Below are 72089 nucleotides of genomic sequence, written 5' to 3' on the forward strand. Positions count from 1 at the left end.
AACAAAATTTTGGATTCATTATTACTTATTTTTGCAAGAGTTGGCATTACACTGAACTTGGAAAAATCTAAATTTGTTCGTTCTCAGGTGAAATTTCTCGGTCATATTATTTCTACAGAAGGTATTCTTCCTGATCCAGAGAAATTAGGCGCTATTCGTAACTATGCTGTTCCTACCACAAAACGTGATGTTCGTAGTTTCCTTGGTGTCTGTAATTTTCTTAGACACTTTGTTAGATTGGACGGTTTGGCCACACCTCGTTTTTGCGATCTATCTGGAAAATTCTTTATAAACGAAAATCGGTTTACAACTCTTTTTGGTTAGTTTGTATTCCTGATGAGTGGATCAACAAATTGATTTAGTACACACATTTCAGTTATGCACACTTTGGTCCCAGAAAATGCTTTCATAAATTATGAGAAAATTGCTAATTCAGTAATATGGAAAAACGTATTCGATCTGTTCTTGCCAATTTCAAATTATGTCAAAAGACTAAGCCGCCAACTATTTATCACAGAGCACCATTATTTCCTATCATTCCAGCGAAATTAAAGGACGTGGCTGCAGTCAATTTGTTTGCTCCAGTGGTTCGTTCTACTAATGGTTTTGCGTACATTTTGGTAGCAGTGGAATTGACATCAAAATATGTGTGTTTTACACCTTTACCCAAAGCAACTGCTCGTTCAGTATCTAATGCATTCATCAAACATTTTCTTAAAGAAGTGGGTCATGTTGATAAGGTTGTATCAGATAATGGATCACACTTTCGTTCTAAAATTTGGCTTCGTACTCTACAGTGTTGTAAGATTAAACCAATTTTCATTTCACTTTTTCACCCTCAATCTAACGCTTCAGAGAGATGGATGAAGGAAATCAATACATTGTGTCGTCTTTATTGTCATCAGAATCACAGAACATGGGATCAGTATCTTCATATTTTTCAAAACCTTCTGAATGAACTCCCTAATGACTCAACTTCTTTACCGCCAATACTGATATTAAAAAACAAAGCACCGACAAATCGCATTTCTGAAATCGTTCCTTTTCCGCCTACATGGAAACTGCAGCATTCTGAAGTTGTCAACCTGCTCTACAAAATATTGCATCTGCGGCTGCTAGAAGAGAGAAATCAGCAAAACGTCCTGGTCGTTTAAAAACTTTTTCAGTTGGCCAAAAGGTATTAATTAAGTATCATCATTTGTCTCACAAAGGAAAAGGCTTGTGTCGCAAATTTTTTCTGCTTTATAATGGTCCATATAGGCTTCGCAAAATTATTCATGATAACACTGTTGCAGTAGAAAAATCTCGACGCTCTAAGGGAATAAATCATATATCTAACGTTAAAATTTTTGTGGAATGATATACTATTGAAAAATTTTTGTGGAATGACATACTTGTGAGAAACTAACAGCTACATGTAAACACACAGAGAGTACAAGGATACTGCGCTGTGTTTTGGCGGTGGCACATACTCAAAGCAACAGTCAAGTCTGCGCGCCGCACAAGGCAGTCGTTGACCGCAAACAATTACTTCCTACGTCACGCGCCTACAGCTGATCGAGCGCTCAGTGCGAATGCACTGACAGCCGTAAACAAATACACAGTCTAATTTCTCCGATTAAATTCAGTATAAAGCTATAGTGACTTGATGAATTATGTTATTAACGTTCAGTATTTTTCAGAATACGGTTCTATAAAATATTTAAGAACTTCAGGTAAATTCTGTGCTTCTCCGACGTTAAGACGACTTGCTATCGAGAAAATTTCAGCAAGAATGTAATTTCGAAGAAGAAACTAATAAACTAAAAAGGTAACTATTAATTTAGTTTACTTTTCAGGTAACATATTTCCACTTAGGTACGTACTTTAGACGTAATTTGCTGCTCGCGATTACGTGATTCAGACTTTGTGCTAAATTTCATGTTCTATGAAATTACTTGTGAAGCGATGTGCTTGCGTACGTTAACTGATTTTGACAATGATTATTAATAAACAGGGTTGTAACTTGTGTATATTATGCATTGCTTGGCTGCACTACTTTTTCACTGATGTCATATTTTTTTTTATTACGTGCCATCTGTGCTTATTTATTTAAATTATAATTGTCACCTGATTAATTGTGCTGACTGTGGTTATGTATGTAGGTTACACTTTGTCATTTATCTGCTTGCGCCTTCATGTTTACTTATTAAGATTACATATGAACATTTATTTGCTAATACTGATATGATGCTAATGACCTGTTTATTATGTAAGATAATATATTTGCTGCCTTGCTTATTAATTGTATATTTACACATTTCTGTTTTGTCGTCACAGCTACTCTTTAATTTGGTATATAGAAATGCTGATATACTGTGTATGAACATAGAGTTTAGGTCACACTATGGTATTAATTATAGATTGTTCGCTTGGCAGAGCCTCGTTGTAGGAATTGTGCTGCATCCACTTGTTGACATTCTGTTCTCTACTGATATATTTACTCGCTGTTGCATGTTTTGCTTACGCTCAGTGCCTTATATTTTTAAGATAAGAAAATGAACTGCTATAATTCCACGAACGACATTAGTAAATGAAACTTTGTTGAAGTCACATGAGCTGGAGATTTTATGGAAGCTGTATAAATGTAATAGGAAGGAATACAAGAAACTTGATAGAAGTCACATGAGCTGGAGGTTTTATGGAAGCTGTATAAATTTATGTTACTAGGAAGGAAGCTAACGACATGACATACCAACATTAGGTTTAGACCATTGACAGTTATTACACAGCATTCTTCGTGAGCAATTGAAATAGCAAGTGACACTTGACACAAAAAATACTCCACGTGTTTGCTTCTGCCATGATTCTTGAAGTGGTGTACACACTGTGAAATATTATGATCATTCACACTCCGTAATCGTACTTAATTACTGAGAGTTATTCGAACTAATGACTGTTAGAGGTCATGTATGCATTTCTTTTGTTTAATGATGGACAAGGTAACCAAAATGTATTTTATCATTCATAATGAGTAGAAGATTTGGCTCAGGTGGACTACACAGAGGTTGTGTGTGGACATTGTGTCTTCGGATTGTATGGCATGATGAACTGAAGTTTGCACTAGGATTTTATCTGTACTTGTTCGAGGAGACTGACTAGCGGAAAGAGTTGTTATGGAAGTGAAATGATATTGGTGCTAAGGTTTATATGTATCGATGTATTGAAGAGTTATTATTGAGGTATTGAGATTATGTGAAGAGGTATTATTGAGGTACTGAGAGTGTGTGAAGCTGATGATTATTGGAGTTTTGGTGGACAAGAGGTAAGATAAATGATATTGATGATAAGGTTTATATGTATCGACATACGAGGTATTATTGAAGTATTGACATTATGTGATGCTGATGATTGTTCGAGTTTTGGTGGATAAGAGGTAACGTAAGTGAGGAGCATATTTTTTTTTGTTGGTTATATGGAACAAGGAGGACGAAGACAGCAGACTAAAACACTCAAGTAGAAGGAAGATTGTCTATACACACACTTTGTTAAATCACTAAGCAGTATATACTTTTTTTTTGAGAGAGGAAGCATTTGCATATCTCGGCTCACTGACAGTTGTTCAGCAACCGTACATTTTGATCTGGCTTGGCAAACATTGGTCCTGACATGATGACTATTACTTTGACTAACTATTATTGACTGTTATACATTGCTGCCACTACTACTTGATACACATGATGGACATCAAATTTTGATAGAATTGCATTTACACAGTTAACACTATTCAATTACACAGTAGCACTAATGTGGACGAAAGATGAGTGAGTGTGTTTTGTGTGTTTTCCTTTCACAAACCCAAATTGGTACCGATCTATCTTCTAAATATTATTTTACTTGTTTGTTGTGGCTTGCACTGACACCCATAAATATTATAGGTTTACTGGTATTTTTGTATTTGTAATAGTTAGTATGACAATTATCTGATATCATTTGTGTTTGTTACAATTTGTATGTTTAGTGTAAGAGCATTGAGAATAATTTTGTAAAAGCAATTGTGTGTGCATTCAAACTATTGTTCATGCCTGAACTGTCTGATTAGTGATAGTGAATATTATGGACTGTTACCTGCACTTTTTCAACATAATGGGTGCCACTTAGAAATGTTTAATTTCTGCTGATGAACTGTGTGATTAGTGATAGTGAATATCATGGACTGTTACTTGCACTTTTTCTACGTGATTGGTGCCACTAGGACATGTTTAATTTCTGCTGATAAACTCTGATGAGTGATAGTGAACATTTTGGACTCTTACTTGCACTTTTTCTACATGATTGGTGCCACTAGAACATGTTTAATTTCTGCTTATAAACTCTGATGAACAGTGTTATTAGTGATAGTGAATATTATGGACTGTTATCTGCACCTGTTCAACATTGCTGGGTGCCACTGATGGAACTGCTTCTACTGAAATAATGTCACTTGTTGCTGTCTGCACCTGCTCAACATTACTGGGTGCCACTGTTGGAACTGCTCAACCAGTGATGAGATGTCACTTGTTGCTGTCTGCACCTGTCAACATTACTGGGTGTCACTGATGGACTGCTTCTACTGAATGATGTCACTTGTTGGTGCCTGCACCTGCTAAACATTACTGGGGGCCACTGATGAAACTGCTTCTACTGAAATGTTACTTGTTGGTGTCTGCACCTGTTCAACATTGCTGGGTGCCACTAATGGAACTGCTTTTATTGAAATGATGTCACTTGTTGGTGTCTGCACCTGTTCAACATTGCTGGGTGCCACTGATGGACTGCTTCTACTGACATAATGTCACTTGTTGGTGTCTGCACCTGCTCAACATTACTGGGTGCCACTGATGGACTGCTTCTACTGGAATGATGTCACTTGTTGGTGCCTGCACCTGTTCAACATTGCTGGGTGTCACTGATGGACTGCTTCTACTGAGATGATGTCACTTGTTGCTGTCTGCACCTGCTCAACATTGCTGGGTGCCACTGATGGACTGCTTCTACTGAGATGATGTCACTTGTTGCTGTCTGCACCTGCTCAACATTGCTGGGTGCCACTGATGGACTGCTTCTGCTGACATAATGTCACTTGTTGGTGTCTGCACCTGTTCAACATTGGTGGGTGCCACTGATGGACTGCTTCTACTGAGATAATGTGACTTGTTGGTATCTGCACCTGTTCAACATTGCTGGGTGCCACTAATGGAACTGCTTCTGCTGAATGATGTCACTTGTTGGTGTCTGCCCCTGTTGACCATTGCTGGGTGCTACTGCTGGAACTATCAACTACTTGTTTCTTGAACTATTTATGTGAACATTTGTATAAACTGATGTTTTGTGTGTTGTGTAAAATATTATGTAAAGTCACATGAATGAAAGAATTTGTATTGCTTACTGTATTTCATATATTAGGTTATTGAAAGGTTAGTGCAAAGCCAAAATTTTATTTAATTATGTGATATTTACGTATTAATATTATCTTTTATTTTTGTCTGTATTTTTGTGGACAAATTTGGTGGTATATTTCACCACCAATGCTGGCAAAAATACCATCAAATTCTGGCCCGTGGAGGAAGGGCATATGAAAGGTGGCTACACTGAGCCACAGCGCCAGAGATCGCGCCAGAGAGTTGGCAGTGATTATTGAGAAGTAGCGGAGTGCAGTGCTTGTCGAGGACTCGTAGTTGGCAGTGCTTGCTGAGATGTGGTAGTGAAAGGTTCTTGTCGAGATGTCGTAGTAGTGTGTGCTTGTTCCATGTTTTATGCAGTTATTTGATGGGCTAGATAGCAGATGTTGTTCTAATGGAGATGTAATGATTAGAGTGTCTTCCGTCAATGTATATGAAGGTAACAAAACTCGTTTTTTTTTCTCATTATTTCAATGTCATGAATAATGCGTCATTACAGGTTCAGTCAACAAAGCATCTGGCTTGTGTTCTAGTATTAGAGTGTAATTCTGGTTTTCTTGCGCAATTATAGCATTTCTATTTTTTAATTACTTCAGTATAAATGATATTTAAAATTTCTTGTCTTATTGAAGAAGAGCCGTGCCAGATGCGTACGTTGAATCACACTTCCACACACAGAACAGTTATACTTGTGCTTTGTTGGGTTCGTAGGTTTTATAGTTGCTGGGGACTTAATTAATTGATTGTATTAACGGAAACTTTCATTTCATTCTTTGTTGTTGTTCTATGCAGTCAGATTGCGTACTAAAACTAGTCAGGGCCAACCGTTTACGAGACTACGTTATCGGACATACAGATATTAAATCATAAAATTAAAATTATTTTCATATTCAGATAATTAAACTCCCATGTAATGGAAATACTAAGGAAGAGTTGTTTGAGGCTATATAGACACTACGATGAAAAAAAAGTTCAGATGTGTGTGAATTCCTAAGGAGCCAAACTACTGAGGTCATCGATCCCTAGACTTACATATTACTTTAACTAACTTATGCTAAGAACAGCACACACACCCATGCCTGAGCGAGGAGTGGCCATGCAGTCCGTGACATGGCACCTCTAATCGAGCGGCCACTCCGGAAACTGCGATAGAGAGCAGCTCAGTAAGCAGTTCAGTTGAAGAGGAATGGACATCTCTGAAAAGGGAAAGAACAGAGGTTGCAGAGAAGAACTTTAGTACAAGGAAGGTAACTGAGAAGATATCATGAGTAACAGAAGAAATATTTCACCTTATCGACGGAAGAAGGAGGTACAAAAATGTTCAGGAAAAGTGAGGAATACAGAAATAAAAGGCACTTAAAAATAAAATAAATAGGCACTGCAGCGTAGCTAAGGTGACATGGCTCCATGAAAATGTTAAGAAACGATTGTCGGATGGACTGACGCAGCGTGTAGAAAAGTCAAAACAACGTTAGGTTAAATTAAAAGCAGGGAAGGCAGCGGTTAAGAGGGCAATGGAAATTCCATTGTTAAATGCAGTGGAGAGAGCATACAGGTGGAAAGAGAACCCTGAAGGTCTCTATGAGAGCGAGGACTTATCTGATGACGCGACAGAAGAAGATACAGGAGTCGATAGGGAAGAGATAGGGGATGCAGTATTAGATTCAGAACTGAAGAGAGGTTTCGGGGACTTAAAATGAAATAAGGAAGAAGGGCTCGATAACTCTCCATCGGATTTTCTAAAATCGTTGGGGAAAGTGGCAACAAAACGGTTATTCATATTGTTGCGTGGAATTCTAGGATTCATCCAACCATCTTCACATTCTCTAGTATTCCAATCTCGTATAGCGCGCAGAAGGAATGAAAACCAATATCTTTCCGTACGAGCCCTGATTTCCTTTATTTTATCGTGGTGATCATTTCTCCGTATGTAGGTCGGTGTCAACAAAATATTTTCGCATTCGGAGGAGAAAGTTGGTGATTGGAATTTCGTGAGGAGATTCCGTCGCAACGAAAAACGCCTCTCTTTTAATGTTGTACAGCCCAAATCCTGTATTATTTCTGTGATACTCTCTCCTATATTTCGCGACAATACAAAACGTGCTGCCCTTCTTTGAACTTTTTCGATGTACTCTGTCAGTCCTATCTGGTGAGGATCCCACACCGCGCAGCAGTATTCTAAAAGAGGACGGACAAGCGTAGTGTAGGCAGTCTCCTTGTATGAGACTGGCGAGATACCATCAGACTTTCGGAAAGACACCATTCACACAATTCTGAAAATTGCAAGAACCAGCAAGTGCGAGAACTATCGCACAATCAGCGTAACAGCTCATGCATCCAAGTTGCTGACAAGAATAAAGAAGAATGAAAAAGAAAATTGAGGATCTGTCAGATGACGATCGGTTTGACTTTAGTCGAGAAAGAAAGCCACTAGAAGGCCGTTCTGACGTTGCGCTTGGACTGGTGAAAAAGCAAGAGACGTTCATAGGATTTATCGACCTGGAAAAAGCCTTCGACAGTGTCAAATGCTGCAAGATGTTCGGAATTACGAGAAAGGGAAAGACGGGTAACATATAAGATATACAAGAATCAAGAGGGAACAGTTAGAGTGGAAGACCGAGAACGAAATGCACCAGTTAAAAGGATGTAAGGCAGTGACGTCATCTTTCATCCATACTGCTCAGTCTATACATCGAAGAAGCAATGAAGAAATTAAAAGGAAGAGTAAGAGTGGAATTAAATTTGAGGGTGAAGGGATATCAATGATAAGATTCGCTTATGACATGGCTGTCTTCAGTGAACGCAAAGAAGAATTATAGGATCAGATGAAAGGGATAAACAAGGTAATGAGTATTGAACAGGGGTTGAGAGTAAAGTAGAAAAAAAAATGTAAGTATGAGAAGTATCAGGAATGAGAAGTGCGAGAAACTTTACGTTAGGATTGGTGATCACGAAGTAGACGAAGCAAAATAACCCATGCTGAACGATGCAAGGAGGACATTAAAAGGAGACAGCCACAGGCATTCCTGGCCAAGGGAAGTCTACTGGTGTTAAAAATAGGCGTAAATTTGAGGAAGAAATTTGTGAGAATGTACGTTTGTAGCGCAGTATTGTGAGGCAGTGAACCATGGACAGTGGAAAAACCGGAACAGAACAGAATCGAAGCATTTGAGAAGCGATGCTACAAAAGAACGTTGAAAACTAGGTGGACAGATGAGGTGTGAGGTGGTTATCTGCATAGTCGTTGAAGAAAGATACACATAGAAAACACTGATGAAAAGAAGGTACAGGATAATAGGAAATATGTTAAGACATCGGGGAATATTCTCCATAGTACTAGAGGGAGCTTCAGAGGGCAAAAACTGTAGGGGAAGACAGATGTTGGTATGCATCCAACAAGTTATTGAGGATATAGGGGGCAGAAAACCGGTAGACACATGGAATTGTTTTCCTTTATTGTTACCGACAGAATCTATTATTCTGCTTCAGTATAATCACACTGCCTGCTATATTCTGTACACCGAGAGAAGAGCTGTGACAGCTAGCAGCGCAGTTGCCAGTATTCGACACGGACGGGCAACGAGCCAGTAGCGGTTGCCCAGCACTACGGCTACACCGGGGCGTTGCCACGGTAACGTAAACAAAAACTCACGATCTGATTGGCCGTCATGGATGCGCGAAGCACGTGACGCAAGACCGCGTCAACGGTCAGAGCTCTTCTCTCGCCATACGCACTGTAGTAAAGTGACTGCAAATAAGGCCGCATATTTGGCACTACTGGAGCTCTGTATTAATGAAAGAGCGGGTTGCCAGAGCTAATATCCCACCCTCACACCAGAACCATATCTCTTTATATGTCATACACGTCACCGTTCAACATCAGGGACCAATCACCTATGAAAGCACTTGCCAATTCTGATTACTTCGTCCATATGTAACAGCGCTAATTAGTCTCTTGAGAATCTGAGAGATACACCGACGTCTGTTTGTAACACCGAAAATGCAGGATGCATGGCATCTGCTACCGATATATAACTTTTTTTTTAATTGTATGTAAATATTTGTAATTTAAATGATTTCTTTTAATAAGTAGGGACATTGCTTCACTGTATGTGTGCATTTAGGTAGAAGTCTGTTGACGTTTCATTTTATTTATGTGTTTTACTGTGAAACTTCTATGCTCTGGGATAAAGCCAAAGGAATTGTTATTTGCATCGACTAACAACGATAATAGTAGTGCTTGTGCGTTGTAAAATCTTTGGGTAGGGAGTTGTTGCGCAGAGCGCGCGGAGAGAGCGAGAGACGGGTTCCAGCGCTTGTAGTGTGCGGAAGTGTGGTGTTAACGCTCTCGCAGTAGAGAGTACCATTTTTGGTGGCATCATGTACGCGTGATGTCTAGAGCAGGAGTACGGACAGTGGACAGGTGGAAGAGGCTGTATTAATTACGATTGCCTGTTCCTATAATTAACCGTGGCTCCACAATATGCTACTGTCTTCAACAACAGCAGCAGCTACAGCAACACAGTTTCGTTGTCGGCTCCGAGTTTCATCGTATGCACAGCACTAAAGTAAGACTGTACGTTGGTATAAAGTATTAACGGCTAACCCAGCAGCACAGCTGAATTGTGATTTGATTGATAAGATTTATTTAATACTAATCAGTTAAACTCAGGGCGATTGTGTCCTCATTGCCCCCAGACATTGTCACCAAGCAGGATCCTTGTTCCTTTTTTTCCTAATATGCTAACTGAGAGCCGTAAGAAACAAATTGAATAGTTACAGCCATTTTGTTAATGAATAATTTCTCTTTTAAGAATTTTAGCCTGTCTACTTTCAATTAACTGTTGTACGACAGAGACTTCAGTATATAAATAAAGTAAAGCAATTCCATTTTTCAAGTTAGAGAATCAGTCACTGGAAAAAATCCAAATCTAAAGAAATGCACAAATTAAGAGTACGGAAGTTTTATTTATCTTACATATAGCTTCGAGCACATGGCTGTTTGGTTTGGTACGTATTCTAGTATTTAATTCTGTTCAAGTCAGTAAAAAAAAGGCTCAGTTGTTCAGACAATGACATGAATAAGTAACGGCAAAGTAAAAAGTACGTGCTTTTTTCTAAATTTCTTTGATGACGTTATGCTGAGGTCACTGAAAGTCATTGTTCACGTAACGAAGTTCAGTGCTAACATAAAGTTTATTTGCATATTTTCACACAATTACTCGATCCGCCTTTTCAAGATTTAATGCCAAACATAACGGAAGAGTGACTTCTCAGTTTTCTTTATCATTACATACTGACTTAATATGGTTGCCACGTCAGTGTTTCATAATGCATGTTTTACTTTCCCATCATCTCGTACAGGATTTCGGATGTAAATTGTCCTAATGGGCTGACGACCGTTAATTACTTCCTTTTCGTTCATTAGTGTAACTTTTGGATTCATGATCAGTGGTACCCCTCTCTGTCCAGTGTTGTTCGTTAGTGAATTAAGGAAACAACTTTCATTTTCCAAATAATAGTCCTGTTTGGTTTAATTTTATTTTTAGTAGACTTTCCATCAGACGGGTCGGTTTTACACTTTCCTCCTACTTATCGGTATCACTTCTTCGGGAAAGATAGCCTTATACATTTGGAAAAATCCATTAGTCATACGCGCGATCCACGGTCATATTTCATATCGCAAGTAGGATAGGCCGATTAGTAAGAGGGAGGTTACATGTTCATTACTGCGTGCCTTCACATGTCAGTGCGTTAAAATGACTGTTATAACAGCAAACCTTCACGATGAATCTGCAGCGATATGCTGTGAGTGCGCTGTTATGAAACTTCCTGGCAGATGTAAACTGTACGCCGGACCGATACTCGAACCTGGAACACTTGTCTGTGGGGTGAAGCGCCCTTACTGACTGAAGTATCCATATATACCTCATGAATACTCGTGAAATGCAAGATTCTGGTTTCGACCCGGTCCGGCGCACAGTTTTAAGAATCAGGACGTTTTCAAACAGCGCACAATATGAGATTCACTCTGGAAACAATCCTCCATGTTATGGCTAAGCTATTTCTCCGGAATTCCCGTAGGCCAAGAGCTCTAGTCCAGCGACGTATTGAAAGCGTGCTACTCCTTTTGTGAATTAAACTAAGTACGTAGGTGGTATGACCTTAATGAAAACGCCGTGGAAGTAATGTCCTTTTACACAAAAATTTGACTGAAGAAAGAAAAGCAACGCGAGCTGACTGCTATTTCATTGATATACTAAGAATGAGGAAACATTTTCAGTACACAAAGAGTATTTTAAGAGGAGCATGAACATGTATTTAAGGGAATGCAGCATTACGATAAACACACTCTGACATCCTAATACGATCTGAAGGTAAATCTGCACCCTCCCTTATAGAGAGGATACGTGCAATGGCGATGTAAAACTGCACTTTGCGTGGTCTATCATCTGTTCACAATGAACATGGATCAAAATAATCACTCCGAACATATTTAGGGTCAACAAGAATTATCGAAGTTGTGAGCAATACTAACCTATGTTATACTTTGTGTATAATGCATTTAAAGAATTGAAAATATTTCTGATGACAGCGTATCTGAAAAAGGATTTCACTGAAGGCACAAAGTGCCTAGTAAACTGTGCTCCCACAGTTATCGAGTTAAGTAAGAATACAAGAGCACATGAGAACAGCTCACGAAAACAATTTTCAGAAACGACTGTAGGATCAAACCATGAAAGAAAAAATTAGAATAACTCTGATCATTATTCAATAAGCAAGTGATAAGTTGCACTGATAAGATTACATTTGTCCTCTAAAGTAGCACGTGGAGTAAAATTCCACAAGTCTTTCGAAATAGAACAAAGACAAACTGAATATGAGCGCAAAGAAGTATGATAATAACGTGCCATGGCCTACATTCACAGAAGGATCAGTGAAATACCAAAATTCATAACTGAAAATGGAACAAAATCTCTCGCTTTGAACAACGCATTTTAGCTTTCGACACAAGGGAGGTACTCTGCAAATTAAATATTTATACAGCGCACAATTGCAAGCTCCGATTTCACCGCAGGGTCCTGTATGCTGCAGCATAGAAATGGCCATCAAAATGAAACATACAATGACAGAAAAAATCGTTACACTAAGATACAATTGTGCGACATAAACAAAAGTTGGTAGGCGTGTTTCTGTGAAAGATAATTATTCAAATTTCGCCCCAATCGTCTAAGAGGCGCTAGTAGAGCCACCATGAGGATGCAAATCAGGTTTGCATTAAATAAACGCTGTAATGGTCGTGAGCGTTAGTTAGTTTTGAGATCTGACGTGGTGAGTTCATGTTAATCATGTAAGCCTTTAAGGCGACAAGGCATCATTATCAACACCTCATTGAGTTTGATCGAGGTCGTATAACAGGGCTACGAGAAGCTAGATGTTCCTTCGGCGATACTGCAGAAGACTTGGTAGGAATGTAGCCACTGTACATGATTGCTGGCAGCAGTGACCACAGGAATGTACAGTCGCAAAATGCTAAGCTCTGGATGGCCTTGTGACAGTACCGAGAGGGAAGACCATCGTGTTCGGCGCATGGTTCTGGTGCATCATACTACATTTGCAGCAGCAATCTGAGCAGCAGTTGGTACCATGGTTTCACATCGAACTGCTACAAATAGGTTACTTCCAGAACAGCTCCGAGCCAGGCTCCCTCTAGCGCACATTCCACTGACCCCAAACCAACGCCAGCTGCGACCTCAGATGTGTCAAGCAAGAGCTCGTTGGAGTGCAGGGTGGAAGTCCTTTGTGCTTTCTGATGAAAGCTGGTTCTGCCATGGTGCCAGTGATGGCCGTGTGTTGGTTAGGAGTAGGCCAGTTGAGGACCTGCAGCCAACCTGTCTGCCTGCTAGACACACTGGACCTACACTAAGAGTTATCGTCTAGGGCGCGATTTTGTATGACAGCAGGAGCACTCTCATGGATATTCCGTGCACCCTAACCACAAATTTGTAATTAAGTTTGATAATGCTGCCATTTATGAACGCTATTCCAGGGGGTGTTTTCCAACAAGACAACGCTCGCCCACATACGGCTGTTCTAAGCTAACTGCTCTCGACATGTTGCCTTGGCCTGCTCGCTCACCAGTTCTGTCTCCAGTCGAGCACATATGGGGCATTATCGGATGACAACTCTAGCGTCATCGACAAACTGTAATACCGTCCCTGTACTGGCCGACCAAGTGCAACTGGCATTGAACTCCATCCCACAAACTGGAATCCTGCACATGCACGTTTCCATGCTTCCATTTAGCATTATAGTGATTACACCGGTTATTTATGTACCAATATTTCACATTAGCAATGGCTTATATCGCGATTATATTAACCTGTGATCTTGCAATGGTAATATTACCTGGACACAAGTATTCATGAAGTATCCTTATCCTGCATTAATTATTTTTTGGTGTTGCGATTTTTTCCCATCAGTGTAAGACAAATTTACTAAAACCGAGTGTGCAACGTTCTCGTGAGGCATCTAGTCCTAACGATCACGAAATCACAAGTGCCTGCTTTGAATTGTCACCTGCACGGCAGGTTGCTCAAAATTCAGCAGCGTTGGTGCAGAATGGTCATACAGCTACTTCGTCCAAAGCATAGCGATAAATATACCTTCACTATGCAGTCAAAGATTGTAGCATACGTCATAAGCAAAAGCTATGTAAAGAGTGTCTTTTCACCATGTTAGCAACTTACATTCGTGCTTAAGTAGATCACTGGTAAGACGTTACGTGACGGATGGTTTCCAGTAGGCAGGATAACTTCTATGAAGTTTGGAAAGAGAGGTACTAGAAGAAGGAAAAATTTGAGGGCAGGTCGTAAATCGTGCCTAGATAGCTAAGACAGTAAGAGCATTGTCCGTGGCTATCCCCGCGTGTCACAAGCCAGTACAAAGGATGAATAATAGAGTGGCATACCTCTCTGAAAACCCTACACCCCACTGGCGTGACTGGTACTACCATGTTATGATGTCTTGCCAAAGTTGAAGTGACTGTAATGGGTTTGAGTACTGGTGCAGCACAAAGTTTATACACGCCAAGAATTTATTATAATGTAGCTGGTAAACTGATCTCTTTCTTTGGAGGTAAATAATGCCTATCACAAGCCAGAATAAATAGTGAAACACCTTGGTCTATCTATCGTGGCTGGTAGTACTTTGTTAGTGTCTCGCCGAAGTTGCAGTGCATGCCAATGAGTTCGAGTTCCAGTCGTGCACAAGGTTTTGATAGGACAAGAAACCATATCATATGAAATACAGGGTGCGGCAAATAAAAGTGTCCCAGACGAGTGGACACGATTGGACGTGAATGTATGCAAATAACCACACCCTGTGACGTGAACACAATGTGTACCCACGCCACCTGATCCATACTGGTTCAGAACGAAGTGCGGGCTGTGTGAGTGTGCGTGGAGGAGTACAAAGGGGACGGTGATACAGTGGAACAGCGAATGTTCGTTGTGGATAGTTACGCGAAAACGAAGTCGTGGAAACGGTGTGGTTAGTTGTTTGCTGAGAAGTTTGATGGTGTCAAATTTCCAGCAAAGAGTGCCTTGTAACGCTTAGTTTGAAAACGGCCTCAGACAGGATCTGTTGTGAACAAACGGAAAAAAACTTCTAAAGCGTGTCCGCACACTGCAGTTCACCAGAAAATGCATCAGAGCCTCATCAAACCAACCCGACGTCTGTCGCAAGAGACCAGTATATCACGTCGATCATGTGGAAGAATACGCCGCCTAGACCTACTCATGCATCTCTGCCATGTATATGTTGTTCATGAATTAAAACCAGGACATCAACCTCAGCGCCTCCTGTATTGTGAGTGGCTGTTCACTGGCATAACGGTGACTGGCTTGGACGTATATCAGTGCTTTATGTCTGATGAAGCCTTGCTTCAACTGAGTGGTTATGATTACTTACAGAATCACAGGTTGTTTCCGAGCAGCAAAGAATCCTCACAACTTCCTCAAAACACAATTGCACGATCAGAAGGTAGGGGTTTGGTATATAGTGTCTGCACGCCACATTATTGGTCCCATTTTCTTTCATCAGATGCTGACGCAGGCACGTTACGTTGCCAACGTTTTGGAAACCATTTCTTGTTGTGTTAAAGCAGGAGGAAGAGACCTACAGTTACTTCCAACAAGATGAAACAACCGCCCATACAGCTAGCTGAACCTTGGAGCACATTTACGCAATCCTTATGCCTGATAGAGTTGTTATCAGAGGTCAGTCTGGTCGCGGCCCTAGCTGCCCACCCACGCCATCTGATCTGTCAGGGTGCGATTACTTTGTGTTGGGAGCCCTCAAGTCTAAGATGTATCACAACAACTCTCGTAGTCTTCAAGAATGGCAGCAGAACATTTCGGATGACACTGCAGCAATTCCAGCAGTCAAGCTTCGATCCGCCTTAGCAGCTTACTGACGAGGGCCCAAAAGTGCCAAGAGATGAACAGCTTTCAACATCTGCTTTAGTTAGGTAAGTAATGTATTTACTTTCCTCTTCTGAGTTCCTTGTAGCCTGAAACTCTATTCTCCAGGCCTCTTTTATTTGCTGCAACTTGTATAAAATGGATATATGAATATGTGTGTGTGTGTGTGTGTGTGTGTGTGTGTGTGTGTGCATTTTCAAATTCTATCGATTTTGTATCGATTTTACCCAAATTTGATACGTGCACTACTGATTATCTGTGAAGAAGTGGTGCAATGTTAAGAACCAGCCAGCTCCCAAAGGTGAGGTGTGAAAAGATTTGGTAATCCCTGACATCTAGGCTGCCCTGAATGACAGACATGTGTGGGTAGTAGCAGAATGTATTCCAAGGGGCATACATGCACATGTGCAAGGCTGACCAGTAAGAGGGAAGTATGATATGGATAGTAAGAGTGTGGAGGAAGAGAAGGACATGAAAAAGGGGGAAAAGGAGTTCAGTAGACAGATGTAGATGGGAGGAGATGGTGGACATACAGAGTAAAGGGGATGAGATGGACAGAAAGAGAAGGAGAAGATGGAATGAGAGAGGCAGAGGAGAAATTGGACAGAGAGAAGGGGAGAAGGAGTGAGTAGGGAGGGGGGGATGGACACAGATAGGCAAAAAGGATATGGACAGAGAGAAAACGGAGGTGGAGATCGAGAGAGAGAGAGAGAGAGAGAGAGAGAGAGCGGAGCGGTGGGGTGGGTGGGAGATCGACAGGGAGAGAGGATGGAGCAGAAATGGACTGGTATAGGGGATATGGGAAGATTGACAGAGATGGGAACCAGGAGAAGAGAGACTATTAGAGGACCAGACTAAATACATACCCAGGCAACACTGGTGCTCAGATAGTACCTATATAAAAATAGTTGTGTGTGTGTGTGTGTGTGTGTATGTGTGTATGCCCCACATCTCCTCCTAAGCCATTGTTCGATTTCAACCAAATTTAGTACACATACTACTCATTGTCTGGAAAGAAACACCTATCTTCCATAGAGGTGAGGGTAAGAAGGGTTGCTAACGCCTTAGATGCACTTGCATGACAGGAATGCTGTGCAGGGAGTATTGTAATGCATTCCAGGCGCTATATTTGAGGATGGATATGGAGATGGGCAGTGAGATGGGAGAAAGGGGGAAGGTCAGATAGAGAGGGGTGAGGAGGAGATAGAGAGAAGTGGGAGGTTAAAATGGACAGAGAGAGAGGGAGAGGAGGAGGTGGACAGACAAAGAGAAGAGAGATTGTACAGAGAGACAGGGTAGGAAGAGATTGATGCAGAGAGAGGGGGAAAGAGGAGAGGGACAGAAAGAGAGCAGAGAGAATGAAATGGGTGGAGATAACGTGGAGGAAATGGACAGAGACAGGGAATAGGAGAGGAGGAACAGAGAGAGGGGAAGAGGAGATGGACAGAGAGAGTAGAGGAGTATAAGGACAGAGCAGGAGATAGGATGACGTGAAGGAAGAGACAGGCAGAGGGAGGCGGAGGAAGGATTATGAGCAATATATGTCCCATACGCGCATGCAGCAGAAGCTGCAGGTATAGAGGTGGTTTTAGTAATAAGCATGCCAACTCGAACCCTTTGTTGAGAGACAAGCATCGCTTGTGATCACATATAATAAATGGTGAATAATGGAGTAGTAACATTTGCTTGAAAAACCTTGATGCAAGTTTTTGGATGGTAGTGCCTTGTTGGAGTGTATTGCCGAAGTTACATTTTAGACTGGAACGAACTCTGAGACGAAAGGGAGCAGGCGATAACCAACACCGTTCGCAGAGCAGACGTAGCAGCCCTCGGTAGCGACTGGAACACAAAGAAGAGTCACTCTGGAATACGTCTGTGGATCCTGGAATGCCCCCCTTGGTGAAAATCGAGGAAACTAGTAATGAAATTTTAAACGACTGCAGTACTGCGATTTGAAAGGAAATGTAAATCTAGCACATTATCAACCCCTAGTGCCTGCAATGTCCTGTTAGAAAGTAAATATGTCTTGAAGCGAATCAACGAGAAAAAAGTTCCTAATGCACGACATGCTTCTTTGCTGAAAACTGTAGCTAAAGGGAAAAATTGAAGGAAAGAACGGCAGTTTTTGCCTGTAAGGGTGCCTATATTGGTACTACGTACCGATTCTTACCGGAACGTATATCCGTTGGGCCAAAGATCAGGCGCCCCAGGGATGCCACGTCAGGTAGCGAGTGGAATGAGCTTTGATCAGTCTGTGGACTCACATTTTGGTACGTAGGAATCAGAACGCGACCCCGTTGGCGCGCGTAGTATCGCAAAGTCTCTGCCGACCGAATCAATATACAGGGTGTTACAAAAAGGTAGAACTAAACTTTCATGAAACATTCCTCACACACAAAGAAAGAAGATATGTTATGTGGACATGTGTCCGGAAACGCTTACTTTCCATGTTAGAGCTCGTTTTATTACTTCTCTTCAAATCACACTAATCATGGAATTGAAACACACAGCAACAGAACGTACCACCGTGATTTCAAACACTTTGTTACAGGAAATGTTCAAAATGTCCTCCGTTAGCGAGGATACATGCATCCACCCTCCGTCGCATGGAATCCCTGATGCGCTGATGCAGCCCTGGAGAATGGCGTATTGGATCACAGCCGTCCACAATACGAGCACGAAGAGTCTCTACATTTGGTACCGGGGTTGCGTAGACAAGAGCTTTCAAATGCACCATAAATGAAAGTGAAGAGGGTTGAGGTCAGGAGAGCGTGGAGGCCATGGAATTGGTCCGCCTCTACCAATCCATCGGTCACCGAATCTGTTGTTGAGAAGCGTACGAACACTTCGACTGAAATGTGCAGGAGATCCATCGTGCATTAACCACATGTTGTGTCGTACTTGCAAAGGCGCATGTTCTAGCAGCACAGGTAGAGTATCCCGTATGAAATCATGATAACGTGCTCCATTGAGCATAGGTGGAAGATCATGGGGCCCAATCAAGACATCACCAACAATGCCTGCCCAAACGTTCACAAAAAATCTGTGTTGATGACGTGATTGCACAATTGCGTGCAGATTCTCGTCGGCCCACACATGTTGATTGTGAAAATTTACAATTTGATCACGTTGGAATGAAGCCTCATCCGTAAAGAGAACATTTGCACTGAAATGAGGATTGACACATTGTTGGATGAACCATTCGCAGAAGTGTACCCGTGGAGGCCAATCAGCTGCTGATAGTGCCTGCACACGCTGTACATGGTACGGAAACAATTGGTTCTCCCGTGGCACTCTCCATACAGCGATGTGGTCAACGTTACCTTCTACAGCAGCAACGTCTCTGACGCTGACATTAGTGTTATCGTCAATTGCACGAAGAATTGCCTCGTCCATTGCATGTGTCCTCGTCGTTCTAGGTCTTCCCCAGTCGCGAGTTATAGGCTGGAATGTTCCGTGCTCCCTAAGACGCCGATCAATTGCTTCGATCGTGTTCCTGTCGGGACACCTTCGTTCTGGAAATCTCTCTCGATACAAACGTACCGCGCCGTGCTAATCCGTACATCAAATGGGAATCTGCCAACTCCGCATTTGTAAACATTGCACTGACTGTAAAACCACGTTCATGATGAACACTAACCTGTTGATGCTACGTACTGATGTGCTTGATGCTAGTACTGTGTCAACACAAGCACCGAAGTCAAAATTACCTTCCTTCAATTGGTCCAAATGGCGGTGAATCGAGGAAGTACAGTACATACTGACGAAACTAAAATGAGCTCTAACATGGAAATTAAGCGTTTCCGGACACATTTCCACATAACATCTTTTCTTTACTTGTGTGTGAGGAATGTTTCCTGAAAGTTTGACCGTACCTTTTTGTAACACCCTATATATATATATTTGGCCGTACCTTTTTGTAACACCCTATATATATATATATATATATATATATATACGTTTAGACGTTCTAAGGAAAATGAGCAGCTGAAAACAGTGGAAAACTGGCTAAAATTCTTGTTGACAGAATTGTACTTGGAAGGATTCAAAATAGCTACTAGTGGGTTTAGATGCCAAACGTGTTCGAACGACACGATGATTATTAAAAAAATCAATAAAAATTTTAAAAGTGATACATAACTTTTACTTCCATTTTATAACTGGTATGTTTTAATTTAAAACCTCTTTTCGCATATTCTCTGGAAGGTAGAATGATGAGTTCGTGTAACAGAATAGTTGGTAATTAACAATCGCCGTTCATGACGCTTTCTGAAATGCAAAATGCAACTTATAAGACCTTAAAGTACTCGAAAACTTTAGTTGTACCACAGATGTTACGTGATTCCAAGGAATAACTTAACTCGCAACTGGTGATTAAAGCGGGATTCTCAACAATAATTTAGTAAAGGGATGGGCGTTTTTCTATGAAGGCAATACTTTTAACTCACTTATATAGAGACGTATTACATCGACTATCTTTTTGGAAATGCTCCCATAACTATAACCAAGACTTCTTGAAACAGGAAAGACAGTGATACATGTGTCTAAACAGTCACAAAGAAACACTACAATAAATAGTTGCTAAGTTTGCTTAATGCGAAGACAAATGTAGCCTATACCGTGCAATTTCACCTCCATATCTGTGTATACATAGCTTAAGAAAAGTAGAAAGTACACTGATACGCCGCCCTCAAACCATACATTTCGCATACGTCATTGAAAGCTTCACTGAATTTCGTTTCACTATACTTCAGGTTTAAGTATTTTTGTAAGTGCTGTTTAGAAGATGTGTCCTCCCCACTATCTAAGAGACTATGTATTTGAGTATACATGGTGATAAATAAAAAGCGCAGTATATTCCTACAGGAAATAGTACTTGTCAAAACTAGAAGAAAAGTCCCTATAATATTTTCTGAAACTAATATCAACAGAGATATAGGCCTTTGAATATCTACTGTTCACAGAGCATATTTTATTAATGGACTAGCTAGGTGCTAAGCGTAGCCTGTGTATGTATTTATTCCAATTCTATTAGTCCATCTCCTCTTCCTCCTCTCTCTCTGTACTTCTCCTCTTCCTTCGTCTTTCTGTCAATCTCTTCCCACTCCTCATCTCTGTTCATCTCCTCCTTCTCCCCCCCCCCCCCCCCCCCACATCTCCCATATCTGTGTCCATCTCGTCCTTTCCCCTCTCTGTTTCTTCATATCTTCCTCCTCTGTTCCGTCTCCACGTTATTATACTCACATTAATAGAAGGTTGCTGGTTCTTATCTCCAGAGTATTCGTTTTCCCAGATAGCAAGTATTATCTTGCAAAGTTTGGTCAAAATCGATCCATGGATTTAGCGCGATCTTTCTGCGCACATGTCTTTCACAAATATTTACCATGTTTCACTTCGTATTTATACACGTATTTCACCTGTACCTCTAGCGAATTTCGCCTGGCATGTTCGTTTCCACGCGACCAAGTGTTTATGACGACATAAATTCTGAACTATATGTCGCATAATGATATAATTTTGCACATGCTTTCAGTGGTATGTGTGAATACTATGCTGCAAAATGTGTTGCGAATAGAGCTATTAATAAAGAAATAGTAAATTAAAAGGTTATGCCTGATGCGACAGTTTTACTGCGTGAACGGCGAAAATGTACGTAGTAAGTGATAAGCTTTTTTTCTTTCATGTTTCATTGTGGAATGGGGGGGGGGGGGGGGGGGTGTAAACGAGAAAGTATGTGTAAAGCATTTCGCTAATTGCTCCCATTCTCGAATACTAGATGAATATAGTCTGGCTATTTGCGCGCCGTGAGGTGTGCTTATTTTCACCTCACTCTCACCCCTTTGAGAGGTAGTTGCCACTTACCACCAGAGTGGTTTTTTCCAGGCTATAAGTGATATGTCTACCGAACTTGGTTCAAACTGATCTATTGGTTAACGGTGGTATGTGGCTCGTACATACGTACATACATAAATACATTCACACACACATTCAATTTTGTAATATTTATGAATGGGGAGAACCTACAAAGGTAGCATAGTAAAAATACCACAATACTGGATGCAAATCGTCGAGTGGTTATGAAGGTGAGGCATCAGGATCGCATTAATACCATTGTGTGGACAGGAATTGTCGCTGAAGGCTCATAGGCCCATGCGCTTTACCGAAACAGATGAACAGTACCTCTTCGCAAAGTTTCATCGTAGACGGATCGGTCAAGTAGGTCCGCTAACATTGCCTTCCCCTTCACCGGACCTGAATCCTTTGGATTTCTGGCTATATGGACATTTACAGGCATGGAGTATGGCCAACCCATCGCCAGTGTGCAGACGGCTCAAGAGCTTGTGCCAAAGCCATGTGACAAATGGAGCCAGGTGTATTTCAAAGAGTGCACTGCGAAGACGGGATGTGTCAGGATGTGTGGTAATCAAATCTATCACTGTCTATTATGTCTACGTAACACAAAGATGGAAATGAGAGGACAGACAAGACAATCCAGAATGAAATTTTCACTCTGCAGCGGAGTGTGCGCTGATATGAAACTTCCTGACAGATTAAAACTGTGTGCCGTACCGAGACTCGATCTCGGGACCTTTGCCTCTCGCGGGCAAGTGCTCTACCAACTGAGCTACCCAAGCACGACCCAGGACCCGTCCTCATAGCTTCAATTCTGCCAGTATCTCGTCTCCTACCTTCCAAATTTCACAGAAACTCTTCTGCGAACCTTGCAGAACGAGCACTCCTGGAAGAAAGGATATTGCGGAGACATGGCTCAGCCACAGCCTAGGGGATGTATCCAGAATGAGATTTCCACTCTGCAGCGAAGTGTGCGCTGATATGAAACTTCCTGACAGATTAAAACTGATAAAGGTTCCGATTTCGAGTCTCGGTCCGGCACACAGTTTTAATCTGTCAGGAAGTTTCAGAGAAGACTATATTTCAACAGGTATTAGTTTCCGCACACTTCACTAAGCAATTTTCCTTTTATGTTCCACCAGTACCTCCTGGTGTACAAAAATTTGATACTTCTATTTAAATACCCTGTATTGTAAGAGAGAGTTCAAACTTTTTTGAAAAAAAAATCATTTGCACCATTCTTATTAACCCCAGTTTCCGGAAATCATATCTGGAACAACTGAATCTCTGTGAGACTACTGAAGTTATGTGGGAAAACTAGTATGGGACTCATTTACTAATATACAGGGTGTAACAAAAAGTTATGGTCAAACTTTCAAGAAACATCCCTCACACACAAGCAGGAGTAAAATGTGTTATATGGACGTGGGTCCAGAAACGCTTTGTTTCCACGTTAGAGCTCATTTTCTACTTCTCTTCATTATCACGATAGTCATGGGAAATACACAGAAACAGAAGGTACATGAAACGATTTCTTGCACGAAATGTTCAAAATATCAACTTCGTAATGTTTAGCTAGAATTTACAGTAGGTTGTTATTCTTACGTTCACCAGCGTTGTTTGTTCTTTCAATGGAACGAAGGTAATGTTGACATGTGACTCAGTTCATTGCTTGTTTTGAGTTACGACTGACCTCATTGCACTACTAGCATCAGTCATGTAGCCTCAGTTGTTTAGTGTTGATCACGGACTGCGCAGGCATGTAGCAACCCATCAGAGCAAGCTTATTGTGGACATCTCTCCCGATATACATGCTGAGCGCCCCAGCCGTTACCAACTGGTAATCCATATGTGAAATGGGCATCTGCTAACTCTGGCTTTGATATATATCGATTGCACCGTACCGGAAACCATGTCCGCGATAAACACTAAACAGCTATTGCAACGTGGTTGCACAGCACGTGATTAACACTAAGCAGTTGATGCTTCGTGCTTGATGTTAGTAGAGCAATGACATTGAAAAGCCAAAGAGACTAATACACCTACCTAGTATGGTAAAGGTCTCCCGCGAGCACACAAAAGCGCCGCAACATGAAGTGGCATGGACTCGACTAATAGCTGCAGTAGTGCTGGAGGGAACTGTCACCATGAATCCTGCAGGGTTGTCCATAAATCCGTAAGAGTACGAGGGGGTGGATATCTCTTCGGAACAGCACGTTGCAAGGCATCCCAGATATGCTCAGTAATGTTCATTTCTGGGTAGTTTGGTGGGCAGCGGAAGTCTTTAAACTCAGAAGACTGCTCCTCGAGCCACTCTGTAGCAATTCTGAACGTGTATGGGGTCACACCGGAAATTCTGGGATTGCCCAAGTTCTTCGGAATGCACAATGGCATGAATGGATGCAAATGATCAGACAGGATGTTTACGTACGTTTCACACGTCAGAGTCGTTTCTAGAAGTATCAGGGGTCCCATATCACTCCAAATGCGCACACCCCATACCATTACAGAGTTTTCACCACATTGAATAGTCCCATGCTGACATACAATTTGAAACGAGACTCGTCCGACCGAACAACATGTTTCTAGTCGTCAATAGTCTAGTATCGGTGTTGACGGAACCAGGTGATGCATAAAGCTTAGTGTCGTGCACTCATAAAGGGTACACTAGTGGGCCTTTGGCTCCGAAAGCCCATTTCGATGATGTTTCGTTGAATGGTTCACACGCTGACACTTACTGGTGGTTGGCCGGTGTGGCCGAGCGGTTCTAGGCGCTACAGTCTGGAACCGCGTGACCGCTACGGTCGCAGGTTCGAATCCTGCCTTGAGCATGGATGTGTGTGATGTCCTTGGGTTAGTTAGGTTTAAGTAGTTCGAAGGGACTGATGACCTTTGAAATTAAGTCCTGTTGTGCTCAGAGCCATTTGAACCATTTTTTAACTTAGTCGTGGCTCAGCACTGAAATCTGCACCAATTTGTGGAAGGGTTGCACTTCTGTCACGTTGAACTATTCTCTTCAATTGTCGTTGGTCCCGTTCTTGCAGAATCTTTTGCCGGCTGCAGCGATGTCGGAGATTAGGTTTTTTATCAGATTCCTGATATTCACTGTGCACTCGTGTATTCTGCCTGTTTACGTAGCTCTGTATTTGAATAAGTATGCCAGTACTATTTTCTTTGGCGCTTCAGTGTACATTAGTCTTATGGCAATACAAGCAATGAACTGGGTCACATGTCAGTATTACCTTCGTTCCACTGGGGCAACAAACACTGGTAGTGAGAGTGTACATTCTAACTAAACTTAACGAAGACGATATATCGAACATTTAATGTAAGACAACGTTTCATGTAATGCTGGTACCTTCTGTTTCTGTACCATTTCCATGACCAATGTGATTTTGAAGAGAAGTGGGTAATGAGCTCTAACGTGTGTAAGTAGGCTGTTTATGTTTTCTTATTGGCAACGTTACATAGCGCTCTGTATGAAAATCACTGGCTGTGCTGTGTGCAGTCTGTGGCTAGTTTGCATTGTTGTCTGCCACTGTAGTGTTGGGCAGCTGGATGTGAATAGCGCGTAGCGTTGCGCAGTTGGAGGTGAGCCGCCAGCAGTGGTGGATGTGGAGAGAGAGATGGCGGAGTTTTGAAATTTGTAAGACTGGATGTCATGAACTGCTATATACATTAAGACTTTTGAACACTATTGAGGTAAATACATTGTTTGTTCTCTATCAAAATCTTTCATTTGCTGACTATGCCTATCAGTAGTTAGTGCCTTCAGTAGTTTGAATCTTTTATTTAGCTGGCAGTAGTGGCGCTCGCTGTATTGCAGTAGTTCGAGTATCCAAGATTTTTGTGGGGTAAGCGATTTGTGAAACGCATAGGTTAATGTTAGTCAGGGCCATTTTTGTAGGGATTTTTGAAAGTCAGATTGCGTTGCGCTAAAAATATTGTGTGTCAGTTTAAGCACAGTCATGTATAATTTTTCTAAGGAGACATTTCATATGGCGACCCTGCCAGGATACTTCACTGGAATCTTCTGATTTTTTCTTGTAGTTTGTGTAATTAGTGTAGATTTTGTTTATTGCTAGTGCATAATTGTAGAGAGAATCTCCTTTGTAGTAGCAGTCTTTCATTGTTGTACAGTAAAACAGGTGTGGCATGCATGTAAATTTGCACCAAGTATGTCGCAGCTTGCAATTAACTAGATATTATTTTCAGCGCTATGTTAATGTGTTCTCTTATTTTCTGTGTTATCGTGTGAAATATTGTGACAATAATGGCGTGTGAAAAACGTAGCACTAGGCTCCAAAGTAAACAGAGAAATAGTAGTGACGACGAGCGTAGCTTACCAGCACCGCTGTGTAATAAATTAACAGACATTCAAAGTAGTAATTTGGTAACTGTGCATAGGGAAATGGAGCGGGCGTCAAATAATGGTGTAGACAGTGAGACAGGTAGTGAACAGTGAAGCATTATCGATCGATCGGTCAGCAACAGCTCGCCTCAGGAATCGAGAATCACAGAACACAATATTGCAAATACTGTAGACTCAGGTTTTGGGTTCTTACCGTTTTCTCAAATGAGTCAAGACACATTTTCCGCTTGTCAAAATGTGAATGTTACCGGTGCAAATTCACTGCCGAAAAGCACTGAGGAACATGTTTCAGACACCAGTGGATTGTTATTACAATTAATGCAACAAATGGTACAAAAGCTTCAAAAGTTAGACACAATGGAACAAAATCAGAGACGAACACAGCAAACGCTTCAAAAGTTAGACACAATGGAACAAAATCTTCAAAAGTTAGACACAATGGAACAACACCGGGGAGACAAACACAGCAACAGTTAGACGCAATGGAACAAAATCTTCACACCACGCTTGAACAAACACGTGAAGATATAACTACTGAGTTACATAAAATCGAATCGAAATGTCAAAAAGTCTGTAACGACGTAAAAACACAAATTTGTGAGCATTTTCAACCTATCTTTTTGCGGCATGAAAATGCCTTACAGAATCATGAAGCAGCCATTAAAGAACTGCAAATTATTGTTTATGAAAATCATGAGACCTTGCAAGCTAAAATTGACTCAGTTGCATCTACTGATTCGGTTATGCAACTTGCAAAAACTCAGGAAAACTTAAAGGACACAGTAGATACGATTTCAACACAAATGGACACTCTGAAACTTGGTTCAGAAAAACAAACAGAGGAAATAATTTCACTAACGGATAAAGTAGCCGAACTATCGGATCAGTTCACTAACTTATCTACAAAGATAGATGATGATCTGAATGACACAAGACTCGTAGCCTTCAGTGACACAGAAGAGTATGAACAAATTAAGAAATTCAAACAAAATCAGAATCAAATTAATACGCAGTACAAAAGAGAAATCCGGGATGTACAAGATCAGTTGGCACAAGTAATACAAAAATTACATATTTCATAGGACACTCGCGCTCCAATACGGGAAGAGGGACATAGAAATACGGAACAACCACATAATAATAACACCGGACACTTCGGAAATTATGAAAGAAATTGGCAAGGTGCACCGAATTTTGAAATGGAACCGCCGAAATGACGTAACAATGACCGACATGCGACTCGCCGACATGATGAATTTGACTATAAGCTGTTTATTACTACACGTAAATTCAAAACATTTAAGAATTCTGGTAACGACATTCATCCACAAGCATGGCTTCATCAATTCTCTCATTGTTTTCCTCCTAACTGGTCATTGAAGCACAGGTTACAATTTATGTGTGGCTACTTGGAGAATGAACCAGCTGTAAGAATGCGATCGGTCATTCACGATTGCCACAGTGAAGGAGAATTTTATCATGCCTTCCTCTCAGCATATTGGTCTCAAGCTACACAAGCCTGAGTAAAACATAGCATCATAATGATAAAACATTTCGAACAATCTGAATTTTCCAGTCTTGTGAAATATTTTGAAGACATGTTGCACAAGAATCAGTACCTGTCAAACCCATACAGCCCCTCAGAACTCATCCGCATTTGCTTAATCAAATTACCTGAATATTTGCGACATATTATTTTGGCAGGACGTTGCAAATACGACATTGAAGGTTTTCAGGGACTCTTACAAGAATTAGAAATTGACACTGACAATCGCGGAACGCAAACACAGGAACACAACAATTACAGGTCACATCTGTCGCAATTCCACGATGAAAGAAATAATAACTGGACACGACAAGGCTATTCTCACAACTCAAATCGTGACCGAAACAGACACCACCTGTATGACAACCGTTGGCAGAGTAGTAATAATTACAGGGAAAGATCACCTCTCCGTGGTAGTGACTATCACAGAGACAATCAGAGAAACAGACAATATAGGAACCAAAATAATTATTATCAAAGGAGACAGAATAACTTTAGACGCAATGGTCCAGCACGCAGTTAAGATTCAGGGAGAAATTCTCCACCACTTAACCGACAAGAAAGAAACTATGGAATCTAACGACATGACGACAGACGATATGATCGTAACGACAGTCCTGAGTTGCATCAGAACTGGCAGGATTCAAACAGAGCTGAGCCCTCTCGGCAAGGTGAATTTGTAGAAGTTAGGTCTCCTAATCCCAATAATGATGCACGCCAACAAAGAGACAGACAATGACTCGCACCACAGGCAACCACGTGCGCAGGCTGGCTCAGAGAAAAATAACATAGACGCTAACCTTGAGAAAAACTCCAGTATTCTTTACCGATGTATACCACATGATAATTGCGTTCAAGTTGAAACTCTGCGTACTAGGAAGAGTAAAGGGTTACACCACATTTCACATGTAAAACCGTTTATTGAAAGATAATCAGTTTTTTAAATTAGTCTTTGCCATAAAACTTTTCACTTCACGCTACTAGTACAATTTGTCACACTGAGAAACTGTTAACATGCAACAATGTTTTGAAGTTAACTATCCAGCCTAGAACCTAGGGAACATTTTTAAACAGAAATTACGAATGCATTGTTATAGTTAACAGACGGCACAGTGTTGTGCATTCTTGCAACAAGTTGCACGATTACATAACGACTATCAGGCTTACATACTTAGAACTTATACTGCTAATGAGATTTTAATGCAACATTTTGGTTTACTTGGAAAGATACTCTTTATTCGAAGTACATGCGGTGAGATTAAAGATGACTTAGCATTTGGTTTCTTTGATAGCTACACGATTATATCATGACGCTATTAATATGTGACATAGTTTGTATTGTTGCTTTTGCGGTGTATCTGTTTTATATCTGCAGTTTTTCTGTTTTATTCTGGAAAGTAAAACATGTTTTAGTAGTAACTTTTGTGGTATAGCTACAATGAGACAGCCTTTTCCGTAGCACAACAATACGTTACAGTACAGTACTTTCTTCATCACAACTATAAGCGTAATAACTACGATATCAATACACAAAGCATTTCACTTTGTTTATCATGAGGTAAGTACATTGACTTCTGCAGAACTTAGCTTTCGGAGGCCGATAACTACGAGACTTCCACAGAGATTATCTTACAACAAGACGCACAGTTTAGCGCTGCAGTACACGTATTTGAGTGACTAATTTTTCACGTAAAACATTTATTTTTTTAAGATATTTGAAGTACAATGATACAAGGGTTTTCCGTGATACATTTCATTCCATTGCTGTAATCTATAATACCTGAGGGTATAATTACATTAATCCTCAGGGGGGTACACTCTTATTTTGTGTACCATGTGTTTGGCAAGCACAAGGAGCCCCAGCTAATATGGTATTTGCTTATACAACTTTACACATCGGTACCATATTTCTCTAACACACAAATTACACAGCTATCTGATCATTTAACTGAGAGATACACATTTTTTTACTACATCAGTGAGACATGTTTATGCAATTACACAGTTGGGTAACTTCACACTTATGAACTTGTATTTTGTCTGTACTTTGTGAACTGTTCATATTTTTTCGGAACCATTGTGATACTATGAGACCTTTGAATGATGTATTTGGTAAGGGAGCATGATTTTAAAGTACGTTTGAGGTAGATGACACTATTGAAATGAGCAGAGAATTTTTTTTAGGTTTTGACATTATTGCAGAAAGCTACGACGTTTTGAGATTTGACTGAGATGTTATGATGTTATTTTTACGACGACGATGTGTATTATGCTGCTGAGGTAGGTTTATGATCAATAAGCTGATGCTATATGAGGAATTTGATTATGCTACGTATCTGTTATGATGAAATATTGAAGAAGTGTCGACGAATATTTATATGTGTAATAAGGTAAGAAGTAATGAATAGTGGTTAGGGATTCTTACTTGTGAAAACGGGTGATGGAAACCAAGAATCGTACTTTAAGAGTTTTGAAATGTGTGGAAATACGTGAATGTATCACAATGCAGGCGAAAATTTTTTGGACACTGTTATATTCATAAGATTTTGTATCTAGACATTTGCAACGCAAATTCTCGACCCGTGAAATTTTGTATATGAGACTGCCACTGTAGTGCAAACTGGTGTTGTAAATACGAGGTGCATTCAAGTTCTAAGGCCTCCAATTTTTTTCTCCAGACTGGAAAGAGATAGAAACATGCGCATTGTTTTAAAATGAGGCCGCGTTCATTGTCAATATGTCCCAGAGATGGCAGCACCGTACGGCAGATGGAATTTTACCGTCAGCGGCGAGAATGAAAACTGTTTTAAATACTTAAAATGGCGACGTTTTCCTTACTTGAACAGCGTACAATCGTTCGTTTTCTGAATTTGCGTGGTGTGAAACCAATTGAAATTCATCGACAGTTGAAGGAGACATGTGGTGATGGAGTTATGGATGTGTCGAAAGTGCGTTCGTGAGTGCGACAGTTTAATGAAGGCAGAGCAAACCGAACAAACCGAAACAACCTCAGGCTCGCACAAGCCGGTCTGACGACATGATCGAGAAAGTCGAGAGAATTGTTTTGGTGGATCGCCGAATGACTGTTGAACAGATCGCCTCCAGATTGGCATTTCTGTGGGTTCTGTGCACACAATCCTGCATGACGACCTGAAAATGCGAAAAGTGACATCCAGGTGGGTGCCACGAATGCTGACGGACGACCACATGGCTGCCCGTGTGGCATGTTGCCAAGCAATGTTGACGTGCAACGACAGCATGTATGGGACTTTCTTTTCGTCGATTGTAATGATGGATGAGACGTGGATACCATTTTTCAATCCAGAAACAAAGCGCCAGTCAGCTCAATGGAAGCACAAATTCCTTCCTGCACTGCAACAAAAACGTCCGGGAAGGGCTGCGTGTGTGCTGTTTCACCAAGACAAAGCACCCGCACATCGAGCTAACGTTACGCAACAGTTTCTTCGTGGTAACAACTTTGAAGTGATTCCTCATGCTCCTTTCTCACCTGACATGGCTCCTAGTGACTTTTGGCTTTTTCCAACAATGAAAGACACTCTCCGTCACCGCACATTCACCAGCCATGCTGCTATTGCCTCAGCGATTTTCCAGTGGTCAAAACAGACTCCTAAAGAAGCCTTCGCCGCTGCCATGGAATCATGGCGTCAGCGTTGTGAATATTGTGTACGTCTGCAGGGCGATTACGTCGAGAAGTAACGCCAGTTTCATCGATTTCGGGAGAGTAGTTAATTAGAAAAAAAATCGGAGGCCTTAGAACTTGAATGCACCTCGTATTTCGGTAAGAAAGTTAAATGACCACCTGCACGTAATGCGTCGTGGGCACCCAGCTGGGCGACAGTCACCTGGAAAAAGCCATTAGTGTACACCTTTCAGAGGCACAGGTGGAGAAAAAAAGAGGCCATTATCCTCGCTATTGACATTCCTTTGTAGAAAGCATCGCAAAAACGACCAGGTCGAAATTGAAAACGTATGATTACACTGTGGAGCTCTTAATTTAAGATATTTACTAAATTGCCTAATGAAATGATGAGAAACATTTCACGGCTATTGTCTTGCTAGTTGAGAGAAATGCCATATGGCTTGCTTTATGTATTTATTTACTCAATTTGTTTAATATCTAGTTTCTAGCTGCACTTCAGCGTTGGTTAAAATAAAATTTTATAGATGTACTAATATAAATGTTTTCTGTCTACAGATCGAGTAAACAATAATTTTTTTTCAAAAAAAATGAGGTCGCACAAAAAGACATTTACCTTCACAGGAACTGCATTCATAATTTTCTTTTCAAGTACTTGGTAATTATTTTGTAGAATAAGTTGTGGTGCACCACTTTAATTACATAGACATTAAGATGTGAATATACATTTCCTTTATCTGCATTGTTGTCTTTAGTGTACTATTTTTTTGCTTGAGCGTTTGTCATGTTTAGATATAAGTTATTACATTTGCTGCTTCTGTTTGCCAGGCATAGTGCTACTAAATATCACTTTGTATTACTCTGTTAAGCTAGTTTTACTACTGATTTATTTTTCTTGTTGCTGCACATTGGCTCATATTAGTTGTAATGTTGCATTGCCTGGTAATTTAGATGTACTGTAGCTTGCTTTGCAATTTTCAAATTTTTTTGTCTTTGCTGTTTGTGTTAATTGTTTTGTGCTGCTGCATTGCCTCATCCCTTAGTTTAGCATCTGAGCTCAGTAGATTTCAGTTAGCTTAAGATGGGGTAGGCCATATAAGAAAACAAGTTGTGATGAATTGGAAGAAATGCGTTGAGAAGCTAGAAGAAAATGGTTTGGCCAAAAAAGTATTTTGAAAGAGGATATGAACAAAAAAGTAGGGTTTAGGGGCAACATGTTTAGGTAGGAATTTCTTGGAAATAAATGATGAGGTAAGATAATGGAAAATAAATAATGAGGTAAGAAATGGGTGAACATATAAATAAAGAAAGCATGCTTGGATAGAATTTTTTGGTGGAAACGTGTTGAAATAAGAGGAAAGATATATGGAATTAAGTTTTGGGGTGGACTGCAGTATCAAATGTCACACTGAAAGCAAACCCTGTCCTGTATTTTTGTGTTATTGTGCTATGTGAATTTGTGATTTTCCTCTCTTCATGTGTGTAGCTAATAAGAATTATGTTGTAGAATTTTTCTGATATGTTATTTTCTTTGTAAAGATGTTTAGACATTATTTATTCTGTTCTATTTTAATGCTCATGCGTGAAGTGAAGTTGATGTTTCGAAAGTTATTCTGATCTTTATGTATGTACTCATGTCATAATTCCTGTAACACTGATGTATATGTTATTTCGATTCTATTGTAAAGCCTGTACTACAAATGTTATCTGTATTGTTATGTTCTTTAATGATGTGTTTTGTACCTTTGTAATTATATTCTTATGTTATAAAATTGTAATTGACACCAGTTCATCAAATTAAGTAACTTGTAAGTCCCATTTCACTGCACACGTTTCTGTTGGTCGTAGTATATGGACAATATGTGAGAAGTAGGGACAGTTAGTGTTTGCACGTGTGTTAATAATTCAGCAAGGGACTCGTTAACTTCATTGCTGGTTTAAGGACAATTCCAAAAACTTTGTGAGTGCAAAAGTGGTGGTTATGGACTTGCTATATTGTCCGCAAGACTCTTCAATGGTGATTGTGCACCCGCACAGTCACAACAGATGACTGCTGGCCATCTCTACACAGACTAGAGTGGGTCTGCATCTTTGATGACCCCCCAACACCATTATTTCTACAAGGACTACAGTGGGTCAGCATCTTTGATGACCCACGAATACCGTAATCTCTACCAGGACTACAGTGGGTTTGCTCTGTGATGACCTACCTACCAATACTCTTCAAAATTTCGACTGACTCTGCTGTGGGTTTGCTCTGTTGTGGACCAATACCTGTCTGCATGTCAAGAGTCCGCACTGTCTTTCCGTTGGAAGGACAACACCACTTCTTCAAGACTGCATGGAAATCCACTACTTCCGTGTGCATTCTCTTTTACTACTCAGACTTTGAGAAAATAAAACACATTAAATTTACTGTGATGAATGATCAGGACTGTCTTTATGGGACTGGGAGAAAATTTTAGCTTTTGACCAACATTGTATCAATAAGTGTGTGTATTTGATATCTTTGTTATTGTAATTACGAAAAATTTTATCAAATCATTATTGGCCACTGCCCAAAACAATTTGTAAAATTTTTTGTGGAGAGCATGGGGGCTATGTAAGTAGGCTGTTTATGTTTTCTTATTGGCAACGTTAAATAGCGCTCTGTATGAAAATCTGACTGCATGGAAATCCACTACTTCCGTGTGCATTCTCTTTTACTACTCAGACTTTGAGAAAATAAAACACATTAAATTTACTGTGATGAATGATCAGGACTGTCTTTATGGGACTGGGAGAAAATTTTAGCTTTTGACCAACATTGTATCAATAAGTGTGTGTATTTGATATCTTTGTTATTGTAATTACGAAAAATTTTATCAAATCATTATTGGCCACTGCCCAAAAGAATTTGTAAAATTTTTTGTGGAGAGCATGGGGGCTATGTAAGTAGGCTGTTTATGTTTTCTTATTGGCAACGTTAAATAGCGCTCTGTATGAAAATCACTAGCTGTGCTGTGTGCAGTCTGTGGCTAGTTTGCATTGTTGTCTGCCACTGTAGTGTTGGGCAGCTGGATGTGAATAGCGCATAGCGTTGCGCAGTTGGGGGTGAGCCGCCAGCAGTGGTGGATGTGGGGAGAGAGATGGCGGAGTTTTGAAATTTGTAAGACTGGATGTCATGAACTGCTATATACATTATGACTTTTGAACACTATTGAGGTAAATACATTGTTTGTTCTCTATCAAAATCTTTCATTTGCTGACTATGCCTATCAGTAGTTAGCGCCTTCAGTAGTTTGAATCTTTTATTTAGCTGGCAGTAGTGGCGCTCGCTGTATTGCAGTAGTTCGAGTAACCAAGATTTTTGTGAGGTAAGCGATTTGTGAAACGCATAGGTTAATGTTAGTCAGGGCCATTTTTTTGTAGGGATTTTTGAAAGTCAGACTGCGTTGCGCTAAAAATATTGTGTGTCAGTTTAAGCACAGTTATGTATAATTTTTCTAAGGGGACGTTTCACGTGGAATAAAATGTTCCCACCAGATCCACGTCCATACAACACATTTTATTCCTCTGTGTGGTGAATGTTTGCTGACAGTTTTGCCACACCCTTCTGTTAACCCCTGTACAGGGAGTCGAAAAACCTTAAGGTAAACGATGCAAAACTACATTGAGATAAAAAGCTGGTAGCTGTCTTTGAGAAAAAGTTGTTGGTAACAAAAGATTATTTAATGACGAAAAAACTTAGAGAGTGTTACAACAACTTAAGTTCCTAGGCGCTTCAAGTTGACGGGCACCAATGCTAATGCTTGGAGTATAATACGTGCAAATTAATATGCGAACAGTTCTTTGTTGAGAACTTAAGACGGCTCTCTGTAGCTAGAGCGTATCAGTTTCTCGTAAGTTTCTATCTATAGTGATAAATTCCATCCAGTCAGACTTACCTCAGTTGCGAAAATTCTCTGTACATTTTTCGGTTTGCCAGACATTGCATTCTGTTGCAGCATACATTAAAAGCAAGTCAGGAAGTTCTTGTATGGTGTCATGTTGCGTCTCCCATAAGCATTCAAAAGCTTTAAAGAGAGGTAAACTCCACTATAGAAACATTACTGACTATTGTTTATTGAATTTTAAGGTGCGCCATTAATGTTGATGTGGCAGGCGGTTCTAAGAAACAGAAATAGTCTTCAAAAACATGCCTCACGCTCTATGCCCACTCATACCCTCGAACCACCTGAAATACACTGACGAAAAAAAATCAGAACATTAGGAAGGACGTGTGCGATATATCGAAAACTGGCAGGCGTGTTTCTCCACGTCAAAGATTATATCTTTTCAAATTTAGCGCCAGTCGCGTGAGAGTGGCACTATTAGCGCTGCTATGAGGACACAAATCAAGTTTATTTTAAATACATTCTTTAACGGTCGTGAGCGTTAGTAACCATTGAGCTTGGATGTGGTGAGTTGGAGTTAGTCAATAATGCCTTTAAGGAGACAAAGACGCCGTTAACAAACGCCTCACTTAGTTTGAACGACATCCTGTAATCGGGCTAAGTCATTCTGGATGTTCCTTTTGCGGTACTGGAGAAAGACTTGGCAGGAATTTAGCCTATGTACAAGATTGCTGGCAGCAGCGGTTAAGGGAATGTACAGTAGCAAGAAGACGGGGCTCCAGATGGCCACGTGACACTATCGAAAGAAAAGATTATCGCCTTCTACGTATGGCTCTGGTGCATCGTACTGCATCTGCAGCAGCAATATGAGCAGCTGTTCGCACCAAGGTGAAACAACGAAATATTGAAAATCGGTTACTTCAAAGACAGTTTCGAGTCAGGCGTTCTGAACGCGCATTTCACTGACCCCAAACCATCGGCATATGCGGCTTCAATGGTGTCAAGCGAGAGCACATTGGAGGGCAGGATGGAGGCCTGTTGTGTTTTTTGATGAAAACTGGTTCTGCCTCGGCACCATTTGTTGGTTAGTTGGAGGCCACTTGAGGACCTGCAACCAACCTGTCCACATGCAAGATACACTGGACCTACGCCTGGAGTTATGGTATGGGGTGCGATTTTGTTTGACAGCAGGAGCACTCTCGTGGTTATCCCACTCAACCTGATGCGACTCTTACGTCAGTCTGGTGATTCGCCCTCTTGTGCTGCCATTCGTGAACAGAATTCCACGAGGTGTTTTCCAACAGGATAACGCTCACCCACATACGGCTGTTCTAACCCAACACGCTCTACAGAGTGTTCACATGTTGGCTTGATCTGTTCAATGTACCAGATCTGTCTCCAATCGAGCATACATGGTGAGCCGTGCTACAGTTCGCATTGGTGCTGTTTGTAGGTTTCCGCCCTCTGTTGGAGGCCGGGCGGTATCGTTTCTTGGCATGGTTGCGGTTGTGTGTCTTCTTCTCGTGTTGACTGGCGCAACTCGGTTTCGCAAGCGTTGCCTGTCCGCTAGTGGCAGCAGCGGCGGTTATCGATATATAGTAGCTGTTGCCCTATCTTTTGGGTGACGCCGTTGTGAGAGGCGAGTTCGGTTGGGGATTGAGTAGACGCCAGGTCCGTGCAGTGGCAGAACACGCCGGGACTGCAGGCGGCACGCCTGGACTGCCAGATGGAAGGGCTGTGGTCACGTGGGTGCACGACTTCACGTATACCGGATGTAACAAGCTTTAAGACGAGTGCATTTCAATCCAAGTAGACAAACCTCCACCATTGTGATATCTCGAGATTCTGCAGTGACGTGGTCTCGTGTTGCTGCTCATAGTATCGCCGAGGCGAAGAGCAGCGAGTGGAGTGCTTGGGGAAGGTGGATCGCATTAGCTTTCTCGTTTTCTTATTACTATTTACTTCGTTCAACTTTTTGCAATTTGTTAAGTTCAACCAGCGGTAAATTTTCTTGCCTGGTGGCCGCTAACGCCCCAGTTACCTGCCCTGGGGGTTAGTGTATGTAATGGCAGTGTACAATTCCTCGCCTTGCCGCTGCTGTCCAGAAAGGCATGTTGTTTTGACAGCTTTCTTGATTGTAGGCCGGTTGGTGATTCTTTTAATCTGGTGATAGTGATTCCTTTCTCGTCTGGGGGCTCTAAACACAGTGTTCTAGATGTAGTGCAGACCGCCGGTTCTGGCTTTGGCGTATTGTTCTATCGTTGCATTCAGTTTATCAGACGTCAGGTAGCTTCAGCAAGATTATCATTAGTCATTCGTTAGACTGCCACTTGTCTGAGTTACCATCTTGTGAAGTGAATGCAACTCTTGACTGCCTGTCTTGATGCCAGACCTTCCCAGATATCGATTCCTGGAGCACTGTCTGGATCAGTTGCTTATTTTTTTATTTAACTTTGCCTTTGTATTTGCTGTTTTAAGGCAGATTTCAAATTTTTTTATATTATTGCCGTTCCTGGCATGTAAAGCCTTCAGCCGTGATTGTGGCCATTTGCCTTAAAATTCTAATTTGTATTTACGCAGTAAGCCTTAAAACCTTATTTACTGCCATTCCTAGCGTCTGATGCCTTCTGCTGCGTTTGTGGCGACTTACCTTAATATTTCAATACCTGTAAGTTGTAAATTGCAGCAGTTCTTAAAAAGTTATTAATTATTGCCATTCTTGGCGTATAAGGCCTTCAGCTGTGATTGTGGTCATTTGCTTTAAAATTCTAATTTGTATTTACGCAGTAAGCCTTAAAACCTTATTTACTGCCATTCCTGGCGTCTGATACCGTCTGCTGTGTTTGTGGCGACTTGCCTTATAATGTTTCAATACCTGTAATTTGTAAGTTGCAGCGAGTTTTAAACAATTCTTAACTTATCGCCATTCCTGGCGTGTAAGGCCTTCTGCCCAGATCATTGTGTCTCGCTTTTAAAACATTATCTGTTGTACCTGTATTTAATAGTGATTTGCTAAATTGTAACTCACAGAAAACACTATTATTTACACTGTTGTTTACTCCTTCATTAGTAACGTGTGGTAATTTTTTATTTTTGAGTCTGGAATTACTGGTTTAAAATAAATTGTGTGTAACTGTAAAAGGCAACCAGTAGTAACTGATTACGGCCCCGTCCACAATCGTAACAGCATCCTGCCTTCCCTTGACTACCAGCCGGTTCCACATGGGACATCGGACGACAACTTCAACATCGTCAAAAACAGCATTAACCGTCTCTGTACTGACATACGAAGTGCAACAGGCATGGACTCCCATCCCACAAACTGCCGTGGGGCTCCTATCCAACACAATGTATGCACGTTTTCAGGCTTGCATTCAACATTCTGGCGGTTTCACCGATTATTAATGTGCCAGGATTTCACATTTGCAATTGATGATCTTGCAAACGTGTTGGCCAGCAGTGCGCTGACAGGCTTCCTAACTCGAGCCTGTTTAGCTTCCCCAGATGCTAAAAGGCCAAGGAAACCCATTGTGTTAGAGAAATGACAAACATTTAATAGACGTGAATGTACGTTTCCCGTTTTTTGCCTCTATCGGAGCGGTAAGACTAGTCGGAACTGTGAAGAATATCTTTAACTTTGTGTTTAAACGCACATGTCTGACCACATAGGTTTGCGAAGCAGTAGGAGCCTTTAGCTGGCCACATACGAGCGGGTTTCAGCGTCGGGCCACAGACATTTCCAGTGGATTATTGACGTGCGGCGATCCCCATCTGTGCTTTAGTGGAGACACGAGTTTGAGACCGTTTCCCGCAGTTCTTGGAATTGCTGATCCGGCCTCTCAGCAGGTACACACACAGGAAGATTTCTGCGACAGACTACGTTCAGTCTGGTCCGTAAGTTTTCGGCGAGCAAGTGGCTGATGCGCTTCTCCAACAGAACGCAGCGCTGACGTCGGCTACCATGCAACCTGAAACGATTTAATATTTATTATTTAATAAAATAATATTTATTATTTAATATAAAATTGGTTTCTACGTCAGTTATAGCTTTTAATGTTAGCTTTATGATATGTCAACTTTATGATGAAGGTCCCATCATTTTGCTAACAGCTAAAGTGATATTTCACATATAAGTAACACACAGCCTGAAATTTGTAAAGTTTACAACGAAAAATAGTCGTTGCTACGAATTTGCGTTTGGTCCGTATTAGATCATAGATTGCCACATATGAAATTTAGGAAACACACTGAATTTTACTTTAGACTTGGGTTGAGATCTCTACCCATCACTAGTTCTAGGTAATTGATGTTATGCAGCGCACTTATTTGCGATTGGTCGCGCCAGCGAGAAGTCTAGCACGAGATACGCGTAACAGCCCTCATTTCTCAGAAACGGTTTGAGGTATCAAAACGAGATTTTGACAAATAGCAGCACGCAAATGGAAGAGTATTTTGTCATATCGTAGACAAGCGGGACTTCCTTATTTGCCTCCATATACGAGTTTCTGCAGACTTTTGCAATGGATTGATGTAATTTTTGAAGAATCATCTACAGTTTGTTAAATGCAAATTAGTTTGGCTTTGCAGCAAGATAAGTGAAGAACTTACATGTCTATATTCAAACCGAGAATGTGCTTTCTCATAAGGTTTTGACCTGACTTGTCCTCAGTTCCTCGCTTAATAAATCACTGTTTCAGTATTCTATCGCAGCTGCAACTGCATTAGGACGTTAGCGAGGTGACACTGTGTAGACTTCGCATTGTTTTGCCAAGAGAAGCAAATTTTAAATAAATGTAGGTGATACTGGAAATTCGCCATTGATGAATGAGTGGTTTTCAGGTGACAGCATAGTAAAGGGGGTAGAACAATGGTTACATTGAAAAACTTATACCGCTGTACTATGAAATACTGATACATGAGCATTGCACAAACAAGAATAAAAATTAGGGCGTAGAAAGAGGTGGCTGAAACTTTTCTAGATAGTACCCCAACTGTGAAGAAAAGCGTTATAAAAACTAACAACATTTTTAAACGAGGGAATACCGCAAAAATATGCAAGCAGACATCATTTCCTGACGTGAATGAAAATCGGGCCTAATATATCCTAAGCAACTTCAGAATCTTTTTAGATATATAAAGCAAGCCAGCTTGTAAATATGTTTCAATACAGACCACTGATGATGCTTTATTTTAACAAAACGAAACGCATTTGGTGACAGAATCATCTTGTTGTAGTTGCAAAGACGGTTTAAAAATAACTTCAATAACTTCAAAAATAACCTCAAAAAGGTGTAATCTCTTGAAAGAAGCGTAGAAAACGGGGCATGAGTTGTATAAAGCAACAGTATAAGGAACGCCAGTAAAATGTTGCTTGTACATTATTTTAGTGGTATTACGAATAGTGTACAGAGTTACAGAGTTTCAAGCAGCCGGTGACTCCCACAATTTTCTTCCTAGCACCGTCCATACTTATTCTCGAAGATATATATGTTCAAAGTGCGAAAATGTCCTACAGTAAATAAAATGCCTGTAAAACGCCGCATTTACAACGTACTTGCTGTGAGACACAGTGTCAACTCCCGAAATCCGTCGCTCACGGCTTCTGCCCTGTTACGTAAGCACGGTAGCCCTGACTTCGCGAATAAATCACACGAATGGACCAGGCCGATCTGCGAGCTAGCGACAATGGGGGTGGAGGGGGACAGCACTTCAGTGGGGAACCACGGGCCTCTGGTCGGCTGGACAGATCTGTCAGGGATAACCGCGGAACTCGCCCGCGATTCTGGCCTGTCGCGGAAATCCGTTCGTGTGTGGGCAACTGGTGGAGATAGTAATAACAAGGTTATGGTAAAATTACGCCTGGTGGAACGCGTTGGTGGAGAAAAAGTGGGCTTGCCAACGATCACTGGAGTCTAGTACTTTGGGGTGGACACAGGTGCCGCTGGTCTGACCTATGGGGCTGGTATTTCTCCTCTTTGTCCTCTTTGTAGATTTCAGATTGCTATTTCACTGGTTAAGATATCGCGGAAGTGTTTACCTCATTGATTCTATACAAATTCCTGTTTTATTCTTGAGCCACCTTCAGCGTGTGTTGAATCACGTGGCCTTAGGTCAGGTAGCACCAGGTAAAAGTTCCATACCGCTTTTACTGACTGTTCAAAACATCGCGGAAATGTTTTGCTTGTTGCATTTCTATAAATCCCGAATCAATCACGTGAACTTATGCCACCTCCTTTGCGAACTGAACCATGTGCCCGTAGTTCAGTTTAGGCTATGTTCAGAGACGAGCAAAGGTTTTGTAGCTCTTGTGTGTGTGTGCACTTCATTTCCTTTCACATTTTTTACTATTCTAGTACTATGCAAATAGTTAATCCCCAATGTATTTCGCATGATTACGAAAGGCAACTGACATTTACGTCCTAATTTTCCCACGTGCATCTGAAACGTGTGATCTAATAAGGTGGGTGGTACGATGTGTTCACCACCACCAATTTATTGCTAATAGTATGTCCTTTTCCCTTTGTTTTTCATGGGTGTCATGTCAAATTCATATTCACGATTTGCTGTATAATAAGTCTGAAATGTGGCACGTAAATCATCCATACAACAAATTTCATTAAACTCGACTTTGTTCTTTTACTCACCAATCAGTAGATATCGCATACTCCTAATAACGCTTAGTTAATTGAATCGATTAGTACCTCACTTACCATCCCTGTTTACCATAAGACTTTACAGTTTTCGAGCAGGATTCTTACATGGTGGGTATGCCCTACCTGCTGTTCGGATTTTAAAATACTTTTATAACTTCTGAAAATTTACATTGTATTTCCATCAATCGCATTTTTACATTCTCCACGACTTACAAGATCAGCAGAATTTACGTAGAAAAGGAATTCAGGGAACTCTCTTCCAGACCTAAACAATTACGTCCAGTATTTGCGCCGGAAGTTATTACAGCTTCAAAGTACGTTGGTGTGCAAAATTTAAGGATGGTAGTATCTTTCGGATGATGTATCACTACCAAGTAACATAGCTCGACGAAACTTGGACCATACATAGGAAAGACTGCTACGGTATAGCGCAGTAGGTAACTGAAAGAAACAGGCAATGAGAAGAACACAAATGGCCCTTTTATTCAAAGAAAATAATTACACTGAAGTCACCGTGATTTATGATGGCCACTGAACAATCCAAAAGGCAGGGCGTTGTTCTTAATAGAGCGACTGATCACTAGAGGCAGCAATTCAAGGTCTACGTGCTCCTCACGAGGTTGGTCAGGAGTTCCTGCAATGCGTCCCGCATGTGTTCAATGGGATTTAAGTCGAGGGAATGCACAAACAATTAATTCCCTGAAGAGCCCTACGCTTAAGCTGTTCGATGCGGTCGCCGATTGTCGTTCCTGAAGAGAAGCAAAAGAGGGAACAATAAGGTTCACTGGTCAGGGTGTCGTGTTCAAGCATCTGGTGATCATTATGCCAACGCAATGTTGTGTCTCCATACACCACTAAGTCTAGATCACCAAAGTGATCATGTTCGACAATGTTCCCAGGTTCATCATGTGTTCCCACCTCTCCCCATGTGAGGATACGTCCAGAATCACGACTCGTGTCGAACCTGCTCTCTTCCGAGAAGAGCACGCTACCCCACTTCTCGTCGGACCATTCGTTTTACTCTTGGTTCCATCGCAAACAATGACGCCGAGTGCGAGTGCCGACGGAATGAAACCTACTGGTCGTCGAGCAAAGAGCCCACCCTTACATAGCGATACATTGTGTGTCTTGCAGTCCTACTGAATGTGGTTGCGATTGCACCCGCTGTTTGGAAATGGGCCCCTTCTAGCCTGTCGCACAATGTAGCGGTAATCTGGGTGCTGTAGTTGACCTAGTCCTCTGCTTTGGGCAGCAATGTCTGAGGTTCGGAATGCTTCCCATGCACGTCAAACAATGCTGTGAACAATCCCAAACTACTAGGCTACAGTCGTCACTCATCGCCCTTCTTCCAGTTTCCCGAAGTTTCTATCCTGTGTGTAGTCTTCAAAATGTTCTCTCCAGGCCATGTTGTAATGAAGAACACCACCGCAGCGAATTGTAACGTCAATCAGACACATACTGTATATTTCCATTCTTTCAAATACGTCGTTCTGGATAGACATCCATTCTTTGCTCCGCTTATGCCTTCTGTGTCCAGTTGGTAAATGTAAACTGTAGGACCAGCCTTACGAACTTGAGGGTGCTGAGACGGTACGCTTCGCGTATCTTACTTCCATAGACTCAGAACAATATACTTCAGTAGTTAACAGGAACCGCCTGACTGCTACTGCACCAGTCCTCAGATCATCAGCTCTAACTCTTTTATACTCAGTCGCAGACTATTGCTGTTCCATCTGGCTAAACCGTACAAACACTAAAATAATTTACACACCACTCAACCTAGCAGTGAACCTCATCGTAGGGCGTATACGCCCCATAACATGCAATGGCTACCAGTTCTTAATAATATTTCACCGCCCCCCATAAGAAGATCACAGTCATTGATAAACATGTGAACAATAATAAAAAAAAGTAACCCTGAAATAGCAATCCATTCAAAATTTCATCAGACCCCCAACGACTGAGGTCTAGAAAACCAATCTTGACGCACAGCAGTCAGTCTGCAGGGCAGTAACCTTAAAGTGCAAGAAGCCTGGAACGATGAATTACAGGAGCAATCTTCCCTTCACCAGCTAATCAAAACTCCCTAGAAGCGACCATCAGGTTTTCATCTACCGGACTGAATCGGATCAGAACTGACTGGGGTAGATGTGGAGCAATGGTGATGCAAGTCCTATCCTCTGTCTGACTACGGTCAAGAGCAAGAAACTGTACATCATATAAGATTAGAATGTTCTCGCAGAGGATTCAGAGGGATAATGGAAGACCTTCACAATTCGCCTGCAAAAGCTTCTGACTCGATTTTAGGTCAGCTTATGTTAGGTTAGGTTCTGGACTTAGAACTAACCCATTACGAAGCCGAGATTGTGTGTATCTGTGTACAAATTTATACAGAATGTTCGTAAATTTCCTGACTTATAGCGGGAAGTGAGTGTTTAATATCTTGAATGGGAACCCAGGTCTGGAAACGTACAATTTCGGTGCTACAGCCATTAGAAAACGTACTTGCTAGATAAGTGTGCAGAAGTGTAGTCATGGTGGGGGTTGGTTACGTCGGATCGGCTGTTGTCTTTTGATGTCTGTCTTACGTCTCTTATCTGGTTGGAGCCTCATTCCCCTGTCTGTGAGTGTTAGAGCAACATGGATAAGTACACGTTTGCAGTATTCACCGACATGATCCTTCTGTATACCTAAGTTCACGATAATGGAAGAACTGCTGGCCGTCTTTATCGAGATAGTTCCCTCCAACGTCCATCATATACCCCTTTCGCCACAATTACGGAACGGCTACGAGAAACGGTATTTTTACACCGTCGGCATGCGTGACCTGTGCTCCAAGGAGACACTGCACACCCGAATTGGAAGACGCTGCACCCCATCACGTTGAATGGAATCCATCAACGAGTACACAAGCAATTTCTTTGGCTATTAATGAGTTGAACAGTAAAAGAAGTGATGTACTAGGTCACTCCTAACCAATTACTCGTAAAAATGGTCGCGTTACCAACGTGTTTTCAAATGGTTGTAGTACGAAAACGATACGTTTCTGGACATGGGTTCCACCTCAGATATTATCTAGTCACAGACCTCTACAAGTCCTAGAAGTTTACAACGGGTATTTCCTGACTCCCTGTACATTTGCTGTAAATAATTGTCTAGTATTTCTCCTGTCGTCATGCGATAAATAAACAACTGATTCGTGTTGCGGAGCTAGGCCCCATTTGGCGCTGTGGTCACGTCACGTGACGTGCACTGGTGGAAAATCTCTGATAACACGCTCCCGCACTTTCGTTCATCCCCACCGAGTGCTTAATATTTCATGTCCTGTATCTAACTTGTCCTTAAGTTTTGCAGAGCTGTGTATCGCGAGAATTACTCACAGTGACTGGTTTTATGATACTTTTTTTATGCTTCAGTAATAAGAGAGCCACATTACCACGACGAATACTAAAAAATTAGAGCAAGCAGGCGCCAGTGTTACAGGCAGAGAGGGATAAGGCACGTCAGAGCACGTTTCGGCGCAGCGCCAGCGAGAGCAGCCGCTCTCTCATATCTCGGGGCCGCCATTCCAGCGGCTGGACACTCGCTGGAGCCTAATCTCCCGGTATGCCGTCGCGTTGACGTACAACAGTCGGCTTTGCAGATCGATGTAGCAATTGCCCCGCTCTCGACAACTTTAATTTCACGGGCCGCTGGTTCGCAGACTCCTTTCGAGTGGCAGCTCTGAACTTTTTTCTGCTTTTTCAGGTTCTTCAAACTTCTGCATACGACAAAAATATTCCACCAGAAAATGAATACTGCCATTTATTCGCTAAATTGACAACAACGTTATCAATTTTAAACACAAAATTTAAAGTTGCCGCAAATGGATGCTTGAGTTCATTTCCTACGTTCGTTAACATTTCCCGTAGAGCGAAAAGGCTTACTAAACTTGTTTATGAACGAATACAACTGTTGGAGATTAAACTCTGAGGAAACGATATTTCACTTCTAATATGACGCTCTTGTAAACAGCACTTGTGGGAACCCTTCTGCACTTCTTTAAAAACAAGCAGTAATACGAGCACTGAGAATTTTTTGTATAATTTTTTGCTTTATAAATTGTTAAAGAGACCGTTTCAACTTTGGACGCCACACATAATTAGAAAAAAAGTTACCCGATAGCTCAAGAGCTGTTGAAGTCCTGTACCCATATGTGAGTGTTGTTCTTTAATGAAGAAAATTATCTATAGATGATTTCTCGGAAAAAATAATTACCTTAATGCTGAGTCAGAATCAACGAACAAAGCGTAAAAGGAAATTGAATGTTTATGGGATTCATTTTGCTAATGTGAAGTATACGTTCATATAAGACAATGATAATGCATCATTGTACAGCAAAATACACTGACGAAAAAAAAAAAAACAAAAAAAAACGTAAAACCAAGAGGGAGTTGTGCGACATAAACGAAAGTTGGTAGAAGTGTTTCTACAACTGAAAGATGATATCTGTTCAAACTGAGCTCCAGTCGCGTAAGAGTGCTGCCATGAGGATGCAAATCAGGTTTGCTCTAAATACATGCTGTATTTCTCGTCACCATTAGTTACCTTTGAGATTGGACGTAGAGAGTTAATATTAGTCAAGAATACCATTGCCAACATCTCACTGAGTTTCAACGAGGTCAGGCAATCGGCCCACGAGAAGCTGGATGTTCCTTCTACGATACAGCAGCAATAGTTGGCAGGAATGTAGCGTCTGTAAATAACTGTTGGCAGCGGTGGTCATGAGAATGTACGATCACAAGAAGACCATGCTCCAGATGGCTACGAGGCATTACCGTGAGGGAAGACTATCGTGTTGAGCGTATGGCTCTGGCGCATCGTACTGCATCTGCATCAGCAGTTTGGGCAACAGTTGACACCACAGTGACACAACGAACTGTTACAAATCGGTTACTCCAAGGACAGCTTCGGGCCGGATGGCCTGTGACGTGCGTTCCGCCAACCCCAAAGCAAAGCCATTTGCGGCTTCAGTGGTGTCAAGCCAGAGCTCATTCGAGAATGTCTTTTGTGTTTTCGGATGAAAGGTGATTCTGCCTCGGTGCGAATGACGGCAGTGTGTTGGTTGGAAGGAGACCAGTTGAGGACCTGCAACCAACCTGTCTGTGTGGTAAACACTCGACCTCCACCTAGAGTTATGGTCTTAGATGCGATTTCGTATGACAGGAGGAGCACCATCGTCTTATCCCACGCACCCTGAATGCAAAATTGTTGGTCAGTTTCGTGATTTGATCTTTCATGCTGCCATTCATGAACAGCATTTTAGGGGGTGTTTTCCAACAACATAACGCTCGCCCACGGCCACTGTTCTAACCCAACATGCTCTACAAAGTGTTGACATGTTGCCTTGGCTTGATCGATCATCAGATCTGTCTCCAGTCGAGCACATATGGGACATCATCGGATGAGCACTCCAATGTCATCCACAAACAGCATTAACCGTCTCTTTATTGACGGTCAAGTGCAATAGGAATGTAACTCCATCCCACAAACTTACATCCGTCACCTCTACAACACAATGCATGCGCGTTTGTATGCTTTCAAAAAAATGTTCAAATGTATGTGAAATCTTATGGGACTTAACTGCTAAGGTCATCAGTCCCTAAGCTTACACACTACTTAACCTAAATTATCCTAAGGACAAACACTTACACCCATGCCCGAGGGAGGACTCGAAGCTCCGCCGGGATCAGCCGCTCAGTCCATGACTGCAGCGCCTTAGACCGCTCGGCTAGTCCCGCGCGGCTGCATGCTTTCATTCCATAATGGTTATTAATGTGCAAGCATTTCATATTTGCATAGGCTTACCTCGCGCTTACATTAACCTGTGATCTCGCAGTGTTAATCAGTTTAAATGTTACCTGGACAAATGTATTCGCGAAATTTCATTACTCTATATCAATCCATTTTTGGTGTTGTGATTTTTTCCGACAGTGTGGATGGGCATTTTAATATCCTGATTCACAGTTTCAATGTTTCAAATGGTTCAGATGGCTCTAAGCACTATGAGACGTAACATCTGAGGTCATCAGTCCCCTAGACTTATACTTAAACCTAACTTAACCTAAGGACATCACACACATCCACGCCTGAGGCAGGATTCGAACCTGCGACCGTAGCAGTCGCACAGTTCCAGACAAAAGCGTCTAGAGCCGCTCGACCGCAGCGACCGACTTCAATGTTTCAGTAGATCACACAAGATATTTAAAGACAAGTCTCAAAAATGAAATAATACCCGAAAAAACCACAACAATACGAGAATAGTGATAATTTCAGTACCTCACACGCAAGATATCTCGAGATGTCCAAAGGGAGGTAAATATAAAGAGCAGTGTCTTTCGCTTGCAGGATGTCTCGACAAAAGAAACGTGATGGTGTGTCTAAACTGTGAGCTTGAAACTCACCCCTGTATAGAAAAGAGTGATGACTAGTAGAAAGTCAATACTGAAGAAAATATACGTATTTAAAAGTCTTTTTTTCGGAAAGATATAAAAAAGCTGAAGGTGAGATAAAGACAGTCAGGAATAATGGAACAGGAGAGAAAAGAAGTATATGGAGAAACCTTACCCAATGATGGACGGACTGCTGACCTCTCGGAAAACGCGTATGGAGAAAACGTTGGGAGAAAGTTGTAGGAGACGCAGTTAGTGATAAGACAAACAACTTTTAGAAGAAATGGTTGTTGCTATTGCGAAACTAAGTGTGTGTTTCTAAAAGTGTATCGTAGCTTTTTGTAATAAAATAATTTCAAGTATTAGACCGAGTCAATGTAAAACACGAAAACAACTAAATAGCCGAAGTTTCAACCGACCGACCGTATTGTTTTTACTCAGTGTTCTCTGTTTTTACCGCAACGCGGTGTATTACAAATTACATGTAGGTAAGGTTTTTAACTGTTTTTCCACGTTTTACAACAGTGGGTCGCACGACAATGTTGAATACGATACTGTCGCAGAACTCAGCCAGAAAAGTATGAAACAGACGCCTGGACTGCTGTGGGTCTCACGTCATCGTGAAAAATGAATTGTTTAGGCGTACTACACATATGGTAATTTCTGGATGCGATGTCTGGACAATGTACGAGGGCAGTTCAATAAGTAATGCAACACATTTTTTTTCTCGGCCAATTTCGGTTGACAAAACCGGAAATTTCTTGTGGAATATTTTCAAACATTCCCGCTTCGTCTCGTATAGTTTCATTGACTTCCGACAGGTGGCAGCGCTGTACGGAGCTGTTAAAATGGCGTCTGTAACGGATGTGCGTTGCAAACAACGGGCAGTGATCGAGTTTCTTTTGGCGGAAAACCAAGGCATCTCAGATATTCATAGGCGCTTGCAGAATGTCTACGGTGATCTGGCAGTGGACAAAAGCACGGTGAGTCACACGACAATGTTGAATACGATACTGTCGCAGAACTCAGCCAGAAAAGTATGAAACAGACGCCTGGACTGCGCGTGTGTCATCATCGCCGCAAGGTCAAGCAAGACTGTCTGATCTCCCGCGTGTGGGCCGGCCGTGCATAGCTGTGACTCCTGCAATGGCGGAGCGTTCGAACACACTCGTTCGAGATGATCGACGCATCACCATCAAACAACTCAGTGCTCAACTTGACATCTCTGTTGGTAGTGCTGTCACAATTGTTCACCAGTTGGGATATTCAAAGGTTTGTTCCCGCTGGGTCCCTCGTTGTCTAACCAAACACCATAAAGAGCAAAGGAGAACCATCTGTGCGGAATTGCTTGCTCGTCATGTGGCTGAGGGTGACAATTTCTTGTCAAAGATTGTTACAGGCGATGAAACATGGGTTCATCACTTCGAACCTGAAACAAAACGGCAATCAATGGAGTGGCGCCACACCCACTCCCCTACCAAGAAAAAGTTTAAAGCCATACCCTCAGCCGGTAAAGTCATGGTTACAGTCTTCTGGGACGCTGAAGGGGTTATTCTGTTCGATGTCCTTCCCCATGGTCAAACGATCAACTCTGAAGTGTATTGTGCTACTCTTCGGAAATTGAAGAAACGACTTCAGCGTGTTCGTAGGCACAAAAATCTGAACGAACTTCTCCTTCTTCATGACAACAAGTGTTTATTAGTAAGGGAAGGGCTTGTGATGGTCATTTATGCAATTCGTGGCTTTTCATTTTTTGACGTTATCCCGGACGCGAACACTAGCAATGCTAGGTGTTCGCGTCGTCCGGGACGTCAGTCCAAGTCGAAATATGACTTCAGCATTGACATCAATGATTCGTTTACCCACGGTAACGGATGGTTAACAGTCGCTGTTGTACGTGGCGGTACAGGCGTACCCAATGTATCCGGACTGGAAAGCTCATCATAGCCTATCGAACATATCATGTCACCGAAAATGCAAATAAAGACTTGGCAAATCAACGTATATGTCACCCTCACCCTTGTCCTTGTATACACGTAGTAGACGTAAATTATCAGTTAATGAAACTGTTTTTATATGGATTAAAGGTACAGGTACTTGTGAATATGTTAAATTTGTTGGAGATTGTACATTGTATTTTCACAAATAAAGTGTCTTCGCACCCGAGAGGAGCTCACAAAACCTCAGTGGACTGTTCTTCCTCATGCACCCTACAGCCCCCATCTCGCACCGTCGGATTTCCATATGTTTGGCCCAATGAAGGACGCAATCCGTGGGAGGCACTACGCGGATGATGAAGAAGTTATTGATGCAGTACGACGTTGGCTCCGACATCGACCAGTGGAATAGTACCGTGCAGGCATACAGGCCCTCATTTCAAGGTGGCGTAAGGCCGTAGCATTGAATTGAGATTACGTTGAAAAATAGTGTTGTGTAGCTAAAAGATTGGGGAATAACCTGCTGTATTTCAATGCTGAATAAAACAACCCCTGTTTCAGAAAAAAATGTGTTGCATTACTTATTGAACTGCCCTCGTAGTTCTAGCGTGTAAATTTGAAATTTGTCACCGCATTTCTCATTAATATACGAGTATAACAGTCTTTTTTTGTTACGCGAAGCATAGCGTGAAGGAAATATTTCCGGGCGTAATTTCATTATGGCAATTTGCCACATAATGTGGTGGTATCTTGTGTCATGAAACCAATTGCGAGATACCAGAAAGCTGGACGGATGGCGAATTTGTTTGTGACAAGTGAACGAAGATGCTTTCACAAGATGTTTTATAATCTGCTTGCTGGCGTGCAAAGGAGCACACACGATACAACCACCCAGACTGTCAGGTGTGACAGCATTTCACCCTCCGCACTGCTCGTCTTACACCAAAGAAGTCAAGTTTACGGTTTGGCGGCCCGTCGGCGACTAAGAGATAGACGGAGCTACGGAGCACAAGCTCGGTTTGATGTGTGAGTGGAGAAGGAAATCTGCTGTATCCTTTTCTAAGGAATCATCACGGCATTTGTCTTGGACGATTTAGTGAAACTTCGGAGAACGTAAATCGGTTTGGGCAGCGTGGACTTGAACCGCATCCCTCCCGAATGCGAATCCAGTGTGCTAACCACTACACCCTCTCGCTGGTTACATTCTTCAAAACTCTCATGACAATGTGAAGCTCTTCCTACTTCTTAGGTACACCTAGCGCTTTAATACTGGGTTGCACCCTATCTAATGACCAACAATAAAGTTGTCTTACCTCTGTTTAAAAGCACTGACAATTTAGTATTACATGGTGTTATGATCATCAGTTCGAAGACTGGTTTGATTTGTCTCTACAAGCTAGTCTACGATGGAGAAGTCTCTTCTTCCTAAATAACAACTGCAACTTACTTCAGTTTGAACCAGCTTAGTGCATTCTGCTCTTGGTCTCTCTGTTTTATACCCCATACTTATCTCCATTACCAGACTGACGATTTCTTGATGCCTCAGAAGGCGTCCTATCAATCGAGCCCTTCTTCTAGTCAAGTTACGCCACAAATTTGTTTTCTCCCGAATTATATTCAGCACGTCCTCGTTTGTTACATGCTCTACCCATGTAATATTCAGCATTCTTCAGGAGCAACACGTCTCAAAATTTTCTATTCCCCCTTTGTCTGAATTAGTTATCGTCCACGTTTCGCTTCCGTACAAGCCTACACTTGGGTCTTCTTCAGTTATTTTTGCAATCAAAAACAAAGCTCATCTACTGGTCTTAGTGTCTCATTTTCTCAACTAATTCCCTCAGAATCGCCTGTTTAATCCGTCTACAATCAATACTCCGGTTTCACTTTTATTGATGTTAGAATTATACAGGGTGTCCCAGCTATCTTGTCCACCCAAAATATCTCTGGAACAATAACAGCTATTGGAAAACGACTTTCACCGGTATCAATGTAGGGCTCGAGTCCATGAATGTACAAATTTGGAAACATTCTAAAATGAAAGCATATGTGCTTTTTAACACAAACTTATGTTTTTTTAAATGGACCTCCTATATTTTTTCTTCAGCAATCCATAGCATGACAACGCGCATACACAATGGCGTTTATTGCATCGCAATATTCCCATTACATCACGAGATATTGAGACGCGAAGTTGTCGCTTGAAACACCCGACATGCGCTGCAAGCGCACGTCCTGAGGCTCAGGCGTGAACCCCATGCTGCCCGTAACCGCGATGTGATTGACATGTGTAATCACACCTCCATACTTATCAAGAGGTCCGAAACGAATAATACGGTCTGCTGCCATCAGTGGGGAACAAAATTGAAATCAAACGAAGGGGGGAAGAACTTTGGCAAGAACAATGGGATAACGAGGAAACCGGTCGGCGAACACATGAACTGCTGCCCAATATTAGGGAAAGGTTACAACTAAAACACTTCACACCATCACGAGGACTGCTGCACTTCCTCACAGGTCATGGACCCTACCCGGCATATCTATGCCGGTTCGGGAAACAGGCGACACCAGCGTGTGACTGTGGGGCCACACCAGGCACCCCGGAACACGTGGTGTATGAGTGCCACCTCTTCGACGATGTAGCCGCGCAACTTCGTCAACAATTACCAAACCATGACACGTATCACCTGCTCAGGCATGAGGACCACTTTACAATCTTGAATAAATTATCCAACGAAATATCACTCAAAGTGATAAGGGACTATTTAAGGAACAACAATTAAGATCTAACTATTCCCAAATTAGACTCCGCGCACCTGACCTGTTCCGCCGAGGCGAGGACTTGGCCAGCCGCTTTACGGCTGGAATCCGCCATGCCTAGGATTAGGAGGTGGGGTGCGCCCAACTATCGATTTGAGACACTCACTAACTTTGACACTAGGTTAAGATAGAGTAGACGTAGGATAAGCTAGGATAGAAACCATTAGTATAGTACTGCAGCGTACCGTAACTCCGGCCAGCCCGGTGCCAGGGGCACGTTCACCGGGATTAGCTCGGTGAACAGGGCCAACAATGTAGGTTTATACTATTCTGGCACAAATGTAAACGCTGCAGGTAGAAGTAGCTTAGCATAAGTAGAATAAAACAATGTAGGAAGATAGACAGAAGTGCCCATAGTGTGAGCAACAGAAAAGTAATATATTGTGTTAGCTGTAGTACTAATATAAAATGCAAATGTATCAAATAGGACCCACTAATTGTATAAGGTGGTGGGTTGTTTGTATGATATAAAAATATTGAGAATAAAGCACATAATGGTTTCCCTCTTGCACGTTTTACGTATCTACGTACACAGTGTGAACCAGTACCGATCGGTGTACACCCGTCAGGTTGTCTTATTCATCCTGCACACCCAAAATAAGGATTATCTAATGCGTTATATGACCCAATGTGCCTGCCGCGCAGGGCCTGGCTCTACCTAGTCAAGTGTCCAACGTAGTTCCCACTACTGCCACAGTTACCACTTCGCCTTGTTTATGATTTGCGACCCATGCAAACTCCTGTACTCCACCACCCTCCGAGCATCCCATTTGTTGTTGCTTTGGCGTGCAGTACACCGCTTGCCAGTGTAGTCATGCATCAGAGTAATCTAGTGACGGCACGGAGGTAGTACACACGTGAATAAACGTTGTGTTGTGGAACTTATACTGTACAGTATAATGTACACACATGAAGATATGGTAGAAATGCTGCTGATCTATGGAGAATGTACGTTGACGGGAAATACATTATGAGATTGCTTGTTTGTTGATAGCACTGTTAGCGAACATTATGATTATTAAGTTAATATGCCTGTTTTCTACCCTACTCTACATACCTGTACTGTACCCTGTTGTAGGTGGACGAAATGCTGTTCAGGCAGAACGACTGTACAGAAGACGATTCCCTGACAAGCGATCGCCTTCGCGCCGGATGTTCGGTCGTCTCACATCTCGTCTACGTGAAACGGGAAGCTTAAATCCAAGATCTCGACATCGTCCTAGAACACGCACAGATGAACGTGCTGAAGTTGCTGTGCTCGCTACCATAGCTGTGAATCTTCAAATCAGCACACGTCAAATTGAACGTGAAGTTGGTGTGTCGAAATCAAGTGCACAGCGTATTTTTAAACGTCATAAATTTCATCCTTACCATGTTCATTTACACCAGGATCTTCATGGAAATGACTTCCGAAATAGGGTAACATTTTGTCGGTGGGCTCAGCAAAAACTTTTGATTAATCCAAATTTTTGTTCTCTTTACCGACGAGGCATCATTCTCCAACAAAGGAATTGTCAATATGAGAAATATGTATTATTGGTCCGCAGACAATCCAAAATGGCTCCGTCAGGTAGAGCATCAACGTCCGTGGAAAGTTAATGTTTGGTGTGGGATTATTGGAGATACCATTATCGGACCTTTCTTTATAAATGGCATCCAAAATGGCAGATAATACTCCAGATTTATACGACACAATCTTCCTGTTCTCTTGGACACCGTACCTCTGAACCGGAAAATGGTCATGTGGTATCAGCATGGCGGATGCCCTGCACATAACGCCTTACGAGCACGACGACTTCTGAACCGTAAGTTCCCTGGTAGGTGGATTGGACGAGGTGGCCCAGTTAGGTGGCCTGCCCGATCTCCGGACCTTACACCGCTGGATTATTTTCTTTGGGGAGCAGTGAAGGATGCTGTTTACCAACATGAACCAACAACACCAGAGGACATGAAGCAACGCATTATTGATGTTTGTACAGCCATCAAAGAGGAAACAGTAGCACGAAGTAGGGCACCTTTATCCGCAGAGTGACCCTATGTATGCAAGCCAATGGGCATCACTTTGAGCATGAGATGTGAACGCTATGTTTAGTATGTAGTGCTGGTATCACAGTGGAAGTTTCTACAAAGGGCCACTTTACCCAGTGATGTTAAGAAACATTTGTTTGCAACAATTTGTCATTTAACTCTGAAACACGTATGTTGTGTGGCGGCGATGGCGAGGCATTGCAGAGTCTCTGACCAGAGAGCTATTTGTCATTCCTAGTCTGCGCTTGACCGCGCGAGTGTTGCGAGCAGTAGTCTGTGAGTAGTCTGTCGGTAGCAGTAGCGCAATTCAGTTGCTAATGGCAGTCTGTCGGCAGTAGTGGTCTTATACGGTCGAGTACGGTCGCGAGCGGGACGCAGTCGCAGGCGTCGACATGGGCCCTGTCAAGATGCTGAGTGAGGTATATTGTTAATTAAGGTAACCAAGCTGCATTGCGCACATCAGATAATGTAAAGTTTATTTATTGTAATTAATTTTCAACAAGTGCCCCAATAATAATTTTGATTTCAAAGCAATTTTTAACAAAAGAACCATTTAATTAAACCAACGATTTCCTTCCATTTCCTTTAAAGAAAAGTTTCAGTTAAATTTCAAAAAAAAAAAAAAAAAAAAGAAATAAAACTTGCAATGCATTTCCTCCAAGCCGTGGCCAACAATAAGAGCAGAACTTTGACATGCAGTTTCGAATGAGGTAAGAAATTAATTATGATTTTTTGCACAGGGCCAAAGACCGATATTTCGGTTTAATTGAGTTTACATTGTCACTGAAGTCTCATTAGCATTGAATTGTTTTTCATTATTTTCGTGAGAGCTTACACGTTGAGTCAGATTGCGATTCTCATTTTTATTGTCATTAAGTTTAATTGCTAGGGAGGTTACGCTCGGCTCCCAATTATTATTAATGTCTTCAAAATTTTCTGTGGGGAAGTTACAACGCATTAGATAAACGTAACATTGATAATTATGTGATAATAAAACTAATTGGTTAAACATGTTCACATTCATCTTTTATGCCCTACCTGAACTTCCCAAATCAAAACATTTTTACCTAAACAACGGTAAAACGTTTGGTCCGCTTGCTCGTTTCACTAAAACCATCAACATGAATTTTACTATTACGAGTGAATGATTAACTGTCACTTGCGCTAGATCTACAGTAAAGTAAAGTTTTAACGTTGAACGGCATTACCTTTTTAGTAACGGATTAACGATAAGCGAAGTTAACTTTGTGACTAACGTTGCGGTACACAGATATGTTACAGAACCGCATGACCCCTAGCCTATGGGATAAATACCTGCTGGAGTGTACGACGTTAATGCAGACCGTATTATTCGTTTCGGACCTCTTGATAAGTATGAAAGTGTGATTAATCATGTCAATCACATCGCGATTACGGGCAGCATGGGGTTCACGCCTGAGCCTAAGGACGTGCGCTAGCAGCGCATGTCAGGTGTTTCAAGCGTCAACTTCGCGTCTTAATATCTCGGGATGTAATGGGAATATTGCGATGCAATCAACGCCATTGTGTATGTGCTTTGTCATGCTATGGATTGCTGAAGAAAAAAATATAGGAGGTCCATTTAAAAAAACCTAAGTTTGTTTTAAAAAACACATATGCTTTCGTTTTAGAATGTTTCCAAATATGTACATTCATGGGCCCCAGCCCTACATTGATACCGGTGAAAGTCATTTTCCAATAGCTGTTATAGTTCCAGAGATATTTTGGGTGGACAAGATAGCTGGGACACCCCGTATATTAATACCTTCAGCTGCTGACGGGCGTTGACGTATATCAACTGGGAGAGGTGAAAATGTGTGTTCCGAGCGGGACTCGAACGCGGGATCTCCTGCTTACATGGCAGACGCTCTATCCATCTGAAACACCGAGGGCACAGAGCATAGTGCGACTGCAGGGATTATCTCGCGCACTCCTCTCGCGAGACCCATATTCTAACTTTATATGTCAACACACTACATTCGTAGTGTCCCTACCCAACACACTCATTACTCGTGGAAGACATTCTTACCAAGTCCCGTATGAGTTAATATCCATATAATTATTTATTGATGTTCGTCTTATTATTATATACCAAGTATTAATAACTACATATTTCATATTACGTATAATTTCTCTATATGAGAACAAATTCCGCCCTAGGTTGATAATGACTGATTGTAATGTGGAAGCCGAATGAAAAATAAAAAGTGAATCTTCAGTGAGAGACGTCGGATATGACTGCGGAAATGACAGGCCGTATATTAACGTAATCTGACGAAGAGCACATCGTTATTGTCCATAACACGCTCGTGCTCAAGAAAGAAAACAAATAACGAACTTTGGGAGTAACCACTGGGACTAAAAATGAAATGGACGAAATTTCATCAACCAAAAGGAAATTGTTCCAGATATGACGATCCTAAACCACTTTCGAAGTGCAAGTGATCAGAGACTCGTGTGATGCATGGTAAAAGTAGACGTAAAACTAGAAAAAAATACATTCAAAGGGCAGGGTGTTTGACAATGTACACGGAGGTGACAAAAGTCGTGGGATGGCACCTAACATCGTTAGGGCCTCCATTTGGCCGGCGCTGTGCAGCAATTCGACGTGGCATGGACTCGACAAGTCGCCGTAAGTCCCCTGCAGAAGTATTGATCCACGCTGCCTCTATTGCCGTCCTTAATTGCGAAAGTGTTGCCAGTGCAGGATATTGTGCAGAAACTGACCTCTAAATTACGTCGCATAAATGTTCGATGGGATTCATCTGCGTGGTCAGATCATTCGCTTGAATTGTCCAGCATGTTCTTCAAACAAATCGTTTACGATTGTGGCCCGGTGACATAACATCGTTGTTTGGGATCATGACTCCAAATAGCCTAACACAGCCGCAGCCAGTCAACTATCGGTTCATTTGGGCCAGAGGACGCAGTCCATTCCATGTAAATCTCTTCACACGAATCACCTGAGTACAAAAGACAGCTCCGCCAATGCACTGCCCTTTTATACCTTGTGTACGCGATACTGCCACCATCTGTATATGTGCGTATCACTATCCAGTGAGTTTTAACCTCAGAGTATTTAAGAGTAAGGAGATCAGCTACATAAAACTAATCAAGAAGTTAAGCATATTTGAAAACTGAGGACGGAGAACATAGACGAGACAGGCAATTACTTAAAGTAGTTCCTTATACAAGGAGAAAAATACATTGCCTAAATAATTTCAAGAGGGTGCGTTAAAATACTTTGTAAATTACTTAAGCGAAACAACTAAAAACGAAAAGACTCACAGAAAAACAAAACTTATACTGAGTGTACACCACAATTCATAAATTAAAATGGCGGATGGTACAGCAACTAAAGAAAGAGAAAATTGTACAAGCATTCCTAGATCTACTTCAAAGTTTTTCTAGTTCAAGATGTGAACTAGAATTACAATTATTTAATAATGAAAACAGTGACTTTTGAGTTGATGATGATGGTGTCGGAATAGAAATGTTTGAAAATGGATGCAAAGTAACACAAAAGGAACCTGTAAAATTGTTTACAAAGTGTATACGGAGTAGGGCGATTTCGCAAACTGGGAAAAACACCGTTATTTTTTTCCACAGGAAAAGAGAGAGATAATACATAAAATGCTGTAGATCCAGTAGCCTCAATTCTATAATGTGTGCGATATTATTTCAATTATCGCCATGCTAATAGAAAAAATCCAGACACTCCAGAACCTGGGATTAGACATGGATATAGCATAACAGATAATCTGCAAGAATTGGACGGAATTACACGACGGAGTAACGAGTATGAATTACAATTTTGTCTCGCATTGATTGACTTAGAGAAAACTTTTGACTCAGTTTTCCAAACAGTCTTTAGCGACAGTCCTTGAGAAACAAGAGTTTGAGTCAGCCTATGATGCTGCGTCGGGGAAGGACATTCCACATCCCTATGCCGGCCGGAGTGGCCGAGCGGTTCTAGGCGCTACAGTCTGGAGCCGCGCGACCGCTACGGTCGCAGTTTCGAATCCTTCCTCGGGTATGGATGTGTATGATGTCCTTAGGTTAGTTAGGTTTAAGTAGTTCTAAGTTCTAGGGGCAAGAACTGGCCTAAATCGCATATTAGAACATACTATGCACGAGACCCATTTAAACGTAGGACAGATTAACTCACATAACAGCAAATTAGTCATGCAGGAACTCCGCAGAGTCGTGGAGGAGAGGAGTCTGGATGTGCTCTGTCTGCAGGAACCATACTCCCTGGCTGGACGAATCCCATTTGCGGCAGCAGGCTGGCAAGTCATTCACAGCGGAGCAGAACCCAGAGCAGCTATAATGATCATTAACAAAGCACTAAGAGCCACAGTCCTCTCCCAGTTCTCCGACGATCACTGCAACGTCGTGGAACTACAAACACCAGCCGGAGTACATGTTGATGATTCAACATGTACTTCCAGTACGGCCGGGCAATAGATGAATTCTTAGACAAGCTCATACAAGTAACCACGGCGTTGCGGGGACGTCGATGTGTTATCACAGCAGACATAAATGCTAAGTCCCCCCTGTGGTTCAGCGGCACACGAGACGACCGAGGAGGGAGGGCCGAGGAGACCATCATGGCGCTACAGTTAATGGTCGCCAATAAGCAAGGAAACCCGCCCACCTACGCAGGAGGTGGGGGCGAGGGCATGAACATTGATGTCACGTTGGTCACGCCCAATCTCGCCACCAGAGTAACAAACTGGATGGTCTGGGATCAGGTAACAACTATTGATCACAATCTCATCACATTCTCATTGGGAGACGAGGAGTGCCGCTGGGACATGGGGTGGGAGACACAGTTAAACTACAATAGAGCTGACTGGGACCGCCTGGCGAGGGAGTGTGAAATACCGTCATTGCCCGATGGTTACGAAAATGTCGAAGGATACGCCGAGGAGCTGGTGAAAGCAGTTGTTAGGGCGGTAAAAGCTGCCGTACCAACCAGGAGGAGAGCCGTAGCGGCCTCTCCGTCACCATGGTCAGCTGAACTGAGACAGATGCGCCAGTCGGTCAGGAGGGCGAGGAGGTACTACCAGCGGAGTGTCGTCTGGGAAGAAAAGCAACGCTGGTTGCTAAGATACAGAGAGGCAAAGGAGCACTTCCAACAAGAGCTTAAAGCAGTAAGGCTACAGAGCTGGGAAAAATATGTACAGACGCAACTAGCTACAGACCCATGGGGTGTACCGTACAAGTTAGTACGGGAAAAGATTAGGTCACCCATGGTGCTGTCCACCGTCAGGGATCAGGGCAGGATGACGGAAACCTGGCAGGAAACTGCTGAGGTCCTCCTCCGTGTCCTGCTGCCTGACGATGACGAGAATGATGACTCCGAGGCACAACAGCAGATCCGGAGACAAGATGAAGAGGAATACTGGAACAACTACATGGTATATCCCTTCTCCGAGGAAGAAGTAGCCACACAGATAAATGCCCTTAAAAAAGGCAAGGCTCTTGGCCCAGACGGCATCACTGCAGAGGTGGTGCAATTCCTGGCCCCCCAGTTGGTAGCACCTCTCACAAAGTTATAGAACGAGTGTTTGCGGCTCGGGAAATTCCCCCAAATATGGAAAAGGGCAAACGTAGTAATAATCAAGAAAAGCCCAGACAAAGATCCACGAGAACCTAAGTCCTACAGGCCCATCTGTCTACTAGACACACTGGGGAAACTTTTTGAGAGGTTCCTGGCAGACAGCCTGGCAGCACACCGAGCTTTGTGCGGGATGAGTGACAGACAATTCGGCTTCAGGTCTGGGAGATCGGCGTCTGACGCTATTGCCCTGGCTGGGAGGTTTGTGCCTCTACCCCGCACAAATACGTGGTCGGCATCATGGTGGATATCAGTGGCGCCTTTGACAACCTGTGGTGGCCCTCGCTCTTCTCCCGATTGCGGGAGAAGGAGTGCCCGAGGTCGCTATATGGCTGTCTCAGGAGCTATTGTGAGAATAGGGAGGTCTGGCTGTCGTCCCCTAGCGGGAGAATAAGTAAAAAGATCAATAAGGGGTGTCCACAGGGGTCTGTCCTGGGGCCACGCTTTTGGGATATTAATATGGAACCCCTTTTGGATAACCTTCAGAACAGCGACGATGTGCTAGAGGGCATAGCCTACGCGGACGACCTCCTCCTGCTGGTTGGTGGCCGTAGCCGCGAAGACTTAGAGCCAAAAATTGAAAGGGCCATATCAATTCTAAGTACATGGTGCCACATGTCCAAAATGAAGATTTCACCAACCAAATCTATATATTTACTTCTAAAAGGACAATTAGCTAGAAACCCAACTGTAAGGATAGATGGCTCACCAGTTTTTCGACGCCATGAGGCGCGATACCTGGGCGTAGTCGTCGATGAGAGGAGGACTTATGCATCACACATTGATACCGTTACACAAAAATCATTAGAAACATTAAATAATCTAATTGCCATTAGACACAAGCGATTCCACTTACCACCAGAATTAATCAAATTATATCATAACAGCATATTGACATCAATTGTAGGGTATGGATCAGGAATCTGGACCCACAGACTCACGAGGGTTATGCCTGCCATGGCTGTGAGAAGAGTGCAGCGGAACATGTTACTCAGATCAGTAGGGGCATACAGAACAACACCAGGAGGAGCCCTAACAGTACTGATGGGGCTCTGTCCGCTTGACATAAAAATCAGGGAACAGGCAACATGGTACTGGGTAAAAAAGGGTAACAGGGATAAAATAGTTGATCTAATGGGGATTTACGTGGGGAACAAAATAGAAATCAAACGAAGGGCGGAAGAACTGAGTTTGAGTGGGGTCGTGTAATAGGGCTACGAGAGAGCTTGATGTTCCTTCTGCGATGCTGCAGAAAATCTTGGCAGGGATGTAGCCAGTGTGCATGACTGCTAGCAGCGGTGGTCACGTGAATGTACGGTCACGAAAAGACCGGGCTCCGGACGGCCACGTAGCTCTACCGAGAGGGATGACTATCGTGTTCGGTGTATAGTGCTGACGCATCGTACTGCGTCTCAGCAGTAATGTGAGGAGCAATTGGCACCACATTGACACAAAAACCTGTTCCAAATCGGTTAAGGGCAGCTCCGAGTCAGACGCCCTGTAGCGTGCGTACCACTGACCACAAACCACCGCCATTTGCGACTTCAATGGTGCTAAACGAAAGCTCACTGGAGGGCAGGGTGGAGACCTGTTGTGCTTTCTGATGAAAGCTGTTTCTCCCTCGATGCCAGTGATGACCGTGTGTTGATTAGAAGAAAGTCAGTTGAGGGCCTGTAACTAACCAGTGTGCATGCTGGACACAATGAATCTGCACCCGGAGTTGCGTTTTTTTTTATGGGACTTAACTGCTAAGGTCATCAGTCACCAAGCTTACACACTACTTAACCCAAATTATCCCAAAAACAAACACACACACCCATGCCCGAGGGAGGACTCGAACCTCCGCCGCGACCATCCGCACGGTCCATGACTGCAGCGCCTGAGACCGCTCGGCTAATCCCGCGCGGCCGTTATGGTTTGGGATGCGATTTCGTATGACAGCAGGGGCACTCTCCTGGTTATCTCATGCGCCCTGATTGAAAATATGTAAGTCAGTGATTCTACCTGCTGTGCTACCAGTCATGAACATCATTCCAGGGGGTGTTTCAACAGGACTACTTTCGTCCACATTTCGCTATTGTAACCCAACATGCTCTACAGTGTTTTGAAATGTTGCCTGGACCTCGTCGATCACCAGATCTGTGTCCAATCGAACACATCTGCGACATCATGAGACGTCAACACCAGCGTCATCCACAATCAGTATCAACCGGGCCTGTATTAGGCGATCAAGTGCAACAAGCATTTCACTGATTGATATCCGTCACCTGTACAACACATTACGTGCACCTTAGCATGCTTGCATTCAGTATCGGCTATTAATGTATCAGCACTTCACATTCTCTATGGTTTATCTCAAGCTTACATTAACCCGCGATCTTGCAACGCTAATCTCTTAAAAATGTGACCTTGGCAAATGCATTCCCGAAATTTCATTACTATACATTAATTATTTTTTGGTGTTGCGATTTCTTTTCAGGGTGGAGTGGAAGACGTAACTACGACAAGAAAACAAATAAAATGGAGGAGACTGGAGACGGGATATGCTGCCAGACGACCTAGAAAGGCCTTTTTTTACAGTCCAAGAGATGACGAAGGACCGGGGCAATCGTATAATACATCTGTGATACGGCATTAGAAAATATGTAGCTACAATATGGGTGTAGGTAATTGAAGACTGAAACTTATGTGATAGTCTATAGGATTTTATCCAGTCGTGGGTACCAAACACCTGATTAAAATCAGTTGTTACCATTTTGGGTAAAGTATTTAGTGATGTCACCTTGTGAAAGATATCTGATTTAGCTTTGTTACTCCCCCCTCCCCCTCAACCATGGACCTTGCCGTTGGTGAGGAGGCTTGCCTCCCTCAGCGATACAGATAGCCGTACAACGGAGGGGTATCTGTTCGGAAGACAGACAAACGTGTGGTTCTTAAAGAACGGCAGCAGCTTTCTCAGTAGCTGCAGGGCAACCATCTGGATGACTGACTAATCTGGCCTTGTAACACTAACCAAAACGGCCTTGCTGTGCTGGTACTGCGAACGACTGAAAGCAAGGAGAAACTAGAGCCGTAATAATTCCTGAGGGCATGCAGCTTTACTGTATCATTAAATAATGATGGCATCCTCCTGGGTAAAATATTCCGGAGGTAAAATAGTCCCTCATTCGGATCTCCGAGCAGGGACTACTCAGGAGGACGTCGTTATCAGGAGAAAGAAAACTGGCGTTCTACGGATCGGAGTGTGGGACGTCAGATCCCTTAATCGGGCAGGTAGGCTACAAAATTTAAAAAGGGAAATGAATAGGTTAGAGTTAGATATAGTGGGAATTAGTGAACTTCGGTGTCAGGAGGAACAAGACTTCGCCGGCCGCGGTGGTCGAGCGGTTCTAGGCACTTCAGTTCGGAAGCGCGCGACTGCTACGGTCGCAGGTTCGAATCCTGCCTCGGGTATGGACGTGTGTGATGTCCTTAGGTTTAAGTAGTTCTAAGTCTATGTGACTGACGACCTCAGATGTTAAGTCCCATAGTGCTCAGAACCATTTGAACCATTTTTTTGAACAACTGGTCAGGTGAATACAGGATTTTAGATACAAAATCAAATAGGGGTAATGCAGGTGTAGGTTTAATAATGAATAAAAAAGTAGGAGTGCGGCTAAGCTACTAGGAACAGCATAGTGAACGCATTATTGTGGCCAAGATAAATACGAAGCCCACACCTACTACAGTAGTACAAATTTATATGCCAACTAGCTCCGCAGATGGCGAAGAGATTGATGAAATATATGGTGAGATAAAAGAAATTATTCAGATAGTGAAGGGAGACGAAAATTTAATAGTCATGGGTGACTAGAATTCGATAGTAGGGAAAGGAAGAGAAGAAAACGTAGTAGGTGAATATGGAGTGGGGGTAAGAAATGAAAGAGAAAGCCACCTAGTAGAATTTTGGACAGAGCATAACTTATTCATAGCTAACACTTCGTTCAAGAGTCATGAGAGAAGGTTGTATACATCAAAGAGGCCTGGAGATACTGGAAGGTTTAAGAGAGACAGGTTTGTAGCCTATACCCGATGTTATTCAAATGGTTCAGATGGCTCTGAACACTATGGGACTTAACTGCTGTGGTTATCAGTCCCCTAGAACTTAGAATTACTTAAAGCTAACTAACCTAAAGACATCACACACATCCATGCCCGAGGCAGGATTCGAACCTGCGACCGTAGCGGTCGCGTGGATTTTTTTTTTTTTAGTATGGGACTTAACATCTGAGGTCATCAGTCCCCTAGAACTTAGAACTACTTAAACCTAACTAACCTGAGGACATCACACACATCCATGCCTGGGGCAGGATTCGAACCTGCGACCGTAGCAGCAGCGCGGTTCCGGACTGAAGTGCCCAGAACCGCATGGCCACCGCGGCCGGCGTGGATGGGATTCAATCTGTATATTGAGCAAGCAGTAAAGGAAACAAAAGAAAAATTCGGAGTAGGAATTAAAATCCATGGAGAAGAAATAAAAACTTTGAGGTTCGCCGATGATATTGTAATTCTGTCAGAGACAGCAAAGGACCTGGAAGAGCAGTTGAACGGAATGGACAGTGTCTTGAAAGGAGGAATAAGATGAACATCAACAAAAGCAAAACGAGGATAATGGAATGCAGTCGAATGAAATCGGGTGATGCTGAGGGAATTAGATTAGGAAATGAGTCACTTAAAGTAATAAATGAGTTTTCCAATTTAGTATTGGAGGGCAGCGTGGAGGGTAAAAATCGTGGAGGGAGACCAAGAGATGAATACACTAAGCAGATTCAGAAGAATGTAGGTTGGAGTAGGTACTGGGAGATGAAGGAGCTTGCACAGGATAGAGTAGCATGGAGACCTGCATCAAACCAGTCTCTGGACTAAAGGCCACAACAACAACTGTCAAAGTGTATTTTCTTAAACCTTTCTCTCTCTCTCTCTCTCTCTCTCTCTCTCTCTCTGTGTGTGTGTGTGTGTGTGTGTGTGTGTGTGTGTGTGTGTGTGTGTGCATGATACCGTTAACTTTTCTCGTTTCACGATTACACTTCGTGTGTTAGCTCACAGTCTTCTCAGATAGACAGAGGCTACGGCGATCAGTTTTGCTGTTTGCCTTTCTGATAACTGTGTTATATGCTGGTATAACGGAGAATTGCACTGATGAACTTTGAAATGCGCTCAGCGTTACCTGTTATACAGCAGCTGACGTGGATCAGGGAGACGCTCATCCCAAATGGCCTTCATGTGGCTCTGAGCACTATGTGACTTAACTTCTCAGGTCACCATGCAGGATTCGAACCTGCGACCGTAGCGGTCGCTCGGTTCCAGACTAGCGCCTAGAACCGCACGGCCCGCTCATTCCAGTTTCTAGCTTCAGCCTAGCTGCTAATGGGTCACACCGAGGTATACAGATGTGTGAGGACGTGGAGAACGATCCACCAGGAAGTGCCACCCATCTACGGAGCATTCCCTTATTTCCACACTCAACGTTTCCTTAACCGTCCATAACAAAATAAATACAACACCGGTAAGGCTAGGTGAAAGGCTGGCAGCCTGGTATACAGATGATGTCGACATTGATGATACTTCATTTTCATTTCTTTCCTGCTTTTTGAATAACAATGTGAATCACGTGTCAAACCGTTCTGTAGAATAGATACTTTTATATGTTGTGTGAGTTTCGTTCAAATAGATGAACAGGAATACTGCTTGGGAACCGCTACCTTTAGATCCGGAAGTCATGGATTAAGGTAATCAGGTTGATGCAGTATTTCGTGACTTTGAAAGACATTCGCTTCAGCTTCACACCAATGCTTATTAACGAAAGTACAATCGTGTCGAGTGTCAATGAAATTTGTGACTGCATTTGTTGGTAGGGACGCAGCATGATGTCTTGGACGAAGACTCGTCGACAGATGTACAAGTACGTAACGCCAAGTATGCCCGAGGGAAAAGAGTTGGAACCGTCGCTGTTCAGACTTTTTGTACTTGATGCAATTATCTGTAATGAAGTACAATTTGAACAAGCAATACTGATATTCAGGTAGATATTAATAATATTTAAAAGTGATGCAAATACTGGTACCGTACTTTAAATGTTAAGGTCCGTAAAATTATTCACTTCACAAAACAGGCCACAGCATCAATGAGACACAATTTAAATCATTCATCTCATGCAAATACCTGGGTGTAACTGTCTGTGGCGATTGGCTCAAAATGACTACATAATTTTTGTCGTTGGTAAAATGACTTACAATTGGAATCAGTCAACTCCTCCAAAATCAGTAGGTGGACAAAATGTGGAAACACCAAAAACACATTACCATGTCTAAAACGGTGTAGGAAAACCTTTGGCATTCAAAAGATCTTCCACTCATCTCGGAATGGATAAATAGAGATCTGTATGGTTTTCAAGGAAATCTTATACCATTCTTTATGAAAAACAATGCTAAGTTCACACTCAATGTAAAGTTTGTAAAAAAAAGTCAGAAGTAGAAAATATCTTTAATAATCATAGCGTAAGTGCTATAGAGAAAACAAGATCCGGCTATTCATTAGAAACTGCAAGGCTGTATGTGGAAGAGACAATACCTATGCAATCTGATAAAACTTAAATTCAACCCACCTCTCCTACTGAAATTAGGAAAATAGTAAGTTACTCAAAAGTAGAAGCTCACATGAAATTGATGACACTTCCAACAGATAAGTTGATTCTTAGCCACATATGTAGTAGCTCACTGAAACAGGGCATTTTTCCAGATAGACTGAAATGTGCTATTGTTAAACCACTGCATAAAAATGGGATAAGTGTGAAGCTAACAACTACCACCCAATCTCGCTTCTGACAGCCTTATCCAAAATTATTGAAAAAAATAATGTATTCAAGATTAGCTTCACATATTTGTAAAAATGAAGTACTGAGAAAATGTCAGTTTCGTTGTCAGAAGAGCATTCAACAGAAAATGCTTTCACTGATCAAATATTAAATTCTGGGAATCACTCATCACTCATCACTCATTGTGGTTTTTTGTGATCTCACAAGGACTTTTGACTGTTGACACACGAAATTCTTCTTTATAAGCTTAAGTATCGTGGTATGAGTGGGACAGTCCTTAAATGACATCTTGGGTTGTCGGGTGTTCTGCCGGATATCAGCGTCGTACTTGCACGATATTTCGGTCACGTAGCTCGTGGCCTTCATCAGGTGCGACCTGAGACTACTCCTCGAGTGGACCTGGTCCAGTATTTATGCCTATGGCCTTCCCCTTCCACCAACGGCTGCAGGCGCTTCCTCTGTGGTCCGCGCCCATTCACTACGACCTGCTGGAGCGTTGCTGCTCCGTTTTCCGTCCGCTGTGGTTCTAGGTGTTCCCTCTGCGGTCCGCACCCACCAAACCCGCTCCTGGGGGTTTCATCTACGGTCTGGGGTACCAAGCGTTCCCCCTGCGGTCCGCGCCCGCTCACCACGACCTATTGGAGCGTTGCCGCTCCGTTTTCCGTCCGCTGCGGCTCTGGATGTTCCCTCTGCTGTCCGCGCCCACCAGTCCCACTTCTGGGTGTTCCATCTTCGGTCTGGTGCGCCTGGCAGTCCGTCAGGGGCTCGTTTTCCATCTCCATGTCTCTGGTTCTTCTGTTTGTGTATTGTTGCAGCTGGCCCCGTTACTCCTTTAACAATTCCAGAGCCGGATCCCAGGCTCTGCTTAGCTGGTACCCTGTGTCACGGTTCATAAGATCGTCAGCCATTTTAATTTCTATCGATTCCCTTATAACACTGTCCCAAAATCTGGGTGTTTGTGCTAGAATCTTGGTATCCTCATACTTCATGGCATGGTCTAGTTCTAGACAGTGTTCAGCAATGGCTGACTTAGTCACCTGTCTTAATCTAGTGTGCCTCTGATGTTCTTTTCACCTGATCTCCACAGTTCTTGTCGTCTGGCCAATGTAGGACATGCCACATTGACAAGGTATATGGAAATACCGTGACACAGGAATTAATTTAATTTTTCCTTAATATGGCTTTTAGCTGAAATTTGTAAAGGCTTGCCTTTTAAAGAATTTCCTTTGCTGATTTCAAATATCATTTGGGCCTTCAGCTGAGAAGATATTTTAATTTTACTTAAGTAAGGCCCTTAGCCGTTTGTCTGAATCCTTAGGTTTTAAAAGGAAATATTTAAACTTTATTATTGAGAAGTTACCTGGGCCCTCAGCCGCAAATTGATCCTTGTTGTTTTAAAGAGAAAACTGTGCGTTGTATTTTGGTGGAAAAAAGTGTGTTCTTGTTTAACTAACAGTAACTGATCTTGGCCATTTTCCATAACCTTATCCTGATCCGCTCTGTCCTGCGAAACCAGATTTCCAGTGGTTTGCTGGTTGAGTTTGTAAATGTAGTTCCGTTTGCCGCTCCCATAGGGCAGATACGCCTTTCGTGTGAACTCAACGGAAGCTTTATCCTTCAGTAGTATTTGTGGAGAACAGGGTACGCTTTACGATAAGAGGGCCCAACCACGATATGAGGGCGTGGTGAGATGCTGGGTAGACCGGACCGCGTCCTTGAGTGAGCTGGCGGCAAGCCCCCTGCGCTCATTGCAGAATCTGCGCCGGCCCCCGGATTCCTGCGTCTCCATTGGCCGGTATTCCGTCGTCGTACGGACACCCCGCGCGTCGGCGGAAGCACGCACCGGGCCTGTCGATGCGCGCCGTCACCGTCACCGTCACGACCGGCCGTCCAAATTACCTATGGCTGGCCGGCGCTTCTGGTCTGCCGGTCAACGCAAGAGCGGCACCGCGCCCTATGTGTTGCGGGAGGGGTAAGCCACACAGGCTGTCCCTGGAGGAACAGTCAGTATTCAGGGATATGAACGATCTTTCGCAGCAAAGAAGTCAAGAACAAATGGGCTGTAAAATGGTTTCTTAAGAGCCATGATCACTTCGTCTTCAATGTGCGAAACAAATCCCTTCTACAGCAAGCTCTTTGCTTTTCATATTTCGAGAGGTGATAGTATGGACCAAAACATAATGCTATTGTCTGGAAAACATGGGCTCCAAAGTGCATACATTAAGAACTACAAGCACTTGCTCTGCAGAAAATACACGGTACAGAGCAGAGAACAAGTAAATGTTCATAGCCGTTAGGAGAAGGTTCTAATCAGGAAGCACGAAAAATGGGTGAAGTTTAAAATATTTTGTAGTACAATGATTCTTTTTATTAAAATGAGGTTTTCACCAGTCTGTTACACGTATCTTCATGTATGAAAAGCGATTTTTTTGTCGCATACTAAATTAAAAATGGCCGCAGCAGCTCTCGTCAAAGTACGCGTCTTGCGGTGTGTCATGGTTCACACGAAGCCTTTCACAGACTCCTGGCTATCTTTGAAACCCATAAAAATAGACAGTTCTTAAATTAGAATGAACCTGGGGCGCCATCATGATGGGGTTTTGAAACGTACAGTCTTAGACATAAAAACTGGCCGCCGGCCGGCCGCCACAGAGACTAAGTCCGAGTCGTTCACTTCAGGTGGCCAATAAAAACTCACCGCCCCTGACAACTGACAACGAGTCCGGCCGTCTGCACAATCTGGCAACGCTGTAAGATGGGGAAGTGTCAACAGGAGGTGTTGTCTACTTCCGGGGTGTTGTCAGGTTGTATGACCCTGTGGTCTAGTGGAAACCCTCGTGCATTCTAAGCTTATAGGCTCCTGTTTGCGTCCAACTGCAACTTTTTTTTACGTTTCGGCCCTCGCCTTAAGTTATGAGTCTGATTGAACATCGAACATAATTCACTTCACATTCTTCCCACCAGTAATAACAAGAACTTCTACAAACAATTCCGCAGAACAGCTCATGGCTGCGACGTGATCAGAACAGTTTACACTCGAGCGTTTCCTCGCGCTGCAGCGGCTACCGGCCACCGGCCAGACGCCACCCGCCGCCTGAAATCCGGCGCCGCTCAGGTGAACGCGGCGCGACGCTGTCAGTGTATGTGTCAACTGTCATTTTCGAATTTGAAGCTCTAGTTATCATCTTACAGTTAAGCAATGGATTTTGCATACCTGAAAATCATGAACTACGGTTAAGCATTGTTAAATTGAGTCGCAAATGGAAAAAGCTGTAATATCTGCAACATAAAACATACTTTTGGTATAACAGAGGGGTGAATGCAGAGGAGGCAGCTAGAAAGATTTGAGCTGTGTGAGGAGCGAGTGCTTTCGGGAAAAATACACCAAAAAAGATATTCTTGTTTCAACAGAGATCGTTCTGGCATGAATGATTTTCCACATTAAGAAAGTCTCGACTACTGATATATGTGATGGATTACCACTTAACCATCATGCGACATTTGCATTCAACAGGAAAAGTTCAGAAGTCTTGTGTAGGAGTACTGCTAGCTCTAATTCGAAACAAAAATCACCGGAGTGACTATTATTGAACGTCATCAGGTCGCTCATTGATCATTCCTATGTAGTACTGTTACTGGTAACGAGTTATGATGCCTTTGCCGTTAACTTTCTAAGCAGAAATGAAAGGCTGAGCCCCACCAAGAGACAAACTCGAGCAAAGGATAGTGTGAACATAATAGTTTACATCTGATGGCACCAAAAGTGTGTTTTGGGCTACGAATTCTGCTCCAAGGAGTGTGTGCCACACAGCAGGAATTTGTTGCCAACAACTGAGACACCTTTCGGTCGCAGTGTAAGAAAATCGACTGACAAAACTACATTACCTGTCCTACTGCACGATAACGCACTCTGTTGATTTGAAAAACAAAACCATCCAGGAGATTGATAGGAAAATCGTCTTTCAAACACTTGTATTGATAGGGAAGTAATCACTCAAGCAGTTGTCCCTCTCGTCATATACTCGTTTCCCGCTCTTGATCGATCAACCAGAGAATTCATTTCTAGACGAAAATACTCTTCAAACCACACTGGTTTAATGACATCGTTAGAAGCAGTAGGTTTTCACGGGCGTGGAATTTGTAAACTACTTTAGCATTGTCAGATTGTTTTAGATATCGTGAAAGAAAATTCTGCTGCTGATTAATTTCTCTTTGATGATTACTGTTGCGTTCAGTAAACTAATGGAAAACGCAATTAAAATATTCACTGTACTAACACAAATTAAATTCAGCTCACAGCAGAAGCATCACGACGGCAGTCTATCATAATAAAGCATTGAGTATCTGTAAGACGATTGCGCCTATTTTAACACTAATTAGCAGGATATTACCGACTTGTGACTTCAAAAAGGTCTGTATTTACTTCATTTCCTGTACCATTCGCAAGTATTATGAAAATGTGGCAGTTCATTGATAAAATTAGGTATTCACAACAAAAAATATGTCGGCTGAAAACAGAAG

The sequence above is a fragment of the Schistocerca americana genome, chromosome 2 (genome assembly GCF_021461395.2).
Source record: "Schistocerca americana isolate TAMUIC-IGC-003095 chromosome 2, iqSchAmer2.1, whole genome shotgun sequence".
Taxonomy (NCBI): Eukaryota; Metazoa; Arthropoda; class Insecta; order Orthoptera; family Acrididae; genus Schistocerca; species Schistocerca americana.